This window comes from Cyprinus carpio, chromosome B7 (assembly GCF_018340385.1).
Source record: "Cyprinus carpio isolate SPL01 chromosome B7, ASM1834038v1, whole genome shotgun sequence".
Taxonomy (NCBI): Eukaryota; Metazoa; Chordata; class Actinopteri; order Cypriniformes; family Cyprinidae; genus Cyprinus; species Cyprinus carpio.
The window spans coordinates 30,141,950-30,214,038 of NC_056603.1; the positions used below are offsets into that span (position 1 = coordinate 30,141,950).

Below are 72,089 nucleotides of genomic sequence, written 5' to 3' on the forward strand. Positions count from 1 at the left end.
TGGAGGCTGGCTGTGACCCCAACATCCGTGACCACAGGGGCCGCACGGGTCTGCATCTGGCAGCGGCGCGGGGTAATGTGGACATCTGTCGCTTCCTGCACAAGTTCGGCGCAGATCTGCTGGCCACCGACTATCAGGGCAACACTGCACTGCACCTGTGTGGACATGTGGACACGATTCAGTTCCTGGTGTCCAATGGTCTCAAGATTGATATTTGGTGAGATAAGCCAATATATTTATTTGGAAAATTAGATGTTTATTGTAAGTGACGAATGTTTATGTAATGTACAACGTCGCTAATACTGTGGCACACTTGTGCTTTTAAGTGCTCCCATAGTGTGTGATTGCAGAAAACAATCTTTTTTTGAACATTGATGGAGCGGAGCAACACATTTACAGGAAGAAAATCAAAAAAAAGTATTGATACAAATATTTTAGCTATAGTAATAAATTCAGCACATTATGTTTTGCATAAAATACTTATTCAAATTCACTTTTTAGCTTGTGCCTTTTTATGTTTATTTTGATAAATAAAGTGATTTGAATAATTATTTTAGAATTTAATAATTAAAAAATACTTATATTCACTAAATACACTGACATTGCTTTTTTCAAAAACTTTGATTCAGCTTTGACAAAACTGAAAATCAGTAACAGTACCATTATTTCTAGGGAAATAAAATCAAATGCACCTTTTACTTTGGCTTACCTTCTGCTGTACCCTATTATTATTATTATTATTATTATTATTATTTTAAATCAGAATTTATATTTATTAAAAATTTTACTTTTCCATGGTTGCCATTTCCACCAACGTTAGCCACCACTTTCATAAAATAGAAATAAATGTTGCACTTTTTCAAAGAGATATCATATTAATTTATTATTTTACTGTAGCTGTAATGATGTCATTATGTTCATTATCTGAATGTATATTTCTTGATTGTTCTCTGACATTTGAACAGTAACCACAATGGCTCGACACCACTGGTGCTGGCTAAGAGGAGAGGGGTCAATAAAGATGCCATTCGTTTACTGGAAGGGCTTGAAGAGCAAGAGGTCAAGGGCTTCAACAGAGGAGCCCACTCCAAACTTGAAGCCATGCAGATGGCTGAGAGCGAGAGGTTAGATTTGCACATTTACATGTTTTTGTTATTTGACACCTTTTAGTACCTTTTTTCTTAACAAAATACTCTTGTTCCTAGTGCGATGGAGAGCCATTCACTGTTGAATCCAAACCTGCAGAACAGCGAGGGTGTGCTGTCCAGCTTTCGCTCCACCTGGCAGGAGTTTGTGGAGGACTTGGGCTTCTGGAGGGTGCTGCTGCTGCTGCTGGTCATCGCTCTTCTTTCTTTGGGCATTGCTTACTATGTTAGTGGCGTGCTGCCCTTTTCTGCAAGTCAGCTGGAGTTGGTCCACTGAGGGCCAGAATGTGTTATATCTCGGGACCAGACGAGTTCAACTTTGAATTAAAGGGAGGTTTGAGTGGACTCTGAAGGTTCCTCATAGTACAGGATTAGGTCTAATGTGAAGTTTAGAAACAATCTTGTTATTCTCACAGGTGAGGTCGAGGGACGGTGTTCACATGATGATGACTGCACTATGAAGGAAGACTGAGCGGTTAAGGTATTTATGGGAGAAAATGTTATAAGTTTCTCAGATACTCCTAAAGTGATGTAAACCCATTTCTCACAGATCTTTCCATGATCACTGAACCTGGCCAGTTGTTGAACAGTAGACATATACACTTGTAATAATTTGTAAGCAAATGATGTAAGGTGATGTAAGCAACATTAGATGACTGTTGTAGATCAGGCATGAGTTTTTTCATCCTAGTATTTACACATTTTCTTTTCTATTATCTTTATTTTAAATCATCTTTATTCTTATATTTATCATGTAAGTATGACAGTAGACCAGTTACTACACACATATGCTTATTTACATATCTATGATTCAACAGTTTACATTGTTACATGGAATATTGTTTAAAGTAATATGTAAAATGTCACATATATCAATAAATGGCCATCAGGAATTTCCTGTTTGTGCACAGATTAACAAAAACGGTTAACATTCTTTATTTTATCCTTTTTGTGTAATTATTATATTTTTTGTTATGGTGTTTTTTTTTTTTGATTTAAATAAAATAATATTTTTTTACATCATGCATTTTATTTTTTTTCAAGAATAATTGTTGATGTTAAGATAATATAAAGCTATATATGATCTAAAATGATTGCTCATTGCCTAAAAAAGCAAGTAAGTCCTAAGAAGCAGTGGTTTACAGTGATTTAAGAACAGTTAATGGGATCCCTTAACCATTTATTGATAACAAATAATCATTCTTCTGCCATGCAATGTAGCTTCAGCAACATTAATACTGATTTAATGAGGTCACAGGTATGTGTACTGTATGTGTTTGTACACAGGTGTGTGTGTGTAACAATCAACTGTAACTATTTGTTATATAAATTATTGAGAATTAAGAAAATGTATCCAAACCACGTTTGTTAATATTTTCATTTTTGTCTATGATACAAATAAATATGCAACATGAAAGTTTCTTGACACAGTTTTTGCATACAGTAAATGATGTTTAAAGATGAAGAGCACATAAAAAAAAAATTTGTCACAATTTATTTTAAGCTCCAATTCTCAGTATTAACTATTAACTACGACTTTTGCCTCAATAAAATTCTAATTACTAATTAAAGGGATACTCCACCCCAAAATTAAAATTTTGTCATTAATCACTTACCCCCATGTCGTTCCAAACCGGTAAAAGTTTGTTCGTCTTCGGAACTCAATTTAAGATATTTTGGATGAAAACCGGGAAGCTTGTGACTGTCCCATTGACTGCAAAGTTTTTTGCACTGTCAAGGTCGAGAAAAGTATGAAAGACATTGTCAGAATAGTCCATCTGCCATCAGTGGTTCAACCTTAACATTATGAAGCGATGAGAATACTTTTTGTATGTGAAGAAAACAAAAATAACGACTTTATTCAACAATTCGGCTCCTCTGTGTCTCTCCGCATTACCATAGCACCATTTTGGAGAATATGAGCTGAACGCAGGCAGCTTACGCTATTTTGTATGACATTAAACTTTATTTTTAGAATAATTGTACATAGGTTAAGCAAAACAAATGTGATTATTTCTGAGAACCTTTTATATGCCTTTTATACACATACTTAACTGTAGACACAGAAATGACATGGTCATGTGGTACAGAACAAATATTTTGAGCGTCCCTTATTCTGTCCCTTATTTGCCTGTAAAGAATCACAGTTGTCCCTTATTTTCATTTTCTGAAGTTGGCAACCCTAATGCAAAAGTTAATATCAGATCATTTTAGAATACAGTATAGGATGTACAGAATTCTTCAGTTTTATGCAAAACAGAAATTTGACAAAGAATATATGATCTCTGTCATATGGCCAAAAATAAAAGCCAAAATAAATAAATAAATGCTTTTGGCATAGTTGTGTTTGACACATGAAAACTGTAACAATGTATCTTGCAAGGTAACACGATGTAACCTTGCTCTCACTTGAAATGTGGCACATTAAGTCCTTGAATTTGAGAGTATTGGACCTGGAAAGTCCTTGAAAGTTTGAAGCTAACCAAGGTGTGGGAACCATGATTACAACTTAAAATGTGTAACTATAGCATGTTTTATTTGGTAGAACACAATGGGAAAAACACGTCAATAGTATGCATAGATTTTTGTACTACTAAATTGAAAACCAGTATTCTGAAAACCCATTAGAAAATACTAAGGGAACCCATAACTCAAATGCCAGTGCTTTTCCAGACTTTAGGACTGTAAACTGAACAGCTCTATTCTATTGTATTTACATAATTGCCCCACAGCGCCCCCTTGTGCCACAGCAGACCGGAGCAGGTGAAAATACAGTATACAGGTGCATCTCAATAAATTAGAATGTTGTGGAAAAGTTCAATTATTTCAGTAATTCAACTCAAATTGTGAAACTCGTGTATTAAATAAATTCAAAGCACACAGACTGAAGTAGTATAAGTCTTTGGTTCTTTTAATTGTGATGATTTTGGCTCACATTTAACAAAAACCCACCAATTCACAACAAATTAGAATACTTCATAAAAAAAAATAAAAAAAACATTTTTAGTGATTTGTTGGCCTTCTGGAAAGTATGTTAAATTACTGTACATGTACTCAATACTTGGTAGGGGCTCCTTTTGCTTTAATTACTGCCTCAATTCGGCGTGGCATGGAGGTGATCAGTTTGTGGCACTGCTGAGGTGGTATGGAAGCCCAGGTTTCTTTGACAGCGGCCTTCAGCTCATCTGCATTTTTTGGTCTCTTGTTTCTCATTTTCCTCTTGACAAGGTTCAGGTTTGGTGAGTTTGCTGGCCAGTCAAGCACACCAACACCATGGTCATTTAACCAACTTTTGGTGCTTTTGGCAGTGTGGACAGGTGCCAAATCCTGCTGGAAAATGAAGTCAGCATCTTCAAAAAGCTGGTCAGCAGAAGGAAGCATGAAGTGCTCCAAAATTTCTTGGTAAACAGGTGCAGTGACTTTGGTTTTCAAAAAACACAATGGACCAACACCAGCAGATGACATTGCACCCCAAATCATCACAGACTGTTGAAATTTAACACTGGACTTCAAGCAACTTGTGCTATGAGCTTCTCCACCCTTCCTCCAGACTCTAGGACCTTGGTTTCCAAATGAAACACAAAACTTGTTCTCATCTGAAAAGACGACTTTGGACCACTGGGCAACAGTCCAGTTCTTCTTCTCGTTAGCCCAGGTAAGATGCCTCTGACGTTGTCTGTGGTTCAGGAGTGGCTTAACAAGAGGAATACGACAACTGTAGCCAAATTCCTTGACACGTCTGTGTGTGGTGGCTCTTGATGCCTTGACACAAGCCTCAGTCTATTCCTTGTGAAGTTTACTAAAATTCTTGAATCGATTTTGCTTGACAATCCTCATAAGGCTGCGGTTCTCTCGGTTGGTTGTGCATCTTTTTCTTCCACACTTTTTCCTTCCACTCAACTTTCTGTTAACATACTTGGATACAGCACTCTGTGAACAGCCAGCTTCTTTGGCAATGAATGTTTGTGGCTTACCCTCCTTGTGAATGATTGTCTTCTGGACAACTGTCAGATCAGCAGTCTTCCCCATGATTGTGGAGTCCAGTGAACCAAACTGAGAGACCATTTTGAAGGCTCAGGAAACCTTTGCAGGTGTTTTGAGTTGATTAGCTGATTGGCATGTCACCATTTTCTAATTTGTTGAGAATCGTGAATTGGTGGGTTTTTATTAAATGTGAGCCAAAATCATCACAATTAAAAGAACCAAAGACTTAAACTACTTCAGTCTATGTGCACTGAATTTATTTAATACACGTGTTTCACAATTTGAGTTTAATTACTGAAATGAACTTTTCCACGACATTTAATAATAATTTATTGAGATGCACCTGTAGATTTATACATTCTAGCAGCAGTCTTTTGTATCCGTATTTTTAGTTTTTAAATCTAGATAATTATTTGGTAACGCACAAACTTATTGCAGCTGTTATAAGGCTGCTAACCAGTGGTTATATTCAGACACACTTATTGATTTCCTTATTATGGTGGGAAGAGTGTGTTAATGCCAAATGACTCATTTTTTTGTTTCTTTGGGTTTTGATATAGATTGGTCTCAGCAGGGGGAGATGGTGGGGGTTGTAACAATTTAAAAGCATTCTGAGATTTTTTGAAGAGGAAGTATCACTCAGAGAGAGAAACCAAAACAAACCAAACAAACAAAACTCTGAGAAGACCGGTGATCCATGTCCTTAAATATTTAGCATGTTCTGACCCACAAAACGCAACACAGAAAAACAAGAGAAAAAGATGGCAAGAGAGAGAGATAGACTGTAGTTTTAAAGACTCTGAAAACGCTTAAATAACTGCATAAGCCAAAACAACAGGCCTGTGTCAAAGGCAAAATCCCAAACATAAATATTTTCTTTGTGTGGAGTTAAATTTTAATTGACAATTAACTCTTTGAGGTTTAGGATGCAAACTCATGAGATTTTGTTATATAGCTTAGTTCACATTGATTTAATAGGTAAGGATAAGGATTTACTTACAATTTCTTCCCAGTAAAAAATAGTTTGGATCTCGACATGATTTTTAAAGGTATTTTTATAAGTATATTAAAGAAGTATAAGATTTTATTACTTGACCAGACTTTTCTAGATCATTCTTTTAAAATTAGGCTCCCCTCTGCTCAAGACTGTGGGAACCCTGGTTCTTCAAAAACAGTTTAATGCTTGTTTTGTCTTATTTTAAATGCTGAAGTGACCTTGATGCCCTCTTGGAGTTTTGCTGAGGGCCCTAGCTCCCTGCTTGAAAACATAAATACTGAATTCAGTTCATTGACCTGGTGTGTTTTTGAGCTGAATCTTTTAGTTTTACTGTCACATGCCACAACCTTCTCAGTTTTCAGTTCTCCTTAGGCAATTAAATGTAAGACTCAACCCAAATATAAACACTAGAGTAGCCTTCAACCAATGAAGCAACAACCAAAAACCGTACAACATAATAATCTTTACAGTAATGCCATGGGACTGTACAGTCCATTCCATTTAATTTAATAGCCCATAATGGTTTGTGAATTAAACATGAGAGGTAATGAGCTACAGGTCATTTTCTGTTCTTTCTTTTGGAGACTCTATGAGACTAGCCACAACCTGAAAACTGAAAATGGAAAAAAAAGAAAAAAAAATGTGTGATGATATAGGTTTTTACATGACAGAAAATATCATTAGCTTAGTATAAAAATCAATGGCAGTCAATGGATTGTCCTATGAGAGAAATAAAAAACAAGTGTGTGTGTTTGAGAAGCATGGTGGATGTCTTCAGTAAATGCATTTGTATGTTCTGTCTGATGGATGATGGCCATCAGGGAGCAGTAAAGTGCTTTTATGTATGAGTACATCTCATTTGCACTATTTGCTCTGTAAAAGCTGAGTGCTTTATCATGATTGCTCTGTAGATTACTTGTCAATAGTCGTGGAAAAAGGCTGTGTCATGTACAATTGCGGAACTGCTTGTGTTTAACTAATTTTAGGTAAAGTGACTGAGATGGCATGCAGTAAGCGTTCATACATCAGTTGAATGATAATATCATAGCCTGCAGGATGACAACGTTGTCAACTAGACATTTCACTAGTCACTAAGAATAGCTTTGTATTGATAGTAGTTGCCGTTAGCCACACACACATGCGCACTTCTCACCATCATTGTTTTTTCTGCTTTTTTGTTGTATGTTATGTTGTAGTGGTCAGTGAAAATGGACAAAGTGAGGTCAGCATTTATTTCACACAATGTAAACAAAGAAAGTGAAGTGTCCAGGGGAGGTTTGGGAAAGTAAACAGGGTGCTAACAAATGGACATGATGTCCTCAGGAAACAGGAACTGAAGGAACAGTTCACGCTGAAGTACTGTAGGTGTAAGTTCAGAGGAGATTTATTCCCTGGTGCTCTGTCTGTGTTGTACTATTCATGGACATTATGAACACTTGAACTGTAGTAAAAGGAATGCTTTAATGAACTTATAACAGCAGTGAGGAGGTATAGTAAGTGTCAAGTGCTCCTTATTGCATGCTGCCAGCTATAGTCCATATTTGGGTGACTGCTGAAGGGTGATGGGATGGAAACTTTGATTATCTCAGGAACAGCATGTGTTAAACAGGTGAATACAAAACACTTTGACGTCTCATTTCATCATTTCCTCATTTCCCTGCTTTGTATACAGTCTTATCTGGCCTTTTAAACAAAGGATGACTTTAGAATTTAAGTTCCTGTTTACACATTTATCTTTCTTATTAGAAATCCATTATTCTCCCTCAGGTGACCAAAACCAACTTTTGTTGACAGAACTGACACTTGTCCTGTAATGTCAGTGCTGTTTTGTTACATCTTATGTTCAATGGTCATCTAGCTATGTGTTTTTTATCTTACAAACGTAAATATTCAGTTCTCTTTGGTAACTACAGTACTTAACGTACATAATTTTGTCAAAACTGCAAGCATAACTTGTGATGGTCTTGAAAAAGCATAGTTTAGAAGAAGATAAAAATGATAAATGCATATTTTGACACCCTGTATTATAATAAATACTGTCTGAATTACATTATAACTTTGGTTAAAATCAGGTTAATTAATTCAGCTAAAAATATTTATTCTATTTGGGCCAGGAAACATTTGGCAGGGCCAATGGAAATCTTAGCTGTAGTGCCAGCAAAAAAGAAACCTTATTTCTGAGCCCTGTTTTTACACCGGGGTCCAGAACCAGACGTGATGATTAGTGAGTATGTGTCCGGATGTTGGATGCCAGTGCGTGTTTTCAGTTCAGCAGCTTTTAATGTTTTGTCTCGTTTCAAATTGGGAAAGAAAGAACTTGTTTGTTTGTGGGTCATAATCTTTTTGAATGGGACGAAAAACCACAATGCATCACTCACAAAGCATGTTGTAAAGACTATTCAAAACCTATGTGTGGTCATGTACCTCTGCAGGATTTAGACTGACGATCCCTCGCACGTCACGTGGATCAGCGCCCTCCTGGCATCAGGTGACACAAATACACATCTGTTCTTCCCCTTCTGAAATTCAAGTGCATTCGACCATCCATCTGTTTGTTATCTTAGGTCTTAGCACTGTATTTATTTAACAAAGCATCTGTCTTTATCATAAGAGCTGTGTAATTCTGCGAACTGCCACAGGGGGCTCTTCTTATCCTCTTATCCTATTTGCAGATTAACCCTTTCCTCAAGTTCTGAGCGAACGAGTCACTTCCTGTTAAGTCATTTATCTGTCATCAGTGACACTGATACAGGATTTAATGTATAAATCATCACTATAGCATTAATTTGTGAGAACAGACAATGGTAAATGGATGAATCTGTAATATTAAAATGCTCAGGTGTTTAGTGTCTAAAGCAGGGATAGGCAACATCGGTCCTGGAGTGCCGCTGTCCTGCAGAGTTTAGCTCCAACCCTAATCAAACACACCTGAACAAGCTAATCAAGGTCTTCAGGATTACTAAGGTTACAGACAAGTGAGGCTATTTTTCAGGGTTGGAGCTAAACTCTGCAGGACAGCGGCACTCCAGGACCGACGTTGCCTATCCCTGGTCTAATGCAAGCCTTCAAATACCTGAGAACTTGAGTCTTGCAGATGAGAACCAGCCTCAACTTGTTTGAGGTATTAGAGTGCTGGGGGCCTCAAATTTAATCTTAGTTTTGGTTTGTTCTGTACCGTATGCAGAGCATGTACTCTAAGTCTGTGGTTTTCATCTGATAGCTATGGCGACACATCTGATATTCATTGCTGCACCTACTCCTATTTCACCTCCACAGGCATTGAATTCATCTTTCATCTCATCTATAAACTAGTATACTTCACTACCCACAGAGGCCTTGCCTGGCTAATCCTCAGGGAGGTGGTCACCAAATACACAGCAGCCAGTCAATCATCGAGCAACTGCCACACAGCAAAGCCCACCCCCTAATGAGTACATATACACTCATGCATATATACATACACATAAACATATCAATATAAATGCCATTTTATTGATATTGCTCCTAAATTGGCAGTATTCTGCATGCTATGTAGCACAGTATTAAAAACATTATGTGAGAACTACAGTATGCCCACACAGAGTATAAAGCCCACTGACCTATTCACATTTAAAAACATGTTAAATATTTTATTAAAATGTCTTAATAAAATATGATCTTCAGAGGTGCCCAAGCGCGTGAGAAAGGCTTAAAATATAGATGAGTATATTAAAATACTACTGCTGCTGCTGCTGCTGCTACTTTTCTAAAAGTCATGGTGTTTTTGATATGAAAGGATTATTAATAATAACCAATACTGTCCCATCACAACATGCTTTAGAAATAATCATCAGCACAATCAGACATTTGCTGTCCATTCTGCCAGGTGGCCTGTGTAACAAACAAATCAATATTCTCTAATGATAGCACTATTCTTACAACTCACTGCCCATCACAGGGCCACCTGGCGTGCTTACAGAGGGACATTATAGGCTGCTTATGCTGGAGGACTCGGAAGTTCAGATGGGTGCGAGTTGTGAATAATCTAACAGAAAAGCAGGTTAACAGTCTGTGCTGTTTGCTGTGGCAGTGCGGTTTCATTAAATGTTATGGTGTCATTATGAAGAAATTCAGACGGCCTAGAAATAATAAATGGGTAGGCCTATGTATGGGTGATTAAAATTTTGTTTTATTGCTAGTAAACTAAAAAAAAGAGCTCAAAACATGTGTTTGAGTTCTGACTCCAGATACTTCCTGTCAACCACCAGGAAAGTATATATATAATATATATATTAAAGACAGAGTGAGAAACTTCAGCTAGCACTGTATTGTGTAAATAAGGCTTTGTTTACATTGTAACAAATCTTAATTTTTTACTCATGTGACACAGAACGGATATTGTTGCACATGTGTAAACAAGTTTTCGTTTGCGATCTGAGCCACTTTTAAAACACAAAGCAGCTATAGCAATATAGTTTTTCTATAGTAGGCTACTTAGGAGATGTATATCAATTTACAGCTACAATGTATCATAGTTATACAAAATATGAAGTAGTTTAACATAATTTTGTCTGTGGCTTGGCCAACTTGAACAATTTTTTTAAGTTTAAAAGAAAAATGCTTTCCCTAAAATACAAAACTATCATTTGACATACTGTAAAGTATATTAACTTTGCGGCAAAATAAGACCTGTAACATTCTATTGAAATCAGTCATGAGTCAGAAGCTGTAAATGCCGTAGCCCTCGGCGAGTGTTTTGCCTAGCGCGTGGGGGAGAAAGATAGAGCCTACATAAGTGTCTGTGTGAGAAAGAGAGACAGATAAAGAGAGACACTGGCTGCTGACGGAGAATTTGTTGCACACTTAAAGAAACTACAGCTCTTATGACTACAAACACACACATCACGTTACAGTGCTGCGCTGCTTTGCCGGAGCTGGCAACACGGACGCTTTTATCCTGATTAAGTAACGTCCGGACAAGAGAGCGACAGACCGTCCTACAGCACCTCACAGCCGGCATTTGTGCAGGAAGTCAAGGGCAATCTAATGATAAAGGGACTAGACGCCGGTTGGCTGTTTATTTAGAAGTGCTGTCGAACAGAAATGAAAAATCTCCTTCCTGGATAAGAGCTCGTGCCGGATCACACAGCACCGTAATGCGAATGTCGAGCGAAGAGACGCTTAAACCAGCACTACTGCATTTAACATGGGCGAAAATAGAGGAATTAGCCGCCACACAGACAGCTGAATGGTGAGAAATGTTCTCTGTTCCCGTTCTGAGGTAAAACACCGCCGTGAGACTGCACGAAACGGCTGTTGTTGAGATCGTCTAAAATAATATCCATTAGTGCATCTTCATATGAGACAGCACGCGATAATCTGGCCGATTAATTATGCACGGTGGAGCATGAATAATACACTGAGGGGTGACGCTCGTTTAAAGAGACCGGCCGGTGTGCGACGGTGTCCCACATGACCTACTTTCAAAAGCTTTAATGCAGGAGAGATGCAGCCGCAGTGAGAAGCAAACGAGACCGTCAGCACTGAAAAAACAAGCTCACTGTTTGCTCATAAGTGTGACCGAAGTCGTGTGAATCTCAGGTGACATGAACGTCACGGCCGGATCGTTCACTTGGAAGAATTGAACAGTGGTAGAGAAGCAGCCTCGGCGATCGTTTTTTAATTGTTCATAGTTTTAAAACGAAAAGACTTGAGCTAACGGAAAAAAGGGACCCTGAAGCCATTGACCTTTGCACTTGCAACAGCAGGATTGTTTATTTCTGCTAAATCCAGTCATTTCAGCACATGCTGCTGGGATTTGTATTGAGCCATGGGATTTGCCTTTGCCTGCTGAAATCTGCACATGAACTCCATAAATGCTTCTAAAGGATTATTAAAATGACAGTTTTGCCTCTGTGATGTCATACAGTTCAACAGTCAAGCGTTCTGTAAGCAATACTAGTTATTTAACAACTACCTTCAACTTCGTAGTGCTAGCTATGTTATCAGTTTAATAAATGTACTGTAATTCAACAATGTTTCTAAGCTCAGGAGATATTTTTCTTGCTAATCAGTGAATTCGTCTTTTGGTCGGTCCAATCATGTGGTCACTTCCATTACTACGTCACACTGACGTTCCACCGAGAGTGACTGAGAACTTCATTTTGTCTGGTTATCGTTTCCCCAACTGCAGCCTACGGCAGTGCCTATACTCTGCTTTTCGTCCCACCAATGAGACCGGAAACTTCTGGACACATTTCCTCCCCATTTTTGTGTTTGCCTTTCACTTTGTGGAGGTTTTCACGTGGGAAGGAGTGCCTGAACCTAGCAGTCCTTTTTTCTACCCTTTCTGGAATTACTTCCTGGGGGTGTTGTACCTGCTGCTAGCCAGCAGCCTGGCTCATCTTCTCAACTCCATGTCACTCATCATTCGTGAAATCTGTTTCTTTGTGGACTATGGGACTATTAGTGCGTATACAGTGGGTTCTTCACTGGCATATTACTACTACATCCATCCTCAAGCAGGAATAGAGATTGAATTCGGGGGACCGAATTCTACCCAAAGGAAGAGCCTAAACGCCGATGATGAGGCTTGGCCCTCTGCATCTTCTCCCACTCACTTCCAGCTGTTCTTTGAAAGCCTCTACATCCCATCCTCCTGTCTGGTCGCTATCATATGCGTCATCACCTGCTGTAACACCAGACAGTGCTGGCGGAAGTACCGCTATGCTGTCCGCACCCTTGTCTTCCTCCTTCCGTTTTTCCTCTCCTCCACTCCTGTCTTCTACCGTCTCTCCGTGAGCTCGCCGTCATCCTCCTCCCCTCATCTGTTCTCCACCATGGCTGTCTTCTTCTACCGCCATTGCTTTTGGCTGCTGGTGTCTGCCCTCTTCAATATCAGTAAGATCCCAGAAAGATTTTCTCCAGGGAACTTTGATATCTGGGGTCACAGCCATCAGTGGTTCCATTGCTGCACCTTCCTGTCGATCCTGGATGAGCTGCAAATGATCAAAGTAGAGATGCAGGCCGTGCTTCTCAACCCAACTTTGGTACTATCACCTGCAATGCCACCTAGGCTCCCTGGACCAACACTCTGGTCCACCTATGGGGTCATGTTGCTCCTGCAGGGGTGCATAGCATGCATTATAGCCTGTTTTGGTTGGCAGGCGTATCAAATCTACGCACCAGAGCAAAAAAAGCTAAAGAGACATTAGGAGAGACACTGTATGCTGGTCAGGTTTAAAGTTCTTGTTTTGGACAATGTTTTAATGATTTCTGCAGTATGAACTCTGTCATTTCAATCATTTTAAAAGGGATCAGTCACCCAAAAATGGGAATTGTGATTGTTTACTCACCCTCATGTTGTCTAAAAACTCATATGGCTTTCTTTCTTTTGCAAAGCACAAGATAATTGATTTTTTTTTTAATGGGACCCAAAACTTTCAAGCTCTAATAAGGACATAAAGGTAACATAATCCATATGACTACTGGTATATTCTGAATCGAGGATCATATTTTAAGTTTTTTGCGTTCCACAGAAGAAAGAAAGTAAATGAGGACAATTTTAATTTTTTGGGTGAACTATACCTTTTGATATGGCCATACAGTAGGCATTATTTGACAAAAATTGTGAATTTTTTAGCTGGTTTCATTGTAAGGACTTTGGAAGGGAGGCTGTTTTTTTGCTGTCGGGGGGCGTCAAAGTCCTTGCTGCCCTGTAATCAGCAATCTGACTCTGCCACATTTGCTCCCCAGGGGCTCTATATATGAACTTACTTTTTGGTTCCAGAAAGTTCTCATAATTTTCACTCGAGAAGGGTTTAAAATGACGCATTATTGAGCTTTTACTAGGACACCTTATATAGTAACACTCTTCATCTTTGAAATCGTCTTTCTCAGTCTATCTATCGCTGTCTGGCTTTTTCTCTCATCCGCCCACTCACATTTCCTCCCTCTTTTAACAAACCCTTTAAACAGGAAGTGCACACAAACACAAATAGCTTCAGCCAAAGTGGTTGAAGCAAAGGGAAATGAGAGGGGTGGAGTTTACGTCACTGCAGTGCTAAACTACACCCTTCATTGTTTTATGACCCTTACATTTCACTATCAATACTTTCAATTATAGACCTTAATTAATGTGTGGAAGCACAGGTAGTAACCGTATGTTTCAGTTGAAATGCTTTATCATAATCTACTGTAACTATGCATTGCTATTGATTGTATACGCTTCTCTATGACTTGACATTTGGTTGAAGGCCTTGGTGGTGAGACTGAAAGGAGAAAAACGAAGCCATATTGTTGAAAAACATATCACCAAGTACTGTTTTTACTGTAAAGGCCAGTTTTGAAGACACAGGTTAACTGTAGTCATGGGCTACACAAAAATATCTGTGGTAAATTAATAACTTTGATCAGGTGCCAGTCTAGAAAGTGCTACTAGTTGGCTGTATTCAGCTTTAATTGTACTGTATACAGTTGTCACTGGTCTTTCTGCTGGGTAGTTGAATTTTCTTTCATCCAGTCAGATACTTTCAGTAAATGGTGCTCTTATAAGAGAGTGTGTTAAGTGCTTTAGTGAAACACCTGTTGACAAAACATACAGGTTATTTAGTCTGAGAGTTTGGTGTGGTTTAACAATATTTGTGAATTTCTGTGTGAACACGTCTTTCTGTTGCTGTGAATGACAAATTGAGGTTATTGTTGAATCAGATATTGTGGCTGTCAAAAAAGATGTTATGTCTCTGTTGTTCTGTCCTCCAATTTCAAAGTCAAGCAGGCCGAATAGTTGCAATAGGTGTGAGGATATATTATAGCATTTTTATTGATTTTTTTTTTCAGTTTTTATTGTATTTCATCATTCACAGGGATTCATTTATTCAGTAATAACTTGAGTTTTTAAAGCCTCATACTTAATACTGTCTCTATTCTATAATGAGATAAAGCATTTGTTACATTACACTGTGTTGCACTAGTCTAGACAGAATTATTATTTGCACATAAATGACCTAATGTTTCTGCACTAGTCTGTGATCTTGATAGGGACCCTCATTTTATCCTGCTTTAATAGATTGAACTGGGTTTTTTTTAGAACCGAAAGGTTTCAGCAATTTTGACGAGCATTGTTGGGCTGCTTGTGACATTTGTTTGCCATTGTGCAGGTCTGACAACTTTGTGCGGTCATATTCCTCACCTTATGCTAACACCTCACACCTGTAAAAAGACATATAGTTATACTCTACAGATCAAATGTACAAGAGACTAAACCTGTATCAAATATGTTCGCTCTGGAGAAAATGCCAAAATATGAATATTTAAAAACTGTGTTTAAAATGGCTTGATTAGAAATTCTAGTTCTAGAACAGTTTGTCTAGAACAGTTGTAGTTCTCAGGGGAGAAGACAGGTTATAGTCTTAATGCACTGGAAACTATGCTGTATGCCCACTGCTGTAGTGTGAGTTAAAATCATGGTTTACTTAAGTAGATCATGCTAATATATCTTATTTATTAAGATATAGGCTTGAACATTAAACAAGAAGACTTGTCAGTTTAGTGGCTATTAATATATAGAGTTATTGTAATGCTTCTATTTCTATCTATTTCATCTGTATCAAAAGATGAATACTAGATCAATAAATTTAAATGGTAAATCAGGTCTGTCTGTTTCGTTGTAAAAGATGTACGAGTGTGCATTTTTATTTTATGTGTATAAGATACATGTTGGAATCACAAAAAATAAGCGGTCCTACTATATTAGGTAGCCTTAACTACTATGTACTTACATCAAAAAATAAGTACAATGAATGTACTTATTTGTGTTCATTTTGTCTTGCAAAACACTTTTGCTGCTATTGAGGTGGGATACGGGTAAGATTAGGGACAGGTTTGGTGGTATGGGTAGGTTTAAGGGTGGTTTAAGGTGTAAGGGATGGGTCAACAGTGCAATTATAATATGTAATTACATCTGTAATTACATGCAGGTATTTTTAAAATAAAAGTACAATGTAAAAACGTATGTACCAAATCAAATGATTAATTTAAATGCAAGTACAAAGTATTTAAGGGCACCTAAAAGTGGGACCAAATAAGTGCTTTAAATGAAATGTTAAGCTGAGAAATCCTTTGAGAGAAGGATGTTATGTTCACATTTCCACACCTGCAGGTGTGAATTTGCCTATATTTACATATCCGTGTTTGTGTGTGTGTGTGTGTGTGTGTGTGTGTGATTGACTAATGCTGAGTAACTCTCTCATGACTCTTATTTCATAAAACATCCCACCCCCTCTCTACCTATGTATTTCTGTCTTCTGGTCATCTACATGCATTACAAAGTAAAACACATAAATACTGAATATCTTGGATATACAGCAATGACCTCAGATCTTCAGATAGACAATAGTGTGGGACAGACACCTTAAAAGAACTGTAGGGAAATTAACCAAGGGATGGGTCAATATCACTGTAGGGTGCCTTTTGGTGTCCTGTACATAACTCATTTGCCATGATAACATAACATAAAAATGACTATGAAAGAGTGTGTTATATTAGGCTAAGTTTTTATATTCATATCAAAAGCATTACTTGGCTCTTTAGATACATTTTCTAGATTTTTTTTAGTTTTGTGTAAGAGTATGTGTGTTATTTTGCTATGTCCCATGCACTGCGCATTTAATCTGAATGATAGTAGAATATTGCCAAATCATAAAATGTAAAAAAAAAAAAAAATTATTGTATTAATACTTTGTTAAATAAGAGATTACTTAATTTGAGTGTATTGATAATTTGCTAATAAAAATTATATTTTTATTTAATAAAAAAGATGAGTTTGTCCATGTCCCTTGAATGGTTGTCCACCCTGTCGTATTGGGGAACCGCCCCTTTAAGAAAAGTCCATCCTCTTTAGTGACATCAGGACAACAGATTGTTTGTCTCTTCAGTGGCAGGAATTTCAAAAGCTTAGGTGAATAAGTTGGTGACTTTTCAGTTGACAAATTTTCTTTGTCTGAGTTTGCTTACTTGCTTTAACATGTCCAACATGTCGGAATACAATATGCCAAAAGTGATTAGAATACAGTATTTTCAAAATATTTAAGTTTAAATATAAATAATTAATATTATTTATTATTATTATATTTTTTTTAATAACCCTGTATAGGAAAGGGACATCATACCTTTCAGAAAATATAATTTGAATCGTAATTTTGTAATGAAAACGTATTTAAAAGTAATATATATGTCCATGACAGGGTGGACATATCTTATAGTTTATGCTTCGAATAATGGCCCATAATTATCTAAATAATGTGTGGGAGCTCAGTTAATATGTTTCTATAGTACTTGAGTGTTTACTATTTCTGATGACATTAAACTAAAACCAACATTTTTTTGAGTATTGTGAGGGTTGAAAGGCACTCTATGGTGATATTGACCCGAAGACATTTTCCATATCTTTTTTTTTTTTTTTTTTTTGGGTTCTTTTCCAGCACACTGCAGACACTAAACACAGCACCTCATTCTAGATGTGTCCACTTGATGGAGACATACAGCTGTTTGTTTTCTATTGGCCTGGAACACTTAGCTCAAAGAGGAAATCCTCTGTGGCTCTTTCCACCTTGTTGTCAAAACATACATGTCATGACATGATTGTTTTTACAGAGAGTGTTAGTCAATGCCAGTGTAATAAATCTACAGTAGCATTCAAAAGTTAAAGTTCAGTAAGTTTTTTTTTTGTTTGTTTTTTTAATAAAGAAAATGCTTTTAATCAACAAGGATGCATTAAATTGATCAAAAAGGACATTATTTTTTAAAACTTTCTATTCATCAAAGAATCCTGCATCGTGGTTTTTACAAACTCCGCACAACTTTTTTAACACTTTTAATAAATATTCTAAACGTATTAAAATAGAAAATAGTTATTTGAAATGGTAATATTTCACAAAATTACTGGTTTATTGTATTTTTTGATCAAATAAATGCAGCCTTGGTAAGCGTAAGAGGCTTCTTTCAGAAACATTAACATATTAATAACCCCAAACTTTTGAACGGTAGTGTAGATATGATTAGCAGTTATGGTTTTGTGTTATTATGCAAATATACACTCAAGGTTATGTATCATTAAACTTATTGAATTTTGATTGAATTTTGAAAAGACGAAGGCTGATAAATTCATATTTTACATGTCATCCATCTTTAATTAAAGGAGCTTTATCATTTATAATGAATACATTGTGCCTTATCAAAATGTCTAATATAACCTAATAATACAAACACAATGAAGATAAAATGGTAAATCACCCTGTACTTTATACCCTGATTATGACTGAAAGGTTCTGGTGTGATGCATAACATACCACAGATTTCTGAATCTTCTGTTCTCTTAGTAATAGAATATTTACTTAAACTGTTTACTCATACATTGTAAAAAGATGCAATTCATAATTAAGGATTTAGTTTATTTGACTTGACCTTTCCCTGCCTGATTAAAGTAGACCAGAGTGAGTGGGATCCGACTTGTGATTGGTCAGGGTGGTTGTGAGGTCAACATGTTTTCTTTACGAGGTTGGCCAGTGCTTTGTCATGCAGTGACTTATGCTGAAGAGCAAAGCTGGATGGGGTCAGAATGCCAAGGCCTTCATCATTCACCTGGCCCATCAGCACATAGTTCACTCCTATGATGTAAATTCAAAACAAAACAAAAGGTCAGTGAAATGATTGAAAATATCAACCAGTGACATATTCTTAAAGGGGTCATATGATGCTGCTAAAAAGAACATTATTTTGTGTATTAAATGGTGCAATAAAATGTGTTTATGCGGTTTAAGGTTCAAAAAACATTATTTTCCACATACTGTACATTATTGTTGCTCCTCTATGCCCGCCTTCTGAAACGCATCGATTTTTACAAAGCTCATCGTTCTGAAAAGTGAGGTGTGCTCTGATTGGCCAGCTATCCAGCGCGTTGTGATTGGCCTCAAGCGTGTGACGGAAATGTTACGCCTCTTAACATATTGTGATGCCCTGTCCGGCCAGAGCGACGAGACATAAACATAAAACCCATACATAAGCGTGATATAAACATGATTTCTAGTAGTGTCTTCTTTTGGAAGGCAAAAACAAAGTAGTTTCACTTCCTCTATGAAACAGCGTCACACACCGCAGCCTTGAGTGAGCAGAGGTGGATTCTACAAAGGAGCGTACCTTGGGCTTGCAGCGACTCCGCTATCGTCCTCTTTTGGAAGGCTAAACAAAGTAGTTTCACTTTCACAGTGAAACAAACAGCGTCTCTACGACATGGCGGCGGCAACAACGATACTACAACAAGAATAAAAGGTACGCCTTCTTTCTTTGCGTGAACATCTGGGCGGTGTTATGCAAATCTTCCCACAAAGTGACGTAGAGATGTGGGGGCGTTCTAGAACAAGCCGTTTTAGGAGGGCATGGACAAGTCTTAACTTTCATAAAGAATATCTCTGTGGATTTGAGACGTTAGTCTCTGCAACTTTACAGATCTTCTTTATTCACCAAGAGCTTGTAACACTCCAAAGAGAAAGGAAAATTTGAAATCGAATCATTTGACCCCTTTAAATGTATTACAATTGCTTGTGGTTGAACTGGTTTTGTGTGTTTCTTTCACCTTTATGCAGTGCAGGACACTTCATGCACGTTGCTGTCAATGTGGCAGATGTGGTGGGTCCTCTCTTTCTGAACTGAAGTCTACCTGCCTTATAGACCTTAATGATGGTCACCTCAAATTCAGCACTTCCTTGAGATCCAGGGGTAAGTGATATCACTTTACCAGTCAACACTGTGGGAGATATAAAGGAAGAAAATCAGATGATTGCATGCATCTGATGCACAATATACAATTGCATGCAGATTCCAATAAAAATGTAATATATATATACTGAATGTAATATATATATATAAATGTAATATATATATAAAAAAAGCACTAAGAAATAATTATATTATTAATTAAATATTTATGTAAGGAAACATTTAATATGCAATGATTAAGAATAATAATAATAAAAATATTAAATTTGTAATGGTTAATAACAGCAGCTATATTATTATAATTATAGCTGTTGCTATTATTAATAATATACTAATTATAAAAGTAATTAACAATAATCCATAATATCAAAAATAATAATAAATTATACACTTATTAATAATATTATTAAAATGTTTATTTTTAATATTATTATAGTTTTGAGTCTTCAATTCAAGTTTATTTGTATAGCGCTTTTCATGATGCAAATCATTGCAAAGCAACTTTACAGAAGATTAAGTTTCTACAATATATTTAGTAGTAGCTTACCAGTGTCTTGACCATTACATTAGCTGTTTGTTGTAAGCACTGTTCTAAGGTCCATCATTACTGTGCGAGCAGCTGTCTGCACTAAAGGCCTCAAATGACTGTCCTCTTATGAGTCTATAGAAATGTCCATGTCTGTGACATGCAATTAGGGTAGAATGGAGTAGACAGAAATAGCAGGATGAAAGGGATATAAATGAAGCAACTCACCAAAATGACTGGGGCAGAAGTGGGTCACGAGAGTGCCTGTTCGCTTGCATGGTAGGGAACACAGTGGGTTGGCAACTGAGGTTTGAAGGAAACATATAAAATCATAAATATGAACTCTAGCACACACAGAGTTATACTATATATTGGACAGCCATACACAATAAGCATTTGTACCTGCTCTTGTTGTTGTTTTGTTCCCAGGTTTAGAGATGGGGCTGTTTTTCGGCTTTCCTGCTGGTTTGACACCAGGCTTTACTTTTGGCTTTGCTGTAGTACTTGTTGGTCTAACTTTGTTTTTAGGTGTAGGCTTCTTTGTAGGTTTTGCTGGCACTTTCACAGCAGGTTTTGGTGTGACTCGTGCACCGGATCTTGTTGGGGGGTTAGGTCTGACTGGCTTAGGCTTGGGTGCAGGTTTTGATCTCGGTTTAGGTGTTGGTCTGGGTGGTACAGGTTTAGGTTGTCTTGAGGGAGCTTTTGGTGTGGGCTTAATTTTAGGCTTAGGTCTTGCTGGTTGAGTCGTGGGTTTGGTAGGTGAAGTGCCAACTCTTGGCCCGTGTACTGAGTCCAGGCCAGCCGTGGCAGTGCGGGAGCCGCGGGGAATACTTTGGTAGTGAGCCAGAAAGCCTGCAGCCGTCACACTTAGATCTGATACAAAGTGCACCAGCAGCTCATTTCCATTGGTCACAACCGCACTGACATACAAAGAAACACAAAGAACATTATTACAACTCTAAAACTATTGCAAATAACAATTACTGAGCGCTGCAGGAATGAGTTCTAAACCCCGAAAACAAGTTAGCATTTTTGAACTCCTGGATCCATCTTCCCAAAGTCAATGGGGTTTTTGTATAGGTTTGTGGTGAATTCCTGAACTATATTTTGTAGGATATGTTCACATTTTATTCTATCATTACAAAGGTTGGTCTGTACTCACTCAGTTTTTTATTAGAATCAAGACGGGGGATAAAAAAGACAAACGCTTTGGCTGTCTGCCAAGCAAGAAACAAGCAAGAAACAAAGAATTGTCACACTGATGAAGGCAGATAGCCGAAACGTTTGTCTGTTTTATCTCCTGCCTTGATTCTAATAAAAGACTTAATGAGTGCAGACCAACCTTTGTAATGTTTGAAGAAATATAGGTCTTAGCACCTAATTCAGCTTTCCAATTTGTAGATTTTAAATAAATATTAAAAATGGTGGTGATGCAGATGTTGTACAACCACGGCGTACTTTGTTTACCCCTTAACTTTAGCTCTTTTACCTCTGGTTTGTAAGTTGTGCACATTTGTGATTAAGATTGTCTTGATGTGTAAGAACCATGAACCTTTTAGTCACAGAACTCTTTTTCTGCAATAATCCAAAAACCAATAGAAAATTCCTGTTGGCTTTCTGTCAAGGTAACCTGAGTGATGTTAACTAAGGGTTGGCCTACATCCCTGCATCATCCCTTTATTGGACATTATATTACAGCAACAGTCTTAAAGGTGTTTTTATATTTAGCTGTTGTAAATTGGATCTATATGGGATTAGGTGAATCTGAAACAAGCACAGTTACACGTGGATTCCTAAGTATCAACTAGTTGGCTGTTGAGGTAACCCTTAACTTGGACTTATGCTGACACCTAGTGGCATGGATGCATCACCTGGCAAAGCAATAGTTTTTGCAGTAGCCCCTCACTGCAGTACACAAGATCCATCCAGGGTGTGTGGAGACAGGTAGATTTAGGGATATGTAAGGTGGGAGGAATTGGATCTGGATCCAACCTTGCCCCCTGGATGTTGTGTTCGGCAGTGAGGACCATCTCAGTTTTTGGGTAATGTGCTATTAGCAGTCAACCATAATTCTTTTAATATGCGAGTGAAAATGTCTATTACTTGGTGTGATCTTAGGCCCACACTCGGCCGCCTTAAGGCAACATGCTCTTGTAAATTAAAATAGAACATTTTTGGCCTACTGATATGACTGCATCTCAGTTGGGTGCATCAATGACACTATCATTACTAAACACGGTTTTCCTTTTTTTTAATTTAAGTTGATTTGAATTGTTTTAATATTTTTTAATGTAATTTTGGTGTTATTAAGGGATATCCGTGAGCTTTAGGGATAAGAACAAGTAAGGTCCCAATGAGGCCGTATCCTTTGATTTTTAGTTATATACAGAATATGTTATTATATATGCTACTGTTTTATAATGTGATACAATATACAAAGAGGCAAATAGTATCTGCCACTATTCGTAAGTATAAATTGCATCTAACACTATTGCACTTACTACAAAGAAAATACTTTTTTATTGCATTTTACACAGTGTAAAAGAATCTATTGCTATCTGTGCAGTGTTAATTTGGGATTGGCCCTAGACATAAACTTGGAGAAGTAGCACCGGTTAGAATGTTTTTCCTCGGGATGCGTGCAGTTCTGTTTATTAACCGCTAGAGCGGCAAAATTTGCATAGTGTTGCTTTAAGAAGAAAATATTCTTTATCCAACATTATCTGCAATTCATAAACCTTCCACAGCACAGAGGTCATATTTTTGAAATGGGTAATTGTGTAAAGAGAAAGTATTTCCTAATTGGGAAGCACATTCTTTCACTAAGCTTCCCTTAGGATGACTGACCTTGCAGAAATCAACAACATCCTTTTCCTGTGTAGATAAACGGCAAAATCCCCTGTCCTTAGAATAATTTTTGAAGGACTCATTAAATGTCACAGTGTATGAATAGATTTGAATGATATCTGGTGCATTGTGTTTGCACTCACTTTGGAACCATGTCTCCGCAGAATTTGCCAATACGACGAGAGTCGTCGGTCTCGCCGTCGTTGTAGAGGGCCAGTTGGTCAGCGACGTTGTGATAACGACAGTATGTGTCTAATTCCAAGTCCAGCTTCTCAAACTTGACCTCAATCACCTGGGCATGTACAGATGCACACACACATACACACTTTGATATGTAGTTCTGTAGGTAAAAAGCTCATTTTCTGAAACGCGTATAAAGGCTCTTTCATGCACTTTTCATGTCGCTCTCTCACTCTCTCTCTTTCCATGTCCCACCTTACGCACTTTCACTGAATGAGGTCTTTCATATATTCTCTCATATACTGTTTATGCTGTCATCATAAACACGCACTAGAGTTCAAATTCATCCACATGCACAAAATCTCATAGCAGCACGTCTCTAGCAACCTAAATAGAATTAGTTCTCGGATGACTTAACGGTCGCTAATGACATAACAGATTGAGAGAAGACAAATGCAAGAGAAAAGGAGCTGTGAATTGATCTTTGCAGGCTGACCATGTTGGACTCCACAGATATGTGCCAAGAGCAGCTGATGCCTGCTGGGTAATCAGATTCTGGCCAGTTCGGTGTCTTCATTGAACCCTGAGGCTTCGTCAGTCTGCCACCACAGAACTGATTCTCTGGAGGGAATAGTGTAAAAATAGAATTAGAATGACAGACATATATTTATAAAAAAGAAAATAATATGAATAATAATACAGTACCACTCTATGGTTTTTTTTATTGTTAAAATAAATTAATAAATGTATTCAGCAAGGATGCATTAAATTGTTAAAAAAATCAAGATGTATAGTGTTATTATTAATAATAATAATAATTTACTTTAAATATAGATTTATTTTTCAGACAAATGCTATTCTTGAACTTTCTATTCATCAAACAAATCCTGAAAAAAAATGCATTGAAGTTTCCACAAAATATTAAGCAGCACGACTGTTTCCAACATTAATAATAATAATCATATTTTTTCTTGAAATCAGTATATTAGAATGATTTCTGAAGGATCGCACTGAGTAATGACTGCTGAAAATTCAGCTTTGCCATCATAGGAATAAATTACATTTGGAAATCTTTTCAAACAGAAAACTGCGAACTTATCGGTAAGACTTTTCTTTCAAAAATATATATAAAAAATAAATAACATTTTGAACAGTAATGTATGTGTACAGGATTCATTTTTATCCTGGGGAGTAGAATTAGCATCAACCAAATTTTTAAACCAATACAAAGGCTGTATTTATTAATTAATTCATTGTTGTTGTTTATATTTGATTCACAATTCATTTGATTTGATTCCCTTTAGAGGAATTAACTGTTCCGCTTATGATTGGGTCCAAATAATGATAATAAATAGGTCTCCCACACACATTCCTTTAGGATTTTCAAGGACCAAACCTGACAGAAAATATTTGTTCTTTTTTTTATTTTGTTTTGTGATATGAAATATTTGAAAGAAAAAAAAAAATAAATGGTAGGTCAACCATCGATATGCGTTTTGTTTCCACTGAATTAAGTAAGAAATAATTTTTCTCCTGTGCTGCCATCAGACGCCATCTCCAGCATCATGGTGTTGGAGGTGGAGATGAGGGCTCCGGGTCGGAACGTCCCACAGAAGCGGCCCAGTTTCTGCACTGTGTACGAGTGTCCATTATACACATCCACGTAGTCGTAGCGGCAGGTGGGATCCGCCTCTAGATCAAAGATCCTGAACTGGAGCATCACAGCATGGCCTTCTGGAACCTGATGAGAGAGGAGACGGGATGAAAATGTAAGGCTTGAAACAGGAAAGCAAAAGAATCTGAAGGTGCTGGACTTACTGTGATGTACCAGGTGCATTTGGAGTTTGGTTTGTAATGAGAGGGGAAACCCTCACTAGCCACAAACCCTGAGTCCGTCGTCAAGTGACCACCACACAGGAATACAGGCCTGGAGAGCATAGAGGAGGAATAAATGAGAAGAATAGATGTTTGATTCATGTTAAATACACACTACTGATTAAATTAAAATAATAATTCATTAAATTAATAATAAGAAATAATGAATTACGCTACCTTTCAATAGTTTGGGGTTGGTAAGATTCTTTTTTATTGAATGAAAGAAGTAATTTATGCTCACCAAAGCTGAATTTATTTGATCAAAAACACAGTAAAAATGGTCATATTGTGAAATAACCATTTCAAGTTACTGTTTTATATTTGAATATATTATAAAATATAATATGTTCCTGAAGGCAAAGATGAATTTTCAGCAACCAACACTCCAGTCTTTAGTGTCACAAGCTCCTTCAGAAATTTGAATTGTAATCATTTTAATATTTCTTATTATCTCTATTTAAAAAGGTTGTGCTATTTCTGTGAAAAATACTTTCCATTATATTTCAGGATTCTTTGATGACTAGGAAGTTCAAAAGAACAGCATTTTAAATAGAAAAGTTTATTATCCGTTATAAATGTGTTACTGTCCCTTTTGATCATTTAATCCTTGCTGAATAAAAGTATGAATTACCAAAAGCATCATAAAAGAGCTGAAATGTTCAAATGTTAGTGTTAATAATATGCCAATAAACTTCAAAAAAATCACAAGAATGCAACAAACAAACAAACAACCATTTTATATAGTACCAGTCACAAACGTCACTGCTTATTAAAATCTTCTGGTGTGTGGATCCTTTATTTACTTTGTTCAGTGGGTTATTTTTGGATCCTGTTTGCACATTTATAGTACTTGCACTACTTTAATACTGCCAGTTCTGTCATATTAGTAGGAAATAAACACAAACCACAGCCAAATGAACAGATGTGAGGTTACAGAGTGAACCACTGAGCTCTAGATATTAATGGTTTTCCTGGAGTTCAGACGTGTCTCACACACATGAGCTGGTTTTTCAGCAATGATCTAAGCTGTCGCTTAATTAAACAGGTGCTGCTTTTATTGGCTGGTTACGCAATAATGCATGGATTTAACAATTATTAAGACTGAGAAACAAACGTGGTGGTTTTTGTTTTTTGTGATATGTATTGTACATTGTGAGATGATGAACACAGAGTAATAAAGATTCTACAACAAGACAACTGGGACATTTTTGTTGATATTGTAAAACAATCCTGTGCTTGAAATGGCCCTGAATCATGATGTTAAGATTAACTTTTTGTGTTGTATAAGATCATATCATATGATAGCTTTGTGAGGAACTGTGTGAAGGTGTGAAAAAAAACTTGTCCTATGATTTACATAACATTCAATGAATTTTTATTTGACCAGTTCCCTGTAAAAGTATAACAAGTGACTTTTTGATGCAGTGGTTGCCAAGTAACTGCACACTCTGGTCACTAAATTATATAAAATAAATATAAATATAATAACTATAAACACTAAAAACGAATCACTATATACAACATAAGTGGCAACAAAAACATCTGGCAAGATTGTGTATGACTGCATAACAAAGACTGACAATGGCATACAAAAACATAAGAATCTAACTAAATGTTTCATTTCAAGTTCTTATTCAGTGTATGAGGTCAGCTAACAGCAATACAAAAAAAAAAAAAAAAACTGAAAAAAACTTGCTGACTTGAAAAATACAATAATTAAATCTGACCAACACTTGTGAGGACATTGTTTCCTGTCTAATTGAGGGTTGCAGAGAAACATTGTAATCAATGTTTCCTCAAACTGTATTATTTCCAGCTCTAATCCTGCTGCTTTATGGTAAGCTTGGATTTTAACATCGCCTGCTGAATGCTTGCGTTCACTCTCTCTCTCTCTCTCTTTCTCACACACACACGTGCCAGTGCACATACAAAAACACACAAACCTTAACACACTTACCTTGTGAAGTTGGTCTGGCTTTGTCCATGCACCCATCCTAACCCCAAAAACAGAAGCCCCAAATGCCACACGCACAAACCACCCCACATCCTTCTTCTCAAAGAGGCACAGAGAACAAGTCAGTGAGGGAACGGAGGACAGGGGCGAGTTTAAGGGCGTGGAGGACGACAGGAGGAGGATTGAAAGAGGGATTCAAGAGAAAAAGTGAGAAGGGAAAGATTAAATATCCCAGATGCCACTGCTGTGAAATCGGAGCGAGATAAAATTGAATGAAAAACTATAAACAACCAAAAAAACACATCAACCACCCTCTGTTACCACTTTCCACAGCTGTTTGTCTGTTTTGTTGAGCTATGCCTATTCAGTAAGTCACATTTTAAGGGTAAATAATGGGTTTTCCTTGCTTGTAAACTCAAAGATATATGATGTTGAAAAGTGATAGAGCAAATGTGTGTTATTCAGTTTTCGTGGTGGTTATATGCTGTAGATCTTTCTCTCTCTTGGTAGGCCTGTCGTTACATTGCGGTGCAGGGAAAGAATGCAAGTCAAGCCAAACTTTCTTACCAGGGCACTGGCATAAGCAAACATGTTATTAAATGTAAAATTCCCTTTTATATCTCTCATTTAGCTCTGTGCAATAAACATCAGGTTTTTGTGTGTGCATCACACTTATTTGTATGTGTTTGTAATTTGTGTGCGTGTGGGCTTCTGTTTGTGTCTGGAAAAACCTCTGCATGTGTTTTTATAGCTCAGTCGACATTCTTGTCTACTAAAAACCTATGGTTTGGTTTGAAAACTGCTTATTTTAATTCCCTCTGCCTCTTCCAAAGCATACAGCGTACTTTTCAATCACATAAACACTGTATATTCAGAAAATTTCCTGTTTCAACCTTGGAATATTTGCAGACCACAACAGTGTGAACCATAATCTTTTTATTCTTTTTCATATATAAAGAAATACACAAAATACTTACAAACTGTTCCAGGACAACTTGAAGACTGAAACTGACAGAGAAAAGGTAAAACGAGGAAAATGCCTTCAACTGATTGCCAACACTCTTTCGTTAAAAGGTTAGTTCATCCAAAATAAGAAATTGTCAGAATTTGTTCACCATCATGTTTTTTCAAATGTATGACTTTCCTTCTTCTGTGGAACATAAAAGATACATTACCAACTATTTTTGGGAGAACTATCCTTTAAACTCTTTCTTTTGACGGTACAGTTCACATGTAGACTATTAAAAGCCTCCACTCTTTTAGTCCAGTAACAGGCGGCAGCCTTTTCTGGCCGTGACCTCTGGAGCTTCCCTTCGCTAAGTGCTACTCTTCAAGAAGATGACTTGAGCTTTGAAAGTTCACGGTTGCCATGGTTACTGTAGTGCCATCTAAGTGGTGAAAGTGAACTGTAACAGACCAATGAGACTCTCTGTGGAGCTGCAGTGCATTTCACACAATTCATCAAAGCTTCAACAATTGAACAATTTTGCACCAATAATGTATAAAAAAATATACAGAACGATTAAAAAAAAAAAAGTGTGTGTAAATTTGGTCAAAAATTCCCACTTTGCATATACCTGTAAAAAAATATAACATTTCCATAACATCTGGGAAATCCAAAAGCACAAGGTGAGAAACAGTTAGACTGTCCTCAAAGGCAGTGAATCTGTTCTCCTGTCTCAGTGCACATCTTACAACACCAAAATCAACTTAACACCACAGAGTTTAAAGGTCCGTTCATACTAATAACGATAACTGTAACCAGAACTATATTAATGGCCACACCAAGGGATGATAATGTTGTTTATTTATAAGTGTGTGCTGCAGTTCTGTTATTTGCTGCTGTTTTTTAAAGTTGGATTGATAATCTGTAAAAAAAAAATCCTATTATAGAATTAGATGATTAAAGCTTTATAGTTACAGTCATGGTTATAGTTATTGTCCTTGGTGTGAAGAGCTCTTAACCCATTTGACAACATTTGAAATAGTTGTTTAGCATGCCACAAAATGGGTTTCTGCAGGTGACTAGAACTGGAACTGAACAGGTGACGTCTCGAGGTCAAATCCAGAGTGGTCTAAAGCTACATACCCTTTATTTCCCGCTAACAGATCATAACTTCTTCGCAATAACCAAAATATCCAGAATTTTTGATAATCACAGTCTTTCAACAAAGCATTTCTGCTTTACATTCATCATCTGTCAGCCTTCCTGGCTAATTAACATTTCTTTATAGAAATAAATAAATTGGATAATTTAATGAGCACACAAAAGATGTCATCAGAATCTCAATGACTCATTGTGTCTTTAGTGTGTCATCTGTGTAAGTGAGGAACCCATTTCCTCCTCGATCTGTGAGGTCACTTCCTGGTCTTCTATCATCATTTCTTGGTCATTGTTTTGTGATGATGTAATAGTCCCATTGTTCTCAACCTCTCGGTCTTTGCAAGTCTCGTCTTCTCCCTCAGGCTCGCTCTTCTCCATTGCTGTGTCTGCTTGGGTGTGTTTCTCAGCAGTGGCGCCCTCTTCTGTCACCTCTAAAACACTGCAGATCTCCATCTCGTGGATCTCCACATCGAAGGGTGCTGCAGAGGGGACCGAAGGAGAGGACCTACAGCCCACACATGCCTGAGAGACACATTGCATATTAATAAAACAGTCACGACTGAGTGTTTAGTGGTGTATTGTGGGAGTTATTGTCTGACAGACTTAGACTTACAGAAATGTTTATAGCACGAGGCAAGCGTCCAGTGCGGATCCAAGGGTGAACCTGGCTCAGCTCGCTCTTCTGCTCCTCAGTGAAGCGAGGCTGCTGTTTCTGCATGGCTCTCAGAGCAGCACGGTCCTCTTTCAACACAGAATCTCTGTCTCTGTTACAAAACACATTTGCTTGGTTAGTTAACTATTACCATTACAAATTTCATCAGTCTTTAACAGTGGGTTTGGGGGATGTAAGCATGGGAATGTGTTTCTTTTTTTCTATGCATGTGATGTGTGACATTTTACATCATAATGAGATGTATTAAACCATTGGTTCCCAACCATGATCCTGGAGGCACCCCAACACTGCGCGTTTTGCATGTATCCTTAATCAAACACACCCGATTCAGGTTTAATCAGCTGATTAGCAGAGACTCCAAAATCTGAAATTGGTGTGTCAGAGAAAGAAGATGCAAAATGTGCAGTGCTGGGGTGCCTCCGGTACCAGGGTTGGGAACCACTGAATTAAAGTATATGTTTGAGTCAGTAATGGTGTTGTATATGGATGGGAATCAAATTCTGAATATGATTCAACTTAGTGATTCTGGTTCCTTCACAATTTTTTTTTTTTGTTGTTGTAATTTTGAGGAAGAATAAATGCAGAATTTGCTAGGCAAAATAAAACAAAAATGAAATCTATTAAAAAATCTAACTTTGTTTGATTTGTTTTAAATGTAAATTTTAGATGCATTTGATTCCCAACACTAGTGATGTAGTGAAATCTATAGAGTGTTGATACTAACCGGATGGGCAGCTGGTAGGTCATCATAGTCTTTTCATCTGTGTTGGCCATTAGAAGCCAGATGGGATCTTGTAGGACACATTTGATGAACTGTTCTTCTCCATCACCCCCTGCTGTCTGCTTGCGGGAGTGGCTGTTCTCTGATGAGTCCACACTGCCAAAGTACTTGCTTGTATGGCTGCTCTGACTGCTTCCTGTTAAAGTAAATGAAAAAAGAGAGAAATTAAGTGATTTACTTGAAGTAACGCTTCTTAAGTAACAACTGCTGAATGGCATTCGGTTCGTTCATACCAAGTAACACTCCATATCCAATCCATACTAGGGCTGCAAAGCGATTAATCGCATTCAAAATAAAAGTTAACATACTATATGTATGAGTACTGTGTACATTTAAAAAACTATTTTTATGTACTTATATATATATATATATATATAAATTTCCTTAATATATGTGTGTATTTATATATACATAATAAATATACACAGTATACACATATAGTATATAAACAAACTTTTATTTTAAATGCGATTAATCGTTTTGCAGCCTTTATCCATACTGCCTAAAAGTATTGCCGCTTACTAGTTCCACTTCCTGAAGAGCTGCAGCCATTGGACCCTGATCCAGAAGACCCTGAGCCTGACCCAGAGGAGCCTGTGCCTGATGAGCCAGAGCCTGAGGCGGCTGAGCCAGTGCCCGAGCGAGAGTCCTCCTGTAACAGCAGGTCTAGTAGATCACTGGAGGTGGACATGGCATCTTGATTGGACTCATTTGTTTCACCCTACAAAGGCCATTAAAACCACAGACCATTACTAAATGACATGATTAAACAAATTACATCAGGATCTTCACAGCTGATTATTGAGAATGTTCTCTGATGAATGCTATGTGTTCTGATTTAGAATTCTTTTCATGAATGGTTAAACTGCTCTTATTGGATGAATCTCACAAAGGCTTTTCAAAAATACATCTGAGTCATATTTCAATGCCCAAATGATATAGAATATTGGGGGAGATTTGATATCAAATGTTTACTAAAAAAATCTCAATAATCCCAAAACATCTGAATTTTCTTTATATAAAATAATATTTTTAATATTATTAGCATTTATTGCATGCAATGGTGACAGGTGACTAGTATGTTATAGATTTTAAATTAAACTTTTTTTTACTAAATGTTGAAGTACCTATTTTAACATGTTATGCTAATATGCTAATTAGCTGCTACTAAATATCACTGTGGTATAAAATTTAAAATAAAAATTATAGATTGTTGTGAAATTTAGCTGGTATTGATATCGAATACCGAAACATAACAATTTTAAATAATCAGTAAGTAAATTCATCCAACATTCCATTTTCTTACATTTTCTTTCTCTTTTGAGTCCACCCCTGATCCTCTCTGATTGGAGGAAGCCTGTCCTCCTGCTCCACCTCCTTGTCCCACCATAGGAGATGTGGTCTGTTGCCCTGATGCCACCTCAAACCGGTTGCTTGGAGACTCCTCCAGCTGCAGCAGATTCAAGGGTGAGGAGCATCTGGACTGAAAGAGCGGAGACTCTGCTCCTTCTCTCTCAGGGGCCTCTCTTTGGCTGTAAGACTGAGGGGTGCTGGAGCGAGAGTGGGCGCGTGGGACAGGGGTTGGGACCTGACAGGGCGCCAGGGAGGCTGGGTTGACAGCAGGGAAAGGGAAAGCTGGGTTTGGGCTGTAGAAGGGCTGAGGCATGCCCATGTTGGGCTGTGGGAACATGTAGTTGGGTAATACCAACGCCATCATCGGGTGGACCATGGGAGGTGCCATCTGTGAGTTCTGAAGGGGGAAGCGTAGCCCAGCTTGTATGCTGGGATCCGAGATGGAATGGGAAAAAGGGGGATAGAGGGGATATAAAGGAAGGATGCCAGATGGGTACGGGAGAGAGGGAACACTAGCTTGTGACCCTGAGGTGGGCCAGGAAGAGGAGCTGGCTGCAGGACCCATGGGTATGGAGGGATTAAAGGGCCTGCCCAGAGTGGGAACCCCTCTTAGGGGGCCAGCTGGGCTGCAAGACCCTGTCTGCTCTGAAGTTTCCTGGTGCTTCAGTCTTTTGCCTCCTCGACCACGTCTACGCCCACTACTACTTGCTGCTGGATAATCACGAGAGCAGCGCACACCTAAAATCAAGAAAAAGAGATACATTACTGGTTATAAACATGACATAATAGAATAAATATGATTTTCTGATTTTTAAAAGATGCCTTTCAAGCTCACCAAGGCTTCAAAAATACAGTAAGAACAGGAATATTGTAAAACGTCATTACGATTTCAAATAACTGCTTTCCATTTGAATGTTTTAATATGCAATTTGTTCCTGTGTTTGCAAAGCTGTAGTTTTAGCAGCCATTACTTCAGTGTCATATGATTCATCAGAAATCATTCCAATATACTGACTTGGTGCTTAATTATTATCAGTTATTATGTGTTAGCCATTATTAATAATGGCTATTATGATCAATGTTGAAAACAGTTCTTGCTGCTTAACATTTGTGGAAATTGTGATACTTTTTTCTGGATTCATTGAAGAATACATGAAGAATAATTCTGTGTAACATTGCATGTGTTGTGTTTGTTGTTGCTTGAGCACATCCTTACCTCTTGCTAAAGGTGCAGTTTCTTGTCGGCGCACAGCTGAGGTTGGGTCTAACACTCTGAGTTTGCTCAAGTCTCTGAAGCGACACATGAAGTTCTGCTCCTCTTGTTGTGTGTGAGCCGACAGAACCTCTTTTGTGAGACCCATCCTTTCCCCTCCTCCGGATCCTCCAGCTACCCCTGTTCCTCCTGCACCTCCTCTTCTCCCTGCATCCCTATCAAGAGCAGGGCTAAGGGGAAGAGAGGGCATCGTTGTGGGAGGAACTTGGGGTTGAGCGGCAGGATGAGCAGCATTCGGAGTAGGTGGGGCTTCCTCCATTACGATATCTGTGGGAGCGAGGTAAAACAAGAAGAAGGGATGAGATAAAAAAAAACTAGTTCCCCAAAAACTGGCCACAAGAACAAAAAAAAAAAAAAAAGACACTTGATTGCTATGCTTGCTCTGTTGTATTATGCGTCTTTGGTGTCCTCTCTAATTCCTCTGAGATACACATACACTTGCCCACCTGACTCAGGAGGTTTCTTGTCCCCCACATGGACGATGGTGCTGCTGAAACTGCATTGAGAGGTGACCGAGGCTACACTTTCAGCTTTACTGTGCATGGCCATTGGGGGTAACAATGTACTCTCCTCTACCAGAGACACAGACGGACCTGCAGGTTAGAGTATCTGTTAATACTAGTGTTGTAGTCAAGACCACCTACACAGAGACCAAGTCGAGACCAAGACCAGAGTGTGATGAGACCAAGACAAGACCAAGACTTTGAGGGGTTGAGACCAAGACATGACCAAGATTTTAAGAGGTTGAGACCAAGACAAGACCAAGACCAAAGCAGGGTGAGACCGAGTCAAGATCAAGAGCAAAACCAGCACTCCTGAAATTAATCTAAAAGACCCACATTTACTGAAGTCTTTTCAGGATTAAATTTTAACCCTGGGTAAAGTATAATCAGTATAAAACGTGAAGCAAGATAACCCAGGATTCCTTTTACCCAGGGTTTTAGAATGACCGAAACATGAAGATTTATGGTTTGATTAGCCTTTGTGTTGCTGTTATCAATAAAATCATATCACTAACAAAATTCATCTTTGCTCTGCAGAGGTGGCACAGAAGCTGCATCTGAATTAGTACAATTACAACTTCAGAAATATTGTTGAGATTTATCTTTTTAAAATAAAATTTTGATATATAATGAGAAGATAAAACGAATATGAATATCAAACTGAAACCGCCAGTGGGTTAGGTGGCGGCAAATCACCTGAGTGTGTTAGAGTCATTTATTCAGCTGATTCATTCAAAGCAACTGATTAATTCAGTAACAAATCACCACTGTGTGTTGCTCAGAAACTCACTACAGTTCTGCTATGGGATTTGTTTGGAACTCTTTTTTCGTTGCCGTTTTTCATTTTTTTGGTCATTTGTATTAATTTTGGTGACATTTTTGGCACAGTTCCCCATTAAATTCTGACCGGGCACAACAGTATCAAAAGAAATTACATTAGAAACAAGTTATTGAGTGCATTTGAAGCAGGAAGTTTACATTACATTAAGGTAAATGAACCAGCACAATGCACCAGCAATTTAATAATATTTCTGCAATTGTGGTCTTGACTGGTCTTAAAATAAAATAATTTTATTCTGAGACCAAGACAAGACGAAGTACAAATGCAGAGACCGTGACAAGACCAATACCTTAAAAAATGGTATTAAAGGGATAGATCACCCAAAAATGAAAATTCTGTCATTAATTACTCACCCCCATGTCATTCCAAACCTGCATGATCTCTGTTCATCTTCTGAACACAAATTAAGATATTTTTGATGAAAATAAAACTCTGGCCCTGCATAGGCAGCAATATAACTGAAATGTTCCCAGGCCCAGAAACATAGTAAGGACATCGATAAAATAGTCCATGTGACATCAGTGGTTCAACCATAAATTTGCAAAGCTATGAGAATACTTTGTGCACAAACAAAACAAAAATGACGACTTTATTCAACAATTATTTTCCTCCAAATCACATATTACACCATTATGGAAAGCACCATGATGCATACATATTGCTTTCCTCTGCATGTAAACAAGGCGAGCTGCACGTCAGCGGCACCATGCGCATACCTAGTTTACATGCAGAGGTACTCTCGATAATGGCGGAAGTCGTGATTTGGAGAAGAATTGTTGAATAAAGTTGTATTATTTTGTTTTCTTTGCGCACAAATAAGTATTCTCACAGCTTTGTAAAATTGCGGCTGAACTACTGATGTCAGATGGATTGTTTTAACGATGACTTTACTACGTTTCTGGGTGTGGGAACATTTCATTTATGTTGGTTTATTTGCTGTGTATGAAGGGTCTGGGATTTATTGGGTTTATATATTTTATTTTGTTTTGAGATGAGTGTGGGTTTTGTTGGTTTGGGTTCTTATGGGTTTGGAACAACATGAGGGTTAGTTTCATTTTTGGGTGTACGATCCCTTAAGGACCAGTTTTGAGTAATACAACACGTTAATGCACAGCATATCTTTAGTACTGTAGTCTATATATACACAATATACCAACTGTATATAAACTCTGTATAAACTATAACATTTGATCATTGGTGAATAAAAATATTCATTTTTTCTTAAAAAAAAAAAACATTCAAAATTCCAGCTGCCAAATTTGGCTGTATTCTAATGTAAACACTACCATTTGCATAATCATTTTTGGTGTATAATACATTAACTGTATATAATTTTCCATTCCATTTTTTTGTATTCAATCAGTATTAGCAAATAAATTTGTTTGGCTTATGGTAGAATTATGATTATGAGAATTATGGTATGAATTACTCAGGCCTACTGGCCAAATGTCACATTACATAACCAATATTCATGAGTCAAACATTCACCATACTGCAGTAGTGCTCCTTAGCTTGTGATGTGCTGGTGTTTATGAGGTATTCCGTGCTTGCACTAATTAGAGTGAATATACATTCCATTGTAACCTTGTAACATTTATGTAGATCTTTAAGTAAATAGTGTGCTCAAAACAGGCACTTCAGTGTTCTGCTGTATCAAAATTGGTATCATTAAATTAAATTTGAATGGTAGTTGCATTGTAAGAGACTGTAGACCTGTAACTGCATTTAATTAGTATTGTGCTGCATTAGTTTATCATTGGACCATCACCTTTAGCATTGCCTGGAGTGACCTGCTGTTTGTCATCATCAGAGGTGGAGGAGGCAGTGCAGGAGGAAGAGCCACACTTCCTCTTCACCGTATTTGGGATGTTACAGCTCTCCAGATACCTGATGAACCAAATAAAACCATAAGTCCATGGCCTGGCATTGGATTGCCATCACAAGGTCTAGAGATGCTCACTATACAATAAAATGATTAATCTGAAATTCACAACACATAATCAGTGATAGACATCACTATAATGATCTGAAACACAAACCTTACGATGCTGTCCAAGGAGTTGATTTGCTGATAAGAGTAGGTGGTGGGCGGCTCCTTCTGCACGATCATGGAGGGTGCGGAGCTCTTCGAGGGTGGAGCAGCACTAGGACCGAGACTGCTGCCCAGCTCTGCTGCTTCAACTGCTTGCACGGCACCTATTTATCAGACAGAGAACATCTTGAGACTAACATCCTTGAAAGTTTTTAACAGTAACTGTAAAGACACAGCCTTCAGTTGCTCTATGAATATACTGTGAGTGGTTGTGTACCTGCTGTGGAATGTTTCTTAGGAGGAGGTCGGTTGCGGGAATCAATGAAGACTTGTTGTCCGCTGGTCTTCACCATGTGAACATCTTTGCAGATTTGCTGGAAGGTCATCTATTAGAAAAGCAGTTCATTTAATTTAAGTGTTTACTATCCATGTCTGGCCTGCCTTTTATGTCTGCGAACAGCACTAACAAGCACCTCAATACTTTATAGTGTTCAAGGTCAAGAGAAAGTTTGTTTTCGGTCGCATATGAACTGAACCTGCTAAAATGAGGGCTTACATTATGAACTGGGGTTTAAGTGCTGTGTCTTTAAACACTCACAGGTTTGTGGAGCTGCGAGGGGTCCTCCAGACCCGGTCCACTGCTGTCTGATGAAGAGGCGGCACTGGGCTGGTGCTCGTGGGATCCATTGCTGGCCAGGCTACCGTAGCCATGAGAGCTGCCGCTGTGGACGGGCTGCACCAGGAGCCTATGGATATGCTCACTGAGCTGAACTATGTCTGGGGACAGGGTCCGCTCCTCCAGACCCCTCGGCAGGGTAAAGACGTCCTCATTCAGAGGAGAGCTGGAAGGAAAGAATCAAGAGGTAAATGTGTGTATGTACAGAGTACAATAAGTAGAAAATTTGTTTTTGTTAGTGGTGGGGATTTTGAATTATTCTAGGGAATCATTTTACCAAAAGGCTTCAGTTCAGTCACTGATTCAGAGACTTTTTCTGTGGTACATCAATACACCAGTACATCAGATGGCAAATAGTGAGTGTCTATGTGTCTTTAAGTGCTATGAGCAAGTCATTAAATCATTCACTCAAAAGATTTGTTCAAAAACCTTCAACTCAAATAACCTCAGAATTTGAATGTTATATATTATTACCATACCAAGACCAAACCAATGCATTTTTAAAAAGGGACTCACAATTACCATCATTTAATTCTACATGGTCATTAGTCCCAGCTTCACCTTTTTCATGAACTAAATGAGGCAGTAATAATGTGTGCATGTATACAGTTTGTGTAGAAGCACTCTGAGTCACCGCAAGTTGGAAGGAAACAAAAATGGTATTGAGCTCATGAAAAATCTGTCTTGTGTCCACATGACAGAGCATGTGCTAATGAGTTTGATTGAGTGTGGACACATTACATACTGGTGTGTAGGTGGTATGTGATGGAGGAATTATGTGTGTATGCCTGGGTGTTTATGCTGTTCACGTCTAGAAATATTTGATGCTTTCTGAGTTAATTTTGGACCTTGTGTGTACTTGGGTTCTTACGTTCTGACTTTGTGCCGGCCAACAATGAAGGCCACTTTCCTGCTCCAGGGGTTAATGAAGGAGGACCAAGAGGTGTCAATGGTCAGATATTCTCCATTCTGTGCGCACATCCGCAAGGGAGCGTGATCAAACGGCTGCCCTGCAAACTGAAGAACTGAAAGACAAAGGAAAAGTGAAAATTTAAATAAAAGAAAGGAAACAGACAGAGGTTAGAGAGAGGAAGGGAGAGTGACTCACTCTTCTTATGGATGGCCACCATAATGGGTCTGTCATCTGGATGGATGTACAGCAAGACTGGGGTTCCCACAAGGTCCTGAGGCAGGTACCCCAACAGAGGAACTGCCCGCTCATCCACCTCCTGAAAGAGACAGCTGGGGGTGTGACTGGTGGTGAATATCCTCTTATCCGGAGGAATCCGAGGGGCTGAAAGCAGGATAGCGAGAAAGAGCGAACAAAACCCACACCAAGTTAAAAAAGGCATTTGTATTTTTTCCATTTGGTTCCAAGCATTGTGAAAAAAAAAAAAAACTTGTTAAACAAGAAATGTACCCTCATATCCCGAGTGCACTCTCTCTGCGATGAGCAAACAGCAGGGTTGAGGGTAAGCCGCATCAGAGTCTTGGAGCGTGAGCAGGTAGGGGGTCAGTCTGAACGGGTAGTACCTCACATCACCACTGGTTGAGATGTCTCCACTGATGTGACAAAACATGGACTTCTCTTGGGTGCAGTCCACCGGTGGAGAGACTAGTGAAAAGAGAGATCTAAGTTGTTTAAGACTGTAATTGTATGGCGTGGCCATTACTGGTCTTGGTGGTCCTGGTTCAACAGAGGTCTTATGATGGCATCAAAAAGTAGGGTGAATCCAGGTAAATTGGGACACTTTTTGCTAATGAGATGACTGAGAAAAAAAGTCCCAATTAACCTGAATTCACCTATAATCGCACATGAATATTTTGTTTTATAATTGACAGAACAAACTTGTGAAAAAATAAGTCACAAATGATATAGTGTTCAGAATGGTTGACAACTTGACAAAATTTTAAATTTGATCATCTATTACTTACTCGTGTCATTCCAAACCTATGATATTTTGTTCATCTTTGAAACACAAATTAAGAGATTTTTAATCAAATCTGAGAGAATTCTGTCCCTTCAATAAAGGTCCACTGCACCAAAACTGATGCTTATGGTAAATGGAAGCTCAACCTCACTGGTTCCTTCGAGTCAAGCAAGCACAGTTGTAGCACTAAATTAGGTCGGTTTATCATGTAAAGCAATTGTGTCTCTTCATTAGACTTGGTTTAAACTGCTCGATTCATTTCTATTGTGATCTCTTCATTCACTTTTTGAAGTGTCAAAGTTTTGGTGGAACTGACCTTCAGTGGAGAGACGGTTCTCTCAGGTTTCATTACAAATATCCTCATGTATTTCAAGGATGAATGAAAGTCTTGGTTTGGGTATGGAATGACATAAGGTAGAGTAAATGATCACAGAATTGTCATTTTTGGGTGAACTATCGCTTTCAGATTATAGAAATTTTTTTCTATCTGGTTGTCAAACGTTAGTGTAACATGCCATAAAACAACCAAAACACACCATGTACAAACATACCAGAGCCGATGCAGGAGGCCCAGGGAGGTAGTTTGCTGGGCGCAGTGTTGCTGTAGAAGGTGCTCACATCCTGGGGGGCCAAAAGCTCAGAAAACAAAACTCCATGAAGCTTCTCTGGCTTACTGCGCAGAAGAGATGAACCCTGTGGGGATACGTACACAACCTTCCCTGACAGGAACGAAACCGCCATTGAGAAAGTGTCCTGCACAAGAGAGAAAGAGACTCTTTTGTAACTTCTAACAAATACTGTACACAGTATCTGCATGACTGAGAAAAGTCGTGTACCATTTTACAGAGAAAGTGGAGAAAATTAAAAGAAGAGAGGTGAAATTTGGGATGATTTCGCCATCTAGAGCGTGTCTGTAATCCACGTCTTATCTGTGTTCTTGCTGACAGAATTAAAAAACCTGTAAGCCAGTAACTGCATTGATGAGACTGAAACTACTTTTCATACAATAGTTTAATATTGTGTTAGTCCTAGAGAGAGAAATGGGTTTGTGTGCAAGTCAACGTACTGTATTTTTGAGCGTGTATTCGGAGGTGATATTGTCCAGTTCTTCAACAGTGAAGGTGGAGAGATCCAGACTACAGCCATGACACTCCTCAACATTCCACTGGTGATAATACTCCTGATTGGCTGCAAAAAAAAGAAAATCTTTGACATTAACATCACTGGACCCACAAACTCCATTCCTGTTACAGGTGAAATGTATAATTCCAAACAGAATTCCAAAAATAGTGATTATTTTCAAATGCTTCAATCTACAAATGGCTCATAAAATTGAACTGGAGAAATCATTTTCACACTAAAAAAAAAGTTGCATACATCATTCCTTTAACTCAATTTAAGCTGCTGACTTTCCTGTCAAACATAAACCACAAAACCAACATACTGTATGAAACTCCCGCTCACCTTTGACTTGTCTGACACATCTTAGTGCGTATTTGAGGGCGTTAAGAGTGCTGGAGCGTCCCTTCATCTTTCTCTCCGGTGGCAGACGGATCTTCAGCTCATTCAAGGCTCTCATCAGCTCTTTCTGGGTCTGGACGCGAGCAGACTGATTACTGCTGCAGCCGCTGGTGGATGGCGGGTCTTGTTCAGAGCTGGCGCTCAACAGGCTGTAAGCCAGAGAGCTGCTGGGTGGAGACGGGCTGTGAGAGTTTGAGCTGAGAGAGAAAGGATCAAAAACAAGAGGTTATTATTACTTTATATATATATATATATATATATATTTGTATTACTTATTATTATAATATTAAGAAACACATTTCAGAATTTGCTTTTTAAAAAGGTCACATGACGTGATTTCATGTTTTCCTTTGGACTGTTACAAGCTGTTCGTGCCTATATAAGATCCATATAGTCACAAAGATTAAAGTCTCAAACCCAAAGAGATTTTCTTTCTAAAAGTTAAGACTCATCCACACCTTCCTAAAAAGCCTCATTCAAACACGCCCCCACAAATCTGTCACGATTTGTATACCAACGCCCAAATGTTTATGCAAAGGCATAACTTTTATTCTTGCTGTAGTACTGTTACCACCGCCATGTTATGGAGTGTGTTTCCAAATATGGTAAGGGCCCGAAGTATTCAGCCAATCACAATGCACTGGATAGCTGGCCAATCAGAGCACACCGCACTTTTCAAAACGACAAGCTTTGTAAAAATCTAAGCGTTTCAGAAAGGGCAGGGCATAGAGGGGCAACAATAATATAAAGTATGTGGAAAATAAACGTGTTTTTTAAACCCTAAACTACATAAATACATTGCATTACACCAAATACACAAAATAATGTTCTTTTTAGAAATGTCATACGACCTTTTAATGCATTACCATTTGCATTTATATTTTATATATGAATAATAATTTATTAATCTTAATTATTTTAGGTCCCCTGGTTGAGAACTCTAAAATGAAGGTAGTATAATTAGTTTGAGTTATCTAGACTCACATATTGTTAAAACCTGTTTGCGGTTGTTTTTTTTTAATCTCTCACCTCTTGTTGCTCTCCGTAGTCTCCAGACACATGCCTGAGTCTTTTCCATTCTGACTGAAGGAACTCTGATAACTTCTGTTCGACTGTCTGCCTCTGGATCCATTCCCTCTCTCACTTTCCCTCTCCCCAGAGTCATTTCCACTAGATAGTCCATCTGTATCATCAGAATTTGTCTCTCGGTTGTCACCTGTGGATCCTTTGGCATCAGATACCCCTCCTGGAGATGATCCTGTCCCGCTATTCACCGGATTTGATGAGGGAGAACTCACACTCATGCCGCAGGATCGGTTTACAAGCCCTGCCTTTTTCTCGACCCCTCCTGCTCCTCTATCTGTATCATTGCTGGGGGCGGAGTCTGAGTTGTCATCACTCATAATAATACTGTAAAAATAAGCAGTTGCCGAGGTGATAGGATTCACCTGACAATAGATTACACAGAGCTGAATAAGTTCACTAAGTTGGACTGCTTGAACTACAGTGGGAAATCATTTTGGTGTAAATATTCTTCACAGATTTGTTCCGTAAACAAAAATCATGGTTTTTCCAGGTGTCTCACCACCTCGTCCTTTGAACCTCAAATCAAGCAGTGCAAGTGTGAAGTATTTTGCTAACTGCAGAAATCGTTGTTCAGCTCAGAAAAACAGACACGACTGGTTGTTACGAAACAGACTTGGCTGCTGCGACGGAGGCAGATGGAGTGTGACAGTGTGAAAAAAAGTGTAAAAAACAGCCACTGGGAAATTAGGCTTCTTGTCGGGTTCTTGTCTTCGGCACTCTATCTTTTCTCGGAGGACAGCTGACAGGAAAAAAAAAAAGCAAAGATAATGTAAGTATCAGTCTGAAAGATACAAATGTACAACAAGACAGCCTGAGTCAGTTAGTCATCTTGTATTACTAAGCCCCATAAAATCTAATAGATATCATTATATGAGAACATCCTGTTCTTTAACAGGAAATGTTACTCAAGGATGTTTTTCAGCAAGGTAAATTGTAAGCTATCAGAAATTTTGCACAGACTCAGAGGGATGCTGCATGTGACAGCTCAGATAATTCACACTCCCAGTTGGCCACTACAGAGGCTTTTTCTAGTCTCCTTGGTAACTAAGAATACTATGTAGAAACCACAAATCCACACTCTATCTTCTCCACCTTCAACCACACAAGCTCGTTTTTGTCTTTTGCATTTGCCAACTACAGGGAGCAATACAAGGATCTATGAGAGACACAACAACATCAGTGTTTACCTCAAGATTAGGGTGACCAAGTTGGTTTCTAGTAGGTGTTCCAACTTGGGTATTCATTTGCATAAAGCTCTGGGTCTCTTGTCATCACAAATGAACAATTTTCATCTTAAAAAGGATGAACCAATACATTTCACAATATTACTGTTTTACTTTTGATCTAATAAATGCAGACTTGGTGAGCATAAGAGACTTCTTTAAAAAAAAAAAAATCTTATTTACACCAAGCTTTTGAATGGTAGAATTACAGGGAGTTGTAGTGCTTTGGCTTTTCAGGGCTTTAAAGTAAGAAAAAGGAAAGCCACCCACCTTGGACAACACATTTACCTTACACAGATATTTCTGAGTGATCTTAAAACAGCATGCAACTTCCACATTCACATTTATTCTCTGCCTTTATCCCTCAAGAACACTTAATCTCATAAGACTCACTGTCGTCTATGTTCTGTCAGACTTTTTTGTACTTCCTTTCTGGGATTGTTACTGCCATCCTAATGATCCGATACTAATTGTGGAGCTACCGAGTTTAGACCTACACTCAACAGTGAATGAGCATTTACTGCAAATAGCGCCTCTAAGCAAGCAAGAGAAGTGATACTAAAAATTGAGCAAACTAATTCTAAGCCAATCAGTTATTCTAAAGCATATTAACTGTGTGACAAAGTATAAATAGACAGAGAAAAGTGGCTGCTGGTACTGAAGGTAATAATGAATGTAAATTCAAAACCCCATTTTTTCCCACAACACAGTAAACCGCATTGACCCATTTGCTTTAATTTGCTCACCTCAAATAAATCAAAACCCTGTTTATTAATACCTTTCATATTTCTAGATGTGAAGATTTCTAATCAGTTGCTTCCAGAGGGAAATCATTACATCAGGACATTTTGTTAGACTTTACACAGATACTGTTTGTTAAAAGACTTCTTTGATGTGTAAGAAACTGTTACTGAACTATTTATAATTCACTTAAATGGCTGGTTTTCCACACATATATTGTATTCCGAGTCTGCACAGCTTTGATCAGCATGAACCTTTTAACTCACAACTAGTTTAAATGTCCAACAAGCCATTACAAACAGCACAATCAATAAATAGGCCTACCAAAACGCAAAAAAAAAAATTATATTTTGTTTTATATTTAATATATATATATATATATATATATATATATATATATATTATATATATATATATATATATTATATATAGATTATATATATATATATATATATATATATATATATATATAAAATAAACTAATTACCCTCCCTTGGTCTTTGCTAATAATCTGCTGTCGTGAGCCTGATCTTATATTGGTACCATGGCAATAATCTCCTATTTAAAAAGCTGTCTATTAGAGAAACATAACTTGATTAAAACATCTAAAAAAAGAAACAAAAGGAGTGAAACGTAAACAAATGATTTAAACAAAATTAAAAAGTAATATGGCCAAGTGTCAAAACACGATGCGTCACAAGTTTAATTTCCCACATGAACAAATTTACATTACCGCTGGGTTCGACTGACGACAATGCGGACGTGCACGAATGAAGATGTGGAGAGAAGACTGATAAACTAGTTACATTTTAATCAGACACTCTCAATCCACCTGACATACAAACAGTTCACCCTCTATTCCTGAAGTAGTATCTACTGAGACACACCGTTGCTGTCTCCACAGCATTTCGTCTGCATTATAGTCGTGATCCTCTGGCTGGCTGCGCGCGCTGCCTAAGCACGCGCGTCTGCTGATTCCCTCAAACTCGTTTCAGTCCTCATAGAATCCATGCGAATCAGTTGAATTAATGTTTTAATGACTTTTAGACAGTCACTTATCTCCACCTGCTGGCGTAACGATGTAACCTGCACAACGAGTTACAAATCCCAACCACTAATACACAGACTGACGGTCTTTAAAAACAGTTTTAAGCCAGGCATGAACCTCTATGCATAGACACTGGCCCGATAACGGGATATGACCAAATATAAAAAAGTTCTGTAAAAGTGCACGACCAAGTTACCCAAAGCCTGGGAGCTATTTATCTAAAAACAAGGTCATATGCATATGGGATCATATTGAGTGCCAGGTGCTTTGACAGACCACTTGTGCTTGGTAATGTGGAGGGGTTTTTCTCTACTGAATTTCACTGACAGACTCAATCTACACTCAGTTTTTGCACTTTTTGGGTAAATAAAACTACTAACAACATAGTTGTCCCTGCACATTAAACTGGAAAGGGGAAAATAATTATGCATCACTTTTAATTTCCAGTAAAACAGGAAGAAAATAACTACCAAGTAACTGGGACTCGAAGACTAAATTACTCAAATGTGAATCTAACCTAATCTCACTTTTGCTTTGATATGCAAAGAATGTTATTATAGACCTGAGATAGACCACACATTTTTACCAAACTGTCACCTAGTCTAACATAACCAAACTTTCAGCTAAAAACATAAAGTCTGATCCACTCTGCAGCATATTTTGCCAAGAGCTGCACACTTATACAGAAATAGACCGCCTGGTGAACATGTACAGCATGAATAGTCTGTCTTGTTTTTACATGTCATTTAGGGGCAGGTTTATCTACAATTGTTCTACAGTAGTTGACTTGAATAAGAAACTCATCTAATGGCACAGAAGTCCTAGTCCATGAACAGCTGCACAGAAAACACTGAAATAAACAGGAGAACAGAGACATCATGCCCATTCATTTTTGAGCCAAGTGGATTTTGAATGCAGCTTCCAAAAGCAAAAAAATAGCCAAACAATCTCTTTTTTTTTTACATTTCATACAATCACACTGGTGTGATTAGAACGTTAAGTGCGGCACAGCATCAGCTGCTAAATTCAAATCTGGCACAAATCACTTTGGTTGGCACTGAGCCAGAAACAGACACGTTTTTACAGCGCTTTTACAGCCAATATAACCAATCACGCACAATTCTGTTGAGCTTATGAATGCAATCAAAGGCATTCACATGAGTCATCGCTAAAATTCCGGCGTTTTTCATCAGAAACAACAAAGTGCAGATGTGCTACGATGCAAGTAGGATATTTCTTTCACAGTGTAAACAGCTTAAGTGATTATAATGAGAGTTTTTGAGAGTGCTTAAAACGTTCTTTGACAATGTAAATGTTCTTTGCTTTCTTTTTGTGCAATGAAACTGTTATAATTAGTAACTTACAATGTTTTTATTAAATTCACATTAAATGCAAAGTCAGTCGTGTTAAAAATATTTTATGGCACGACAACCAGGGTTTGTATGCATAGTTAATAGATTACACTATTAGACTACTTTTCCCATCGCCCATTATAGACCAACTAACATAATCTACAAAGGTGCAAAATGCATTTACTTATACATATTTGAGAATCAAAATTTTTCATGATATAGTTAACACATTTGGGAATATTTCAAATTAAAAAAAAAAATTAAAAAAAGAGAAATAAAACATAGGCCTATATCAGTCATACTTATATATTTTGAAAACCTCCCAGTCAAATACAGAGAATAAAAACTGGGGAAGTGGAGTACAGTAGGCTATATTTTGATTGTAATATTACTTGTCAGTTAACATTTATTATTTATTTAATATGAAATCCTTGAAGAATGACATCATATCCTTCCTCATTAATTCATCAAATTTTGTATAAATAAAAGGTGTTACAAGTTAAACGAGAAAGTATCAAGTAGAAATTACAGATTGTAGCTTTAGAAAGAAGTATTTTATTTGATTTAACATAAAACTTATGACAAACATTTAGGATACAATGTCCTAACATAAACTATGAAACATAAAAGAAGATCATTTCAGAAACATCTCAGTATTTTTTTGTGCATACAATGAAAGTCATTGGTAACCAAAACAGCTTTCTTACAAGCACTCTTCAAAATTCCTTCTTTTATGTTCCACATATTCGGGACAAAAGCAGTACTCGGGCACTATGCTGCTCTTCCTGCGTGACATCTTATGATATAAATATGAGACAAAATCTAATTTTTTTGCACCAATATCTTGAATTTTAGGGCATAACTGCATTTTATGGATTTGTTGCCCTGCATCATATTTGTAAACAATCAAGATGATGTACAGGTCTGGGGGCGGGGCCAGTGCGTTAACTGATCGCGTTTTTTTTTTCATAACTAATTAAGCTGACGCGTTAAACTGACAGCCCTAATATATACATAAACAATTGATCTATTTTGGCACTTCAACATCCCCCTGCAGTCCCTTCATGAACCCCTAGGAGTCTGTAACTAATAGCATCACGATTTCCAGCTTTGTTAGTTTCAGGAGGTCAGTTGTGAATGCTTTACCACCTTACACATAACAATATTTTTTTTGACGATCATGATGATACTTCAAACACCCGAATGTAAAGATTAAATGACTACAGGCCGTTTGCCTCACTTTTCACACGGTTTCCCTTCTATTTCTCATATAAATACTGATTTACTAATGTAACTTTCATATTTCTTTTAACATGGATTTTGGGGGAGTCTGATGAAATACTAAAAAGCCAAATAACACTGTGTTTACTCCATGTATGCATGCTTCACAGTTTCATTTGACCTGTATGCACAAAGCTACGTCATCAAAAAAAAAAAAAAAAAAAGGTGGATAATCTTAAAGCAATGCATGGTAATTAAATAAGTAAATTAATTTAAATAATTAAAAAAAATAATAATTTCAAACATTAGTATGATGGTATGACAGGGTATAATGCAACGGTCAATTGCCTATCAATTATCGCTTATAATTCTACAATTCATCCAAATCAGCACCTTCTGTTGGACAAATGTAACGTAACCTTGTAAACATGTGACTAGAAATGCAACTCCACACCCGTCAGAAGTATAAGAGGTTAAATCTAGACTAATCTTAGTGCTGGCCTTACCTTGTAGATCTTACTGTTCCGTTTCTCTTGAACAAGACGACAAATTTGTCATTCGGAAGAGTACTGCAATGTATTACTGATCTTATGAAGTCGGCGGAATATAATGGGTCCAGTCCACTGACATTGCGCTGCTATTGTGTGCTGGAGATTTGTTTCCTCAAGACATCAGACACACACGAATACACGTGCTTTCCAATCTGTCCACAAATCTCTTGCATCGAGGATTTCTATTGGCTGTGCTCGTAGACAACCACGAAATTTTATTGGGTAACCCCGCCCATTCACCGCGAAGTGTTCGCTGATTGGCCAATGCCAAGGGCGCTCGGCACATGTTTATCTGCTGTCACGTTGCAGCGCGCCTGTTGTTCTAATACATGAGCGCGAGCATGTAGTGGGCAGTGCGACACATTCTTGTAGTGTTGATGTAGATTCACATAAAAAACAAGGATGAACCAGTTTATCCCATGCAGCAGACTGAACTAGATCAGACTGAACTAGATCACATGCAGTTATATTCATGTGATAGTTAACACCCTTATTATTAATAAAAATCCACAAAATGAAACGTACAGCAATGTGTGACTGCGTTGTTTTAATGAACCCTTTTAAAACTTTTCCAGGTCCCTGGGTTTCAGGGACCACGCGAAAACCTTGAAGAATAGCTGAAACGGTTCTTTGAAACGAGCTATAAAATCAGTGGGACTTCCCAAAACTACTGTTTCCCACGTACTGCACATCTCGATTGAAAAACCTGGTGGCGAACATGAGCCATGCACAGTTCCACGTGCCTCAGAGGCAGCCTGTTGGTGACGTCAAGCAGCTTCTGCGACGCCCTCAAACTCACGTGGCGGGTGGCGTGGCTCGCTGGTGCTGTGCGGATGAATTTATCACCTTCGTCAGAGAAGCGTCATTATTAGGCTGACCTCCATTTACCCGATTGGTAAAATTGGGCCGTCTATGTCTGTCGAATATAGTTGGGAGGCAGGCAGCCTGCATTAAATAACCCACATTTGGCGGTTGTAAATTTGCAGCAGGCAGCCACAAAGCAAGATTCATTACTTTTCCAAGTAAACATAATATGTGCATTTTATATATATGGACTCTAGACCACAAATATAGCTATATTTAACACCACAGCATGGCAGTTTCTTGTGCAATGCCATCTAAGGGCTCAAAGGTCAAGCACATTCAACTGAGGTTTCCTGCTTTGCCAAACATGTACTGTGATTTCTCTGGACTCCCTGAACCTTGTATGGTGCTTGATGAAAGACCTAATTTTTTTTGCAATTTGCAGTGTGAAATGTGATTTTTGATTTGTTCGACACTTCTTGTGAAATCTGGCACAAAGTGGGGAGCCATGATCCAGCTTTGCTTGGAAAGACTGAGATGCTCCTTTTATACCCAAACATGATACTCTGACCTATTACCAGTTCACCTGCTTGCTGTGAACTTTTTCAAAACAGTTTAACGTGGATTTTCCTTTTCACTTTTATTTTGCTTCTGTCCCAACTTTTTTGGAGTGTGTTGCAGCTGTCAAAAACAGAATTAGTAAATATTTACAAAATACATTTACGTTGGTCAGTGTAAACTTTGGAAATCTTTTCTTTGTACTTTTGTCAATTCAATAAAAGCTAAAGAGAACGAGCAAATCACAGATTCTTGATTTCATTTTACAAAATGTCCCAACTTCTCTGGAATTGGGGTTGTATATATATATATACACTACTGGTCAAAGGTTTGGGATCAGAATGATTTTTTATGTTTTTTACAGGAGTTTCTTATGCTCATCAAGGCTGCATTTATTTGATAAAAAATACAGGGAAAATATGTAATATTGTCAAATATTATTATGATGTAAAATAACTTTTTTCTATTTTAATATACATTAAAATCTAATTTATTCCTGTGATGCAAGGCTGAATTTTCAGCATCATTACTTCAGTCTTCAGTATCACATGATCCTTCAGAAATCATTCTAATATGCTGATTTATTATCAGTGCTGGAAACTGTTGTGCTCCTTCATATTTTTTTGGAACCTATGATACTTTTATTCAGGATTATTTGATGAATAAAAAGTTAAAAAGCAGAGCATTTATTTAAAATAGAAATATTTTCTAACAATATACACTACCATTCAAAAGTTTGGGGTCAGTACATTTTAGTTCTTTCTTTTTTTTTTTTTTTTAAGAAATTAAAACTTTTATTCAGCAAGTATGTGTTAAATTGATAAGAAGTGATAGCAACGATTTATATTGTTAGAAAAGATTTATATTTTGAATAAATCCTGTTCTTTTTAACTTTTTATTCATCAAAGAATCCTGAAAAAAGTATTGCAGTTTCCCAAAAAATATTGGGCATGGCAAATGTTTTGAAAATTTTTATTTTTATTATTATATTAGATTATTATATTGATTTGTTTTGTTTCATGTGACACTTTATACTGGAGTAATGGCTGATGGAAATTCAGCTTTGCATCACAGGAATAATTTCGATTTTAAATCTTGTAATTGTAATTTTAAATTGTAAATCTTTATATTGTAATAACATTTTGCAAGATCACAAGATTTTTTTTTCTGTATTTTTGATCAAATAAATGCAGCCTTGATGAGCAGAAGAGACTTCTTTAAAAAAACATTACAAGCCTTACTGATCCCAAACTTTATTGTATAGGTAGTGTGTGTATATATATATATATATATATATATATATATATATATATATATATATATATATATATATATATATGTGTGACATGAATATGTGATGGAATATGAATATGGCATAAATCAGAGATAAACTTAGCAAAACCTAATGTGCCTTAAGTCTTTTTTTAAATTGCAGTTACTTTATATTAACAAGTAAAATAGACAAAATGTACGCTAAACCTTTTAAAAATACGTCAAGTACACGTTATTAACAGCATAATAGAACATCAATACATCAAATGCTAGAGTGAAAACGACTCTAGTGAGACATTTTGTGCTTTCTTTTCTTCTATAAACCATCCACCTCTCATACACACAGGGGCATAATAATTATCATTTTCTATGTTCTCTACCTTACTTTTTGAGAAATGATTATTACTGCAAAACCCAGTAGATTAGGGATGGACTAAATCATCAGTGAAAAATGTTACAATTGTTCAGGGATAAGTGAGCATTATTTCACATGTTCCCCCTCCTTGGCTCAGACATTTGTAATGTTTTTCTTTGATCGTGGAGCGGGAAGTGTGTCCTCAGACTCCCCGGTATCTTGCATTAGACTCATTCATCCTGAAAAAAAGGCCCATTTGTCTTTTGAACATGTTTTTCTGCCCCAAAATGCTTTTTATTTTATAGTTACATACTACCTTTTTTTTTTTTGCTTCCATTTAGCTGCAGCAGATCTTCAATATTCTTTTAAAGCTTCTTTTTCATTGAAATGTCAGTGCCATCTACTGGTTACTTCCATTCATACATTTCTGAAGAACATGGGTCTTCAAGGACCTCTTGGTGGATGGAGAAACAGTTATGTTATTAAATTCTAGGTCTGTTCTGTAATAAAAAAATCCTTTTGAATTTTAATTGTAGTTCATACACTATGTTTAAGCGTTTGTGGTCAGTTAGAATTTTGAAATAATTTTATATTTTTATTCAGCTGTAGTTTTTGTTTTGGGGTTTGTTTGTTGGTTTTTGTTTTCATGTCTTTTATTTTGTAATTTGATTTATGCTGTTAGTGTCAAGCTTCCCTTGCCCTCTTGTATTCTTGCTATGGGTCCTCTGTTCAATGTGCCATGTTCTGATTGGTTATTGTCCTGTCATGTAACTCTCAGTTCTGTTTGCTTATTGGTTGATTCTTGTCATGTGACCCATGGTGTTTGCTATAACTATAGCCCTCTTGTTGCTATTGTTGTCTATATTGTCTCTTGTCATGTATGAATGTATGTAACCTGCTGTTGGTGAATCTAGTCTGGTTTTCACATTTCTCCTGGTTTCTTCATTTTGTCATCTGCAGCTTCCCTGAGCAGTAGCTCTCTGGCAAGGTCAGGCCTCCCTGCACGGGTCACAGCGGGCCAGCATGGGGCATTTCAGACTCGAGGAAGGAAGGCCCTGCCTACACGCCATCAAAATGTGAAAGGCCTGTTGTGAGAGGCTGTGTAGTACACGAAGTGGAGTGATTTGAACAGTGGAGCAACTGAGATGGAGAAACATAAGTGCTGCATTATCCTTAGTGAGCTCATCACAGAGCCATGACAACAGCTCATCTGAGAGAGGCTCTGGAAGACAAAGACTGTTAGTGTGAGTCCACACCTCCATAGCCACCTCACTTATTTTGTCATTTTTAAATGATAGAAACTAGGAAAAGATTTAAACTAAGATTCTAACACTAGACACTTGATTTAAAGAAATGAATACAAGATTTGTTATTGCAAATTATATTCCTGCTGAACCGGTGCAGTAGCTGTTCTCTCTCCTTCATGGAGAGTTCAGACCCGGGCTCTGGAGGGCCACAGTAATACAGGGCCTGGAGTTCACACAATGCCCAGCTAACATCTCTGCTGGGGAGGGTGGCCACAACCACTCTGCTGGGATGCAGCCACTCATAATGGAGCACAATAGTCACAGATAATTTCTTTATAGCTTCTTCCAGTTCTTCAACTAATGAAATCAGGTAGGAAGATTTTACAGAGGACTGAAGGCAAAGGACTATTAACCTGAGAACAGAGGAAGCAAAATGTTAATTTTTTTATTTAGTACTTTTTTTTTCTCTTTTTGAAACATTTTCAGATTACATTTTGGTTTGGTCACACTATACCTTTCATTTAGCTCAAAACAGACCAAGCTGTTCTGTAGGTTCTTTATAGTGACTTTATCCAGAACCTTCCAACGGTTCTCTGTCCAGCCCCAGCAGAGTCAGCTGCTCTTCGAGTCTTTGCTGAAGCACCATCAACCCTGTATCAAGAAAAAAAAAAAAAACTTATTTTGTTTCTGCACTAATTTCAATACCATTTTTCCTCTCAAGCTCTGAATGTGACCTTGCTTGATCTGCTGGTGTGAAAAAGTGCTTGATATAAGAGTGGGTCTGTCAGTCTTTTCTCCAGCTCTCCTCTTGTCAGAAATAGGAGGACAGGGAAGGATAAGTGTCATAGGTCATCTGAGTTTAAGAGTTGATAGATGGCTTAGGTAAAGTAAGGGGGTTGAGGTGAGAGCAGCATGGTAGGAATCATTTTGGGTTTCAGAGAGGATAAAAAAGTCTACAATACACAGTATGCACTTAAGCTGCCTTTTCACTTTCTCTGACAAACAGATAGGAAGTCATTCATTCAATCGCCATGGTTCCTTCGAGATTTTCCAATAGGGTTTTATAATGGGGTTTTTCAATTTATGATTAACCCATTTAATCCCACCGGTCACAATAGTGACCGTAAAGTTTTTCATTTGTAAAGCTCTAAAAACCTTACTGACTGATGTTTTAGTGCACTTCCTGCAAATATGGAAAATATAAAGGGTCTCAATTAAATGTGCAGTTTCACATGATTAGTGGAAATTGTCACATGACCAGAGCAGTTTATTTTCTGTTTGCACCACGAGAAGATGATGGCTGCATCAAAGCTCCAAAACGAAAGGCTAGTAAAGCGTTAACAAAGATATGACAAAGATTTTTGATACGCATTAACTTTAGGGTGTCTAGTAGTAATATATGAATTCACATAGTTTTTTTGAGTGTGGTCACAGAATGAGTAAACATTTTGATGGTCACATTTGTGACCGGTGGGATAACTGAACTTAGGTATGCAATATAAATCCAATTGCAGTTGTTAGTGAAAATGCACTAAAATGTTGCAATGACAAAATATTGCACTAAATTAAAAATTCAAATGTAAGATAAGTTAAAATATTAATGTTGTAATACTGGTTGCACTAATATAAAAATGTTATGATGTATGCCTGGAAAATGGAGCACCGCTGGAGGAAAACAAAACTAGAAGTATTTCGTATTGCTTGGTGGGAAAGTAACCTATCCTAAAGAAAAGCATTAAAAACTGCTAGATCTGATTACTTTTAGTCTCTTTTAGAAGAAAACAAACATAACCCCAGGTATTTATTCAATACAGTTGCTAAATTAATGAGAAATAAAGCATCAACAAGTGTTGGCATTTCCCAACAGCACAGCTGTAATGACTTTATGAACTACTTTACTTCTAAGATCAATACTATTAGAGATAAAATTGTAACCATCCAGCCGTCAGCTACAGTATCGCATCAGACAGTGCACTATAGATCCCCTGAGGAACAGTTCCACTCATTCTCTACTATTGGAGAGGAAGAATTGTATAAACTTGTTAAATCATCTAAACCAACAACATGTACTGTATGTTAGACCCTATTCCATCTAAGCTCCTAAAAGAGGTGCTTCCAGAAGTCATAGATCCTCTTCTATTATTAATTCCTCATTGTCATTAGGATATGTCCCCAAAACCTTCAAACTGGCTGTTATTGATCCTCTCATCAAAAAAACAACAACAACTAGACCCCAAAGAACTAGTTAATTACAGACCGATCTCGAATCTCCCTTTTCTTTCCAAGATACTAGAAAAGGTAGTATCCTCACAATTATATTCCTTCTTGGAGAATGATGGTATATGTGAGGATTTCCAGTCAGGATTTAGACCATATCATAGTACTGAGACTGCTCTCCTTAGAGTTACAAATGACCTGCTATTATAATCTGATCGTGGATGTATCTCTCTATTAGTGCTATTGGATCTTAGCGCTGCGTTCGACACTATTGACCACAACATTCTTTTGCATAGACTAGAAAACTTTGTTGGCATTAATGGAAGTGCATTAGCATGGTTTTAACTAATACTTATATGACCGCCATCAATTTGTACCAGTGAATGGAGATGTATCATATCGATCACAAGTGCAGTATGGAGTACCTCAAGGATCAGTACTAGGGCCGTTACTCTTCATGCTTTACATGTTACCCCTGGGAAATAGCATCAGGGAACACGGTGTTAGCTTTCACTGTTATGCTGATGATACTCAGCTCTATATTTCTTTGTGGCCCGGTGAAATATACCAATTTGAAAAACTAACGGAATGCATAGTCTCGATTAAAAAAATGTATGATGAGTAATTTCTTACTGCTAAATTCTGAAAAAACAGAGGTGTTAATTATAGGACCTAAATACTCTGCGTGTAATAGCCTGATGGCTGCTCTGTCAATTCTTCATCATCAGTTAGGAACCTAGGTGTTTTATTTGATAGCAATCTTTCCTTAGAAAGTCACATTTCTAGCATTTGTAAAACTGAATTTTTCCATCTCAAAAATATATCTAAATTACGACCTATGCTCTCAATGTCAAATGCAGAAATGTTAATCCATGCGTTTAAGACCTCAAGGCTAGATTATTGTAATGCTTTATTGGGTGGTTGTTCTGCAGACTTAATAAACAAACTCCAGCTGGTCCAAAATGCAGTAGCTAGAGTTCTTACTAGAACCAGGAAGTATAACCATATTAGCCCGGTTCTGTCAACACTGCACTGGTTCCCTATTAAACATCGTATAGATTTTAAAATCTTGCTTATTACTTCTAAAGCCCTGAATGGTTTAGCACCTCAGTATTTTGAACGAGCTCTTGTTACATTATAGTCCTCCACGTCCGCAAAACTCTGGCAATTTGATAATACCTAGAATATCAAAGTCAACTGCGGGCGGCAGATCCTTTTCCTATTTAGCACCTAAACTCTGGAATAACCTACCTAACATTGTTCTGGAGGCAGACACACTCTTGCAGTTTAAATCTAGATTAAAGAACCATCTCTTTAACCTGGTTTACACAAAACACACTAATACGCTTCTAATATCCAAATCCGTAAAAGGATTTTTAGGCTGCATTAATTAGGTGAACCGGGAACACTTTCCATAACACCCGATGTACTTGCTACATCGTTAGAAGAATGGCATAGACCTTGACAGCCCTGAATGTCAGTGGAGACCAGGACAACTAGATGATCCCCAGATACAGATCTCCTGTAAAGACCTTGTCTCAGACAACCACGAGGACAAGACCACAGGAACCAGTTGAGTCCTCTGCACATTCTGACTTTGCTGCAGCCTGGAATTGGAACTGCTGGTTTTGTCTGGTCAGAGGAGAACTGGCCCCCCGACTGAGCCTGGTTTCTCCCAAGGTTTTTTTTCTACCTTTTGTCACTGATGGAGTTTTGGTTCCTTGCCACTGTCGCCTCTGGCTTGCTTAGTTGGGGACACTTCATTTACAGCGATATTGTTGACTTGATTGCAAATGATTGCACAGATACTATTTAAACTGAACTGGACCTTTAACTGTCATTTTGCATTATTGACACACTGTTTTCCTAATTAATGTTCAGTTGCTTTGAGATGAGCTGTTTTGTTTAAAGCGCTATATAAATAAAGGTGACTTGACCAATGTTACAAAAAAAGTAACAATTTTTAAATATTTTGATGGTTGTATTTTTTTTGTCTTTCATCTAAGTATTCCTATCAATGTTGTATACTTTTTTTTTTTTAATTCATAATTGTAGCCCTAGAATGTGATAAAACAGTTTAAAGGGGTCATATGATGCAATTTCATTTTTTCTTTTCTCTTTGGAGTGTTACAAGCTCTTGGTGCATAAAGATCTGTAAAGTTGTAAAGACTAAAGTCTCAAATCCAAAGAGATATTCTTTATCAAATTTAAGAGTCAACCACACCCCCCTAAAATGGCTCATTCTAACATGCCCGCACATCTCAACATCACTATGTGGGAAGATTTGCATAATGCCGCCCAAATGTTCACGCAAAGAAAGAAGGCATAGCTTTGATTCTCACTGTAGTACTGGAGACGCTGTGTGTTTCGTTGTGAAAGCGAAACTACTTTGTTTGGCCTTCCAAAAGAGGACACAACTAGAAATCAGTGGTTAAGTTGTATTTACTACAGTTTTGGAACAGTTCAACCCAAATATACAGATGTGTGCTGCACATTTAATGGAGGATGAGGACTGTTTCCTGTGAGAGCCTACAATGCCGGTGTCTGTTTCTATAAAGTGGGGCAGTTCAGACTTTGCAAGGACAGTCTGGTGCTTCTGACTCACAGTCTGTAAGTATGTTTTCATATTTAAAGGATTTGCCAATGATGATTCAAACGCGAGTTTTGAGCAGTGTAGGGTAGCATTTTATGTTTATGCAACGTGATATGCAACGCAACGTGTAAAAAGACAGTACAAGTCATTATAATCAGTATTTATGTCCCCACTTTATGCAACAAGTACCTCGTTTATAATGGGTTTTTATAGTTTTTGTCTGGTCGCGCCGGGACACGGCATCACAGTATTATAAGGGGCGTAACATTTCCATCACACGCTTGAGGTATTCGGCCAATCACAACACACTGGATAGCTGGTCAATCAGAGCACACCTTGCTTTTCGGAACAATGAGCTTGGCAAAAATCGATGCGTTTCAGAAGCCGGGGCATAGAGGAGCAACAATAATGTGCAGTATGTGGAAAATAATGTTTTTTTTTAACCTTAAACCGCATAAACACATTTCATTTCACCAGATACACAAAATAATGTTCTTTTTAGCAGCATCATATGACCCCTTTAAAATAGCTGGGCTGAGATATATAACAATTTTTATGCCTGCAGAAATATGGTAATTCAGAACACACATTATCCCACCGGTCACAATTATAACTGACCATAAAACACAAATTTTCATACACTTTTGAAAAAAAAAAAAAAAAAATCAGAAAAAAATTATTGATTGATTATTTCAGTGGGTTACTAATGACACATCATTTGGATATTTTCATGTCTGGGAAATAAATTAGGATTAAATGGGTTAAAATAAAGCCTGTGGACGATTTAAAAAAAAAGAAAAAGAAAAAGAATTTTTTTTTTTTTAAAATATGTGCATATTATCACACTATAATGTGTTTTATATTTTTTTTTTATAAAAATATACATTTTCAAAATATAAATATATTTTTTTAAAATATTGTTTTTTTTTTTGTGTGTGCAGTTTACACTGTAGAACAAAATGTCAACGTATAAAATTTCACAAAAATTTTAAAGAAATGGCATATAACACATTGAATAAAAAATAAAATTGACGAAAAAAACGATGACAGTTAGCAATATTTAGGTGGTCTTGAATAAATATGCCAAAATAATTGTTCTGTAATTATTAAATAATTATCACTAGAAAACCTACTATGCTTTCCTTTAAAACATGTTAGTGTTCATTTGTTTTGTGTGGATATATTCATTCATTCATTCATTATTATTATTATTATTATTTTCATGGTGAATAAGTAATAGTTGTTTCACAACCAATTAGAAAGTTTTGAACGACTGCCACAAAATGCAAGAATCTTATGAAAAGGTAGTAGATAGTGGAAAGGTGGCTTATAAACAGCATCTTTGCAAAACATTAAATAATTTTAATAGCCAAATATCTTAGTGAGAAATTCATTCTTTTGGTAGAACACTTCTGCTCAAATTTGTAAAAGAATGACGTTATAGGATGTAAGCAGACAGAAGAATCACACTCCTCATCTTTGTCTCACTACACTAATTTGTTTTTGTGGAAAATTATCTTTCATTACAGATTTGGTTTACTTGTAAGCCATCACATATGGCAGCAATGTAGCCTGGTTGAAAAGAAATTCTGAATGTACCATAACTTGAGCGAGAACTGGTGCGGAAAACAAGGCCAGGCAAGTAGTCAAGGCATATCCTGGAATCCAGACTGAGTTTAAGAGACAGTCCTGACATTAATAATGACATCAGTCACATGGTCTTGGTAAGAGTGAGTATTTTTATTAACTAACATTAACGAGTAATACATTTTGTTACAGAGTTTATTAAGTCTTGTTCATTATTATTCATCACCTAAAGTTAACTAATGGGACCTTTGTTTTTAAGTGTTACTGAATATTCAAAATTACTATATAGAAATTATCACCATGTCCAAAGGATCAATGAAGCGTTGTACTGTTATCCTAAAATATATTCTTTCTGGAAAATGTAACAAAATTACACTAATATGTAACACTACACTAGTAAGGCTGATGATACACTCGTGACGTTGTACTATGGATGAATTTGGCGTTCCAGGAGCAGGATTGGACAAGGGTTGTGTGTTCGTTTTTGTGTTTGTTGTTGATTGTTGTTGGTGGGGGGAGTGCATGTACAGTTCTCTCTCCACCTTCAATATCATGACTTAGGTGCCCTTGAGCAAGGCATCGAACCCCCAACTGCTCCCCGGGCGCCGCAGCATAAAAATGGCTGCCCACTGCTCCGGGTGTGTGTTCACAGTGTGTGTGTGTTCACTGCTCTGTGTGTGTGCACTTCGGATGGGTTAAATGCAGAGCACGAATTCTGAGTATGGGTCACCATACTTGGCTGAATGTCACGTCACTTTCACTTTTTTTTTAATAATTCTGAGTATGGGTCACCATACTTGGCTGAACGTCACGTCACTTTCACTAAGTCTTTTGGTCATGAAAGCTGCATTTATTTGATCAAAAATACAGTAAAAATTTAATATTATGTATTACAATTTAAAATAACTGTTTTTAATTTTTTGTAATGTATTTTAATTTTGTAATTATCCTGTGATTGCAAAGCTGAACTTCCAGCGGTCATTACTCTAGTCTTCAGTGTCAGAAATCGTTCAGAAATCATTCACTGATTTAGTGCTCAAGAAACATTTATTATTATCAATGCTGCAAACAGTTGTCTGCTTAATATACTTGTGGAATCCAAATACGTGTTTTCCCCCCAGGATTTTCTTTTAAGATTAAAAATTAAAGCATTTATTTGAAACAGAAATCTCTTAAAACATTGTAAATGACTTTAATGTCATATTTGATCAATTGAATGCATCCTGCAGATTAAAAATAGTTAATTTCTTAACAAAAACAAAAACAAAAAACACATTAGAGTTTGTCATTTTAAGGGAGTCCCCTTGATTTAAATATATATATATACAAACCCGATTCCAAAAAAGTTGGGACACTGTACAAATTGTGAATAAAAAAGGAATGGAATAATTTACAAATGTCATAAACTTATATTTTATTCACAATAGAATATAGATAACTTATCAAATGTTGAAAGTGAGACAATTTGAAATGTCATGCCAAATATTGGCTCATTTTGGATTTCATGAGAGCTACACATTCCAAAAAAGTTGGGACAGGTAGCAATATGAGGCCGGAAAAGTTAAATGTACATATAAAGAACAGCTGGAGGACCAATTTGCAACTTATTAGGTCAATTGGCAACATGACTGGGTATAAAAAGAGCCTCTCAGAGTGGCAGTGTCTCTCAGAAGTCAAGATGGGCAGAGGATCACCAATTCCCCCAATACTGTGGTGAAAAATAGTGGAGCAATATCAGAAAGGAGTTTCGTAGAGAAAAATTGTTTGAGTTTGAAGTTATCATCATCTACAGTGCATAATATCATCCAAAGATTCAGAGAATCTGGAACAATCTCTGTGTGTAAGGGTCAAGGCCGGAAAACCATACTGGATGCCCATGTTCTTCGGCCCTTAGACGGCACTGCATCACATACAGGAATGCTACTATAATAGAAATCACAACATGGGCTCAGGAATACTTGCAGAAAACATTGTCAGTGAACAATCAACCGTGCCATTCACTGTTGCCGGCTAAAACTCTATAGGTCAAAAAAGAAGCCATATCTAAACATGATCCAGAAGCGCAGGCGTTTTCTCTGGGCCAAGGCTCATTTAAAATGGACTGTGGCAAAGTGGAAAACTGTTCTGTGGTCATACGAATAAGGATTTTGGGTTATTTTTGGAAAACTGGGACTCCATGTCATTTGGACTAAAGAGGACAAGGACAACCCAAGTTGTTATCTGCGCTCCGTTCAGAAAACTGCATCTCTGATGGTATGGGGGTTGCATGAGTGTGTGTGGCATGGGCAGCTTACACATCTGGAAAGGCACCATCAATGCTGAAAGGTATATCCAAGTTCTAGAACAAAATATGCTCCCATCCAGACGTCGTCTCTTTCAGGGAAGACCTTGCATATTCCAACATGACGATGCCAGACCACATACTGCATCAATTACAACATCATGGCTGCGTAGAAGGATCCGGGTACTGAAATGGCCAGCCTGCAGTCCAGATCTTTCACCCATAGAAAACATTTGGCACATCATAAGGAGGAAGATGCGACAAAGGAGACCTAAGACAGTTGAGCAACTAGAAGCCTGTGTTAGACAAGAATGGGACAACATTCCTATTCCTAAACTTGAGCAACTTGTCTCTTCAGTCCCCAGACGTTTGATGACTGTTATAAAAAGAAGAGGGGATGCCACACAATGGTAAACGTGGCCTTGTCCCAACTTTTTTGAGATGTGTTGATGCCATGAAATTTAAAATCAAACTTATTTTTCCCTTAAAATGATACAAATTATAATTTTTAAACATTTGATATGTCATCTATGTTGTATTCTGAATAAAATATTGAAATTTGAAACTTCCACATCATTGCATTCTGTTTTTATTCACAATTTGTACAGTGTCCCAACTTTTTTGGAATCGGCTTTGTATATATATATATAAATATATATATATTTTAAATATATTTATTTAAACTGTTTTATGCACTTAGTACATAAGAATGCTATGCATGGCTACACCGTCACAGTCATGCCAACAGAGCTTTGAGACAAAGCAAGACACACACACACACACACACACACACACACACACACACACACACACACACACACACACACACACACACACACACACACACACACACACACACACACACACACACACACACACACAGTTTGGAAAACACTCCTTCCTTCACAAACATCTCAAGCTTCTCGTGAAGCACTTACCCACATCAGCTGTTGTCTCTCGAGACTCAGTGTCTGGGTGTGTGTGCACCAAATTAGAGTACATCCTACGCTCAGTGAGTGTGTTTCCTGTACTGCAAAGAACCTCTCTCAGCACACACACTCTCTGGGTGTGTAGCTCACAAAATGTCCTGAGGACCTAGAAAAGTCTTCTGAAGAAAAGTCTTGTGTGAAGTCCAGCTGAATGTCTACGGCCATTAGAGGATTGCTCAGGTCCTGTTTTCTTCTCCTGCTTTTACTGGTTGTAAAACTCTCAGTTCCTCAGCAGTTTCTTGTAAGAGGTCTAACAGATTGTTCTTATGTGAGAGTATCAGCTGGTTGGCTAAATCTACCATATTTTCAAGTGTGTTTTCATCGAGGGCCTTGGAGCACAAACTGAGGATCTGATTAGCAGGTGATACACAGTAGCTCTTCTCTCCGTCTCTCCTTCTCTCACTTGTAAACCACCACTCCAGGCCTGTAACATAGGTCGTCATGGCAAATAGAATTCGTCACTGGAAAACAAAAACGTCCCTAGAGAGATGAGCAATTCTAAAGAAGAGTAATGTCTACATCTGTGAATGTATATACAAAACTACTGCATTGCTACTATGTATTGTTAAATGTAATGATATGTTTAAAATATATATATACTGTATGTTCACCAAGGCTGCATTTATTTGATTAAAAAACAACCTATAATTTTAAATATATTTAAACTGTAATTTATTCCTGTGATGGTAAAGCTGAATTTTTAACAGTTAATAATCCAGTCTTAAGTGTCAAATGATCCTTCAGAAACAATTCTAATATGCGGATTTGATGCTCAAGAAAGTATTCATTATTATTATGTTGAAAACAGCTTTCCTGCTTTATATTTTTGTGGAAACTGTGATACATTTTTTGAAGACCTCACAGTTCAGAGTGGGCTTCTGATCATATTATCTAATATGTAATCATATTATTTTCATAAAAGCGACTGCAGAAAATTTACAAATGTAATAAGCCCCACGTAAATATTGGCAGTATTTACTGAAGGTAACAGAATTAAATGTTTTACATGTCTGAGAAAAAGGTTTTAAATAAGCCTGCAGACTAAATCCAATAAGTACTTGAAATAGCTTTATTTCTAAAAAAGCTACAGAACTTTAAAACCATCATGTGGTCAAATATATTGGACATACGACTGTAGACAACCACCGTAAATATTCTCTGATAGGACACCAATAGGACAATAAGAATATTGCACACAAAATTGGCAAAGGCACTCTTAAAATGAATTGTTGGGATTTAGCGCCATCATGTGGTAAAATTGTTGAATTGCACAAGGCGTTTCTTCAGACGTTGACAAAGCTCTCATGACCGCTATTGTGAGTCAAGCTTGTTCTTTTATATTTTTTAAATGATATATTTTTTATATCTCGGTCATGCATCTACATGTATGCACTTTTATATTTGAGTTTATGTTTATGCTTTTTTTCTTACTGCATTATGAAAGTCGCATTAAAAATATTTTGTTTTTCTACTTGCCGCATTTGTCTTTTATGTAAATTTTAATCTGAAAATGTTGAGATTTAAATAAATTTTTATACACAATACAGTACAAAAATACCTAAAAATGAATCCCTCAGCTGTCCTCAAGTTTTTTACATCACAACCAACATATTTTTTTTCCCTTTGAGAGTTGTACTAAAAAAAAGAGACACCAGTGTCAGTGAGATTCTGTCAGATAATTCCCAATCATGCTGTAATTATTTTAAATGCAATTGTCAAATGTTTAAAATGTATTTTACACTGCTGTGATTTTGATCACAGAATGCTGTATAACACAATAAATTATTTAATTATTTATATAAATTATTTCTTGTGTTATACAGCATTTTGTGATCGATATCACATCGGTGTAAATTACGTTTTGGTATAAATGCTGATGATGTTTGCCAAAAAAGCACAAAAGTACAGGACAGCATGCTTCTGGGATGCATGTATTGGCATTGTTAATACTCAAAAGCAAACAGGGCCAAAAGTCCCCCTAGTTGAAAAAACACTCTCATAACATACACTACATGGAACGCTGACACATAATATAGGCCAGTGGTGGTTCTCAAACCTGTCCTGAGGGATCCCTAGCCCTGCACATTTTGTATGTCTCCCTTATCTAACACACCTGAGTCAACTCATCAGCTCGTTAGTAGAGACTGCAAGACATGCATTGGGTGTGTTAGATAAGGGAGACATACAAAAATGTGCAGGGCTAGGGATCCCCCAGGACAGTTTGAGAACCCCTGACATAGGCTACCACACATTTCTGAATTCTGTCATCTCTCCGTGCTGAACTGTTTAACTGTTTTATATTGTGCTTCCAGGAATATAAAAAGATGCAAATAGTTTTCTATGCTAAAGAAATATGTTACCCATGAAATAGAAATGTAAATGTATTTGAATATCCCAGCAGTTGTGTTATTGTGCGCTGTGCTTGGGTTGACTTGACATGAATCCTGCAGAATCCGTCGCTGGAGGCGTATCAAGCTGCAACATGCAGAAGAGTGGAGAGAAACGGTGTTTTACTGATTCAGAGACCGAGAAAAGAGACATTTTTTGCAAATTGAGCTAATTACCAACATTATTATATTTTTGTCATGTTATTTGAATTGTAACTGACTTTACCTCAAGCCTGGGCATTTGTCCCACATGTCCACAGCGGTGTAGCAGAGGCGCGGTTGGCGTGGCCAGCCGCAGGTAGGCGTGGAGAGTCGCGCGCCTAGACTCGAAATCCGGAACGACCGCTGGATGGAAAGAAACTACAGCATGAAGACAAGCGTTTTCAAACTAAGCAGACAGTGGCAACTTCTCGTCAGAACTTTACAGCGACATTTTTTGACAGCAAGAAGGGTGGTTACAGTTTGAGGTAGGCTACGTTTCGAGAAAAGAAAAGAACCTTAACAACAAGATTTCGCTTTGAGCGCTTCACTTTCGTTCATGGCGTTATGTTATTGTACTTATATTGTCATACATCAGTTTACTTAGCTAAACAGACTAACTGGGATACAATCTTTTGTTTTGTACTGCGATTTATCCAGACACTCCTTGAGTAAACACTCCCTCAACTTGTTAATATTGCACTCTTTCATAAAAAAAAAAAACTAAATCATAAAAAATGTGCCAAAGCAATGTTTTTTTTTTAAATAAGTGTTGAAGTATAACAAGCACGAGAGCAGTGATGTGTGAACTGGATTTGGTGACACTACAGCGTGTTACTGTGAAGTTATTGAGTATTTTATTAGACACGTTTTCGCACTTTGCAGACGGTCCCTTCGGACTCAGACGCCAGCGCATTGAGATCAATGTGTTTTGTACAGAGTGGAGGAATGCTTGTTTTGATGAAAACTCGCGTGTAGCTCGTTTTCTACATCACTACAAAAGAAAAGAGGCGTCAATTGTGTAGTAAAAACGTTTTGGCCGTGATTTATTGATCCGGAAAAGTCGAATCTTTGAATATCTTGCCCACTTTACCGAGCTCTCATTCACTCGGGCTGTCAAAACAAAAAAGTGGCAAAAGTTAAAGAAACGCACTCTTTCACTAAGCGCAGAGTTCTCACTTATCCTCTACAAAGTTTTCATGCAAAATAAATGTTTCTGCAATACTGATAACATTTATCATAAAAGATAGCCTAACAAATAGGCTACATGTTGGCGGAAAAAAGATTTACTTTGTTGTTTAAGTCTGTGCTGCTTTTAAAACTTTTTTACGTAGGCTGTTTTTTTACAAAAACAAATAATAGACAGCTGTATGCTGTTTATCATGTGCCATGCTGAGATTTGATTTATATTGTGACACCGGATATATTTATGTTGTGAAACCTTTCTAATAGCTGGACTTTGCTCTTTAGTGGTGGATTTTATGGGAGAGAAATGCTTTAGTATATGAACTCAAGAGTAAAATGGGGACAACAGAGAAGCCATGCAAAATATCTTCAAGTGAAACTCCTGTCATTATTTACTCACCCTCATAATGATTTCTTCTGAGGAACAGAAAAAGGAGATGTTAGGCGGAATGACAGTCTCAGTCACATCGCTTTCATAGACTGTCGTTCTGCCTTACATCCCTTTTTGGGTTTTCACAGAATGACATGAGGGTAAAAAAAAATGAATTTAGGGTAAGCGGCTCCTTTAAGCACATTCTTTGTGTACATTCTTTACACTACAATCACTGTGGTTTACAGTGGAAGTCAGGCACGGGCCTACATGCTTATGCTTGTTATGAAGACAAGAAGATAGCATTGCAACAATTTTTTGTAGGGTGAAGAGGAACATTTGTGTAGAACATAACCACATCCAAATGAATGCAGTTTTGCAACAATGTTTAGGAAAAGTCTATCTGACAGATTAGCGTTCATGGGTTTTGTGAATCATTTTGGGTGTTTCCAGTCCATTTAAGAGTAACATTTTCTACTTGAAAATGATGAGCAATTGATTAACCTGTCTGTACTGGTGGCATGAAGTTCAAATGTGCAAAGATTTCAAGGCTTTGAAAATTATGATATTCTCATGAAACTGCGTAATGAACCAAACAATATGCAAATAACAGAAATGGATAATTCTGTGAATGCATACATAAGAACAAATGTGAATTTATGGTTTTTGTTGATTGCTTGTTGTTGATTTACCTTGGATAGTTATTTTTCCATTGTTTTCGAGATGGAAAGCATGTCCATACAGCCTGGATAATCTAAATAATTTTGCCTGCTTCTGCCAAGTGACAGATGAATTTTCAGGGCCGAATAACAGAACTGGGTCTGAACATGGTAAAACTCAGATGCATGTCATGCAGGTTTAGAGGTTGTGAAAGCATTGGGTTTGGCCAATGCTTGTGATGTTTTAGCCAGTTACCCAGACCCAGACACGATTTTCAGATCTGAAAAATCTGATTTGTTAAACAAGGCTTGGGTAACTGATCTTGAACAAAAGGCAGCCCTTTATCTGCTCGTTAAACAATACCTTGACCAGTTAGTCTGGTATAGTTACTTTAATTATTTAGGTACACATGCACTGTTTTTTATTGAATTAGCCTATATTTAGTAACCCTGATCTAATGAATTACTGTATTGCAGTCAATGGAATCTATTTCCATCTTATTACTTTTTTGGATTTCTTTTCTTGTTGAGGGTTTTTTATATCCATAAGGTTAAGGACATTTTTACATAAGTTTCAATAATAAATTGTGAAATGTGCCTCATTATTATCATTGGTTTATCTTGGATAGCTCAAAAGACAAAAGTCTTTATTACAACCTCACAAAATAAAAGTTTGGTCTACGGGTGAAGAAATTATGATAGCAATATATTACTGTTGTACAGAAGAATGTACTTCTCAATTATAAGTAGTGATAACAACAACCAACAATAATAATACAATCTATAAAACAGATATCACACATTTTATCAGTGTTCATCACTGTAAACTTCTGTTGTGCAGCACTTATGTTGCCAAAAAAAATACAAATTTCAGTTATTGCATTGAAATGAAATGGTAACGTTTTATGTATTTAATTCGATTACTGTCAGATTTATAAATACATTTGTATGGAATTATAAAACAAAGAAAACCAGAAAAAAATAAAACATAATTTCTGGAAAATTAAACACAGTTCATAGGGCAGTATTATTGTGATATGTAATAATTTATTACATTGTTAAAGTTTTATGCATTTAATTAAATAGAAATATCTTTTGATTATTAAAATTGACTTGCCATTGCAGCACTGCCTACAACAACTCTGACAGCTCCTAAAATATCCATATTAATATCTGCAGCCTATTCTGTAACTTAAAGCGGTCCTATTATGCTCTTTTACATAGTCTTGATTTTGTTTTGGGGGTGTACGAGAACAGGCTCTCATACTAGGTATTCAAAAAACACATTATTTGTTCACATATTTTACATTATTACAACACATCTCTCCCCAGTCTAAGCATGATCGGCTCGAATAGTTCCTGTATCAAATGAAGACCCGCCTTCTGGAATACGAGATTGGGCTGTGATTGGTTAGCTGGGCCAGCGTGTGTTGTGATTGGCTCCACTCGTGCACCTGATCTGGAAATGTCTCTGCCCCTTACCATACCGGCCTGCTGCGAGCTTCACTGTAAATAGTATGTGAAATCAAATCAATTTGAGCATGATTTAAACCCGGGGAAGTCGTGGCCTAATGGTTAGTGAGTTTGACTCCTAAATCCTTGGGTTGTGGGTCCGAGTTCTCGGGCTGGGCAATACCACTTGGGTGCCCCTTGAGCAAGGCACCAAACCCCCAACTGCTCCCCAGTGTGCCGCAGCATAAATGGCTGCCAGTGCCCACTGCTATAAGCCCGGGTGTGTGGTTCACAGTGTGTGTGGTGGTGTTCACTGCTGTGTGTGTGCACTTTGGATGGTTAAATGCAGAAAGCACAAATTCATAAATATGGGTCACCATACTTGGCTGTAGGTCACGTCACTTGTAAACCACTGTAAGTTTCGCCTGCCTTGGGAAGCTAGTGTTTTGGTGTTTCTCCGACATAGTGATTAACACTCTTGCCTTCTCTAGTGCAGCTCAACCAGGTCTTGTCCCATTCAGTTGTCTATTTGTGATATCACAGATCCCAGAATATATGCATTGTAGTCCAAACGAGCCGTCATTGTAGTTTTTTTTTTTTCCGTTTTGAATGTGGAGTTTGAGCTTTGTAACTTTGCAGATCTTTTTTTTATGCTCAGAACAGCAACATTACAGACTAACTAATGTTCAAAAAGTGAAAAACTCATAATAGCACCCCTTTTAAGCTAATTTTCTCATTCTGAAAATTATAAGCTTAAAAGCAAAGGACCATGTAACAATGTGAACCACGCAAGCTATGCTGTCTTTGTCGTTTAACATCTATGTTTATATTTATCTGGATTTTCAATAAAACATTTTGACAAAGAACCGATATGAATTGTAATATTCTCATAATATCTTTTCCCAGTATACAGAATCCGTTTATATTTTTAAGAAGCAACGAAGAAAGACTGATCCTAATGTAAGTATGCTAATGGTGCTAATGACATGTTGAGGGGAATCTTGATATTTATAGATATACTTAGACACTTGTCCAGGATTGATAAAATGACTAGAGAAATTATCGAAAAAAAAAAGTGTTGCAGTTCTCAGACATATAACAGTTGATCGTACACCATGTATGCAATGCATCAAAAGATAATAGAAGCCAATAATCATTAATTCTGTCTACACTGGATGTGGGTGCGACACAACAAAATGTATATATATATACGTTTACATATATATATATACAATGAGTTTAAAAGCAAAATACCACAAAGACTTTTGGTTTTTTTACACAGAGTATGTATATATTATATCTTTGAGACTGGTGTTGTTGTTTTAGCTAAATGGAAGAAGTATTGCTGAGAAAAGGAAGAAGCCGAGAACACCATAGAGTACTGAAAGAACTCTTTAAATGCTGTGGAAATAATATTCACAACACTGAATAAAGTTTACTGTCTCGTCACTCTATTTTAAACATCTCTGCAGTGGAAGAACAAGTGTTGAAATGAAAACTGTTAATTGATTTTTAATGAGGAATGCAGATTAGGGTTTCAAAAGGGGATTTAAGGGGATTTTACTCATTGTCATTATCTTTCTTGTCATGGGAATAATGTCAAAAACCCCATATCATCCTGAAATGTGCTTTATTTTTATTAAGTGTTTTAATATATACAATTCATATTAAAATAAAGCAGCTAAAACCAGAACATAGCTCAGTGAAATAAGCCATTGTCTTGTTTGGATTAATAAACAGGTTATCTTGTGCATAATTTGGTTTTGAAAGACAGCTGCAGTCATTTTCCATAACCAAAGGGACTACCTGAAATTTACAGGAGTGAGAAGCAAATTTTGAGAGTGAATTCATTTGATAAATGCTTATATGAACAGATCACAATGGACAGATAGTCATTTATCATGCCTTTGCACCTGTCAACCTTCCTTCACTACATTTTATCTCCTGTGATTATACAAACTATTTCTAACATGGCAGAAAATGGATCTACTTTGTGAGTGGGACAAAAAGGGTTTTGAGCAGTGGATGGCTAGTTATCTGATTATACAGACACAATCCAATCTATTTTTGTCTGCTGTATCATGTGCAGAACTATTTGAGGGGTGACTTTTGCAAAGTGATGGTCAGTTACAGTAGCTGGTTGTGTTGAGATTTGAGGATGGCATGCTTATTCTTTTCATACATTTCAGAATGGAATAACAAAAATACACTGGTGCTTAGCCATTCAGAGATCTAGAAGCTAGCAAAATAACAGAGATCTATCCATGATACTATGAAATGAGGTGAAGCAGAAACAAAGATGATATGTAAAGCCTTCTTGTTGTTCTTCGGATCAGTGCTTTTGCAGTTCATTCTGAACAAGATGCGAAGATTTATTGTTTTTTAGAGAACCTTTAAAAATAACAACAATAATCAATTCTGCTTCCAACAAAGTGTTTCTTGCATCGTCTATTGTATAGGAACTTTGTATAGGATTTCAAAAGTATACATTTTAAAAATCCACCCTTTTATGAGTAACGTAAGGTCTAAATCTACATACAGTATAAACTACTCAGATTCAGCTTTTGAAGCAATAAACCAAATGTTTTATATTTAGGGTTTTAATATATTTATAACCACTATCTACATCTCATTCCCATCCTGATTTTATTGTAAAAAATAAATAATTAGCAGACAAAATAGCTGGTAACTATAAACAAGAACTGGTTTTTGTTGTAATTGCCTTATTGTTCAAAATGTTGCACCAAATAGAATAGTACAGAGACGAGAGCTGAGCCCTGGATTTTTTTCTCTGCTATTCACTGTTGCTTAGCAAAATGTCTATTTGTGTGTTGCCACCAAGTCACATTTTTTTTATATAACCGCAGCGTCTATGGGTACATGACTAAAAGTGGCCAGTTGATGCATGCAAATTTGGTGTAAAATTAAATGCTGTTCATTCAAATTAAATGTTTATTGCAATAAAGTTTCAAACTTAATATTTGTCTTGTGTGAACAGACATTAAGCGTTGATTCGTGTTCAGATGACACAACCATGTCCACACATCGCACACAAAATTGGAAACTCTTCAGGAGTTTTGAAGACCTTGTCGGACTTGTTGAATTATACAGGATTTTTGTGAGACGTGTGTTTTGCATTCTTTAACATTCTGCCTGGAACGAAAAGATGCCGTGATGCCAAACCCATTCATGGAAGAAGAAAGCTGTTGTGTTTACAACTGTGACGATGAGGGCTTATTAAAATCAACTAAAACACTGTGGAATATTTAAAGTTTGCAGCAGAAATATCTTTAAAATATGTTCAAGAGTTTTAAACACACACCAGTCTGTTATTGTGGGAACATTTCAACGCCCCTATACAATACATGACGCGGCACAAAACTCAAAACATGATTGGTTGCTTTAACTGTCAGTCATATTGGCCCTCTTTGGAGGGCCTTGGCCATTCCAAGTGACCAAGGTTTCTCAGAACTCTTCTGCCATCAGTCTGAAGGTCTGGCTTATCTAATACTATTCTTTGTAGATTCAAGACACCTTATGCTGCTCATAAAAGGGTGTATTTTATAACTTATGAATCGTTGAAAACTGTTGGTCCAATTCTTGTTTATTAACAAACCATTAACTATGAGACGTTTAACTCAAAGTCTTAATCCTAAGCACTAGTGTATTGTGTTATGCCATTCTTATATGTTATGTATGTGTGACCTCTGCAAATAACCATGTTATACAGACGCAAAGGGGGGGTTTTTTTTTTTTTTTTTATGCCTACAAACTTTCAAATGTATCATATTTTTATTAGTTTGTAAAAAAGACGAGTCATACTTTAAATCAGATAAGGGTTGTCAACTCCAAAAACACCAGCTTGTTTGTTTTATGCAAAAATAATGTTTATTTAGTTTATTCTCCCTAGGGTTTGTTCCTACATCTTTTTTCAACTTTGCCTCAGATAGTTTCCTGGGTCATCCAGTGGGCATATGGTAGACA

The 72,089-nt window shown here is 37.2% G+C and overlaps 5 protein-coding genes across 9 annotated transcripts in view; 2 read left to right on the forward strand and 3 right to left on the reverse strand.

Moving 5' to 3' along the window:
* The window catches only part of ankrd46b (ankyrin repeat domain 46b), an 11,777-nt gene extending 9,710 nt beyond the window's left edge, over window positions 1-2,067 (forward strand). For all 3 annotated transcript variants that reach the window (XM_042728313.1, XM_042728315.1, XM_042728314.1), the window contains 3 exons: window positions 1-217; window positions 966-1,124; window positions 1,206-2,067. The exon at window positions 1-217 is cut by the window's left edge and continues 126 nt beyond it. In XM_042728313.1, the coding sequence (XP_042584247.1) occupies window positions 1-217; window positions 966-1,124; window positions 1,206-1,422 (593 nt within the window). In that variant the 3' untranslated portion in view covers window positions 1,423-2,067. The remainder of the gene's footprint in view (window positions 218-965; window positions 1,125-1,205) is intronic.
* An 8,776-nt stretch (window positions 2,068-10,843) lies between these two features.
* LOC109066734 (membrane progesterone receptor epsilon-like) lies at window positions 10,844-15,752 on the forward strand. Its single transcript, XM_019083760.2, has one exon. The coding sequence runs from the start codon at window positions 12,207-12,209 to the stop codon at window positions 13,317-13,319; it is 1,113 nt and encodes a 370-aa protein (XP_018939305.1). The 5' UTR covers window positions 10,844-12,206; the 3' UTR covers window positions 13,320-15,752.
* Window positions 15,753-18,266: 2,514 nt separating this feature from the next.
* LOC109066736 (procollagen C-endopeptidase enhancer 2-like) lies at window positions 18,267-27,657 on the reverse strand. Its single transcript, XM_042728322.1, is given in 9 exon segments — window positions 18,267-18,770; window positions 19,736-19,906; window positions 20,633-20,707; window positions 20,807-21,324; window positions 23,395-23,543; window positions 23,928-24,052; window positions 24,914-25,172; window positions 25,250-25,358; window positions 27,264-27,657. Coding segments are annotated over 9 exon segments (1,626 nt in total). The 5' UTR covers window positions 27,353-27,657; the 3' UTR covers window positions 18,267-18,639.
* Window positions 27,658-28,181: 524 nt separating this feature from the next.
* LOC109066735 (period circadian protein homolog 1-like) lies at window positions 28,182-48,339 on the reverse strand. 3 transcript variants are annotated; one of them, XM_042728319.1, is made up of 19 exons: window positions 48,126-48,338; window positions 41,978-42,773; window positions 40,892-41,145; window positions 40,494-40,615; window positions 39,979-40,180; window positions 38,917-39,111; window positions 38,605-38,790; window positions 38,368-38,521; window positions 37,419-37,662; window positions 37,098-37,206; window positions 36,828-36,984; window positions 36,557-36,675; window positions 33,891-34,037; window positions 33,388-33,711; window positions 32,125-32,909; window positions 31,341-31,539; window positions 30,762-30,954; window positions 29,978-30,128; window positions 28,182-29,886 (listed from the first exon to the last, which is right to left on the reverse strand). In XM_042728319.1, the coding sequence occupies exons 2-19, from the start codon at window positions 42,349-42,351 to the stop codon at window positions 29,566-29,568; spliced, it is 4,236 nt and encodes a 1,411-aa protein (XP_042584253.1). In that variant the 5' UTR covers window positions 42,352-42,773; window positions 48,126-48,338; the 3' UTR covers window positions 28,182-29,565. The 3 variants fall into 3 exon arrangements, with proteins under 3 accessions (XP_042584253.1, XP_042584254.1, XP_042584255.1); XM_042728320.1 differs by lacking the exon at window positions 48,126-48,338 and adding an exon at window positions 44,727-45,289; XM_042728321.1 differs by lacking the exon at window positions 33,891-34,037 and having other exon boundaries at window positions 48,126-48,339.
* A 3,469-nt stretch (window positions 48,340-51,808) lies between these two features.
* dthd1 (death domain containing 1) lies at window positions 51,809-59,016 on the reverse strand. The gene is given in 7 exon segments (XM_042726838.1): window positions 51,809-52,180; window positions 52,269-52,381; window positions 52,500-52,819; window positions 52,921-52,999; window positions 53,141-53,378; window positions 58,822-58,848; window positions 58,850-59,016. Coding segments are annotated over 7 exon segments (951 nt in total). The 5' UTR covers window positions 58,925-59,016; the 3' UTR covers window positions 51,809-52,081.
* Between the last annotated feature and the right edge of the window lie 13,073 nt (window positions 59,017-72,089).

What these genes read in the sequence shown, in the direction of transcription:
- LOC109066734 (XM_019083760.2), top strand. Translation starts at nt 12,207, where the DNA reads ATGTGGTCACTTCCATTACTACGTCACACTGACGTTCCACCGAGAGTG.
- LOC109066735 (XM_042728319.1), bottom strand. Translation starts at nt 42,351, where the DNA reads ATGAGTGATGACAACTCAGACTCCGCCCCCAGCAATGATACAGATAGA. An exon ending in GGCCTCCTGCATCGGCTCTG is followed by an intron (nt 39,112 to 39,978) that starts GTATGTTTGTAC and finishes TCTTTTCACTAG; the next exon opens with TCTCTCCACCGGTGGACTGC. An exon ending in AGTGCACTCGGGATATGAGG is followed by an intron (nt 38,791 to 38,916) that starts GTACATTTCTTG and finishes TCCTGCTTTCAG; the next exon opens with CCCCTCGGATTCCTCCGGAT.